Below are 72,089 nucleotides of genomic sequence, written 5' to 3'. Positions count from 1 at the left end.
TGCTCGCTGTAGCTGGCTTGTAACATTTATTTAATTGTCAGCCAGTAAACATACTATTTTTCTATAGGAGTCAGGAGTTGTTGGCTTTTCCCTGGAGAGATTACAGCGGACCGTCGTGATGAGAGGACCGGTTATGTTACGATTCCCATTACGTGTCGGCTCGCCGCTATCTCACCGGGTAAGCGAGCAGCAGTCAGCCACCGTCACAAACAGACTCTCCTCCTGGCAAAGTTAAAGTAGCTCATTTATTATTTATACAGTCTATGGCTAATAACCGCTAGCTACGCTGAGGAGCATATAGCCTAGCTTCATAGCCGTAGCTGGTTGACTTAAGCTCGTTCGCGCTCCCCCTCTTTGCCCGCCTCTGGATTAGCCAGCTCTGGCATTTCAAAACGCTTCCTCAGAAACCAATGGGTGACGTCGCTGAGACTACATCCATTATTTATACAGTCCATGTATGACATATGTCGATGCACGGATTGATGTTAAAACCACTGAAGCAATCCCACTGCCTAGCTGAAACAAAAATGAAGCGAGACGCTGTGTATCTTTGTTTCACATAGAGATAAGTACCCGTATATTCATCAATTTGTTCAGAGAATCCAAAAATGAAACATTTTCTCCCATTTTGTAAAATGTATACGCAATTAGGACTTAAAGTGTCTTAACAGCAAATGATTGCCTGCACAAACAAGATGATTTCACAATAACCACAGTGGTATTTTAGCAGGTGTAGGGAAACAAACAGTCTAATTAGGGGCAGGACACTGGCAGATTTCTGTGGAGACAGTAGAGAGATTCATCCACGACATTTTCCATCTCCAGCCCCTCTCAGCAGCCGCTCTGCAATCACAGGCAAGGTTAAGATATTCAAGTCGAATGAAAATCAGGAGGCTGACATCACGTCAAGCTGTATTTTGTCAGGCGGTGTCGTATTCCATCATATCAGAATCAAAATTATCTGTAGTTTGACCTGCGTGGCATTGCTTCAGCAGGAATTTGGCAGATGAGTTGGAGGAAAAATGAGAACCGGGGAGAGTGAATAATAATTCAGACAAAAAAGAGTGAATGCTAATGCAGGACATGGGTAGTTATCAAAATTACAGGACTAACAGGCTATTAGTTTCCATTTTCTTTTGATGGGAGGATTAAAACTCTCTTTAAAAAGTTAAAAGTTTGAATAATAAAGTTGAGAAAATCAATCTTTAGTAGCCTAACCTGGTGTTCGAAGGGGCTGTTATGAATGAAAATGTCACCATTACCGAAGCCCTCGCAGGTTATGCTACACACTGCAACATTTAATGGGATGGGGGTCCTGTAATGCAGACAGTGAAAATTAAACTGTCACTCACTTACCACCCTATGCTTCACAGTTACACATTTTGTGAATAACAATGACAGATTGCTGCGGGGCCGTTGCTGGAGGAGGACTCGATGGCTCCTGAGTAATGAGAGCGGAGTTTGACTGAGTTGTGTTGATGCACCGTCATAAATTTTAAGCACAGCAAACTCCTCAGCTTGTGGCGTTTGATATTTCAGATCATGCTACGATCATGATGCAATGACCCCCTCACAAGTACAATGATGTAATGGGGTTTAGAGTCCACAGCTCTACAAAACATAAAAGTGAATTGATTCACAGATATTACACTGAGTGCCAGCAATTTCTGAGACATTTTTCTGTTACTTAGACGTAGCCAGATTGAGCTCATGCCTAACTTATGCACAGCCTTGAGGTTTTTGTCCTGCATGTATTAAATTCCCAAAAACTGCACTTGATGGTGGGGACACATTCTGCATGTGTAGGTATGCATGATGATGAGGGAGAGAGGGCAAGCTCAATTATGGTAGCGGTAGCTCGCCATTATTCAGAGAAGTAAAAGTGGAGAAGTATAAGAGTAATGAAGAAGCATGCCAATACAAGTTCTACTATGAGCTTTGGTAGCTAATAGAAATGATAGTTAATATCATTAGTAATAGTTACTATTAACTATATGTTTGCGCTACAGCAGCGTTCAGGGAAGCTCCGGGGGTTGGGTGTTGAGCGTGGGGAGGCCGGAGATATACTTGCTTTTTAACCTAACTGGAGGATACCTCTAAAGGGCTCACCAGAGAGCTCAGGCCGCATGCAACTACTGTATGTGCGGTATGTAATAACAGACATGGTGACACTCGAGGAGGTTACTATTACGTTAATTCTGAGATCACAGCAGGTGTTCGGTGGACACTGTTGGCAGCGTTCCCACTCCGTTTCTCCAACTAATTTTCTCAGTGCATGGACATAACGGTCCCGGACTTGTTTCTATTTAGTTCTGCAGGTTTCCGCATCGACATTTAAAATGGAATATATTTGTCACCAGCTGTTGAGACAAACATGTCCGTCACTGTGTCCTGACGTGGGTATTTGCAGACTTAGTCTATTAGCTTGTCTTCAAACCTGTGTTGACCCCGTCACATCCCCTCTGCCGCTACACCGCCACTACCGTTCATGTGCATACTGCATCTTTGAGGACGTGCACAGCTGGCACTCCAAACAGACGCAGAGAACCCGAGTCAGCCATCATGCGCAAGTGAACACGTAATTAAAAGCAAATATATCTCTGGCTTAAGGCTGGAGGGCTGCACTGATTAAAACAACCTATTCTCACATAAGGACAATTCAAAGGAGTAGTTTGATATTTAATACGCTTAGTACCTCTCAAGCATAAAAAACGAGAAGATTGATACCAATCTACTTACAAATATGTGCTTAAACTACTGCCACTCCCTGGTTAGCATAAATACCGGAAACAGAAGGAAATAGCTAGCTTAGTTCTGTCAACTGGTAACAAAGTCTATCCTGTTTGCTTAATCCATACAAAAACCGAAGTGTAAAATTTGCAGCTTTAAAGGGAGGTTGTGCTGTAGACTCTTAGACACGAATGGCAGCCAGGCAATTGGAAACTACAGGAAGTAGTTGACTGGAGCGAGATGGGAATGTAACAAAACAGGGTAAATTGTGACTTTTATGTTTTTTCTTCAGATTCAACCAAGTATTATTGACACAAGGTGTCAATTAGAAAGTGTCAGAGGTGTTGGTGGGGGGAATATTTACCTTTGGCTAGAGCCATTCCAGCTGTATCCAGTGTTTATGCTAAGCTAATCTAGTAGGATGCTGGTTTTATCCTTTTTCCTTAAGTGTGATGATGTTTCCCAAACTTTTAACCAGATTGAAACCAACAGGTTTGTTCAATGTCGTGTCTGACTACATCTAACATAGAAGGCAAAAATATTATCTGAATTGCCGTCTGAAAAATCAAAAGAAACCTTCATATACCACCTGGTTTTGCCCTCAGTTAAAGCAAATCGCTGGGGACAGTAGTAAAATGCTAATATTGTCATTTTTGAAATTATAAACTTCACCTTACCTCCCTTGTCTTTGGCCTTTGGGAAAGGAAAAACGAAGCATGTGATAGAAACCCACGCACAAACACTTCCACACAGAAAAGCCTCAGCCAGGTGGTGGGTTTTATCACCTGGACTTCTTGCTGTGAATCAACAGTGCCAGCTAAATACTGAGCAACTGTGCCGTCCTGAACCCACACAGCGTTTACATAATGTGGACAGAAGTGCACATTTCAAGAACATAGTTAATAAACACAATGACAGTAAATTAACAGTTTTGCTTATTAATACATTGTCCATGTAATTTATGTTTTACATTCTCAACGTTACAATATAAAGACATTAACAAATTAAACAAACACAAATAACATACATAGATACAAACTATTTGATTTTGAAGATATTCCAAAGTTGATTAATTGGACAAGCCTTTTTAACGTGGAGGTCTGGGTAAAGGTCAAAGTCTAATATCAAAACAAGACTTGTGCTTTAAATTGGGGACCAAAAAGGTCGTTACCAATTTGAGCTCTAACATGTTGCAGGACAGTGAGGACGACCTCAGGTTTGGTGTCAGTTGGCTAGTGAAAATGATCATCCAACTTTTAATGTTGGCTGTTGTATGTTTGTAGGCTGGTTATGTCATTAGGTTTGATAGGCAGGTAGAGCTGAGTGTCGTCTGCATAAAAGTTAATATAAATGTAAAGGTTTAGAAGGAAATGTGAGTACTTTTCTCTTTTTTAACAGTATAAGAAATCAGTACCTTTGGATTTTGCATTGGTTGGACATTGCAAGGATTTTATTGACAGTTAAGGTCACATAAACTAGTCTTTCCAGGATTTTGAGGGCATTTTCTGTGATTCTGTGAAATGCCTGATTTCGCGCACCAGCTTTTTAAAAAAAGTTGCACTGCAAGTTGCAATGTTTCGGGTTTTTATTTCTTTGTAACACATTACACATCCACTTTTAGTGACTGGGACGAACACTCCAAAAAAGCCATTGTTTTGCTGAGCGAATGATTGACTTCTGACATGATTTCCGGTTGATTTTTGTGACAAGACACCAAATAAAATATAAAAAAAGTAGAATAAAACTGAAGTAAATAGCCGTAAAATGCTAATTCTGCACTGCACGTGCACATAAAAAATGCTATCATATATGTAAAGGAGAATCTACACATTATTAATTACATTTACGCTGTTCTACTCTTTATTTAGGCTGCTACATCAGTATGAAATGTTGGATAAGAGACAGGGGGGTTACTATGTCAATGTACAATAACTTTAAAATCGGAAAGTAAGCAACACGACCTCTTATTGGCCAATCGACTCAACACAAGGATGATGGGATGTTGGTCAAATGTTTGTTGAAAGTTGCGGCAATCAGCTAAAATTACAAGGTCGAGAAAAAGTTGCGGCAATTGGTTCAATTTGCGGGAACACAAGAGGGACTGATAAAGGCATGGATTAATGATGAAACAGCATCAACAGATTAATATGTAATAAAAATAAGCATTACTTACACCTCATGATATAGTTACAAAAGGACAGGGGATGCACTGACACATTGAAACAATCAGTATGCACACAGTTCATACACTGACTGCTCTCTCCAGTAAGAAGCACAGCACTGATGGCAAGCAGCAGCCCAGGATGGATGGAGTGAGCAGTGAATGCAGCCCTGATCCCTCGCCAGGCCACTCTGCGTCTCTCTTTTCTGCTCACATTTTTTCTCTCCGTCTTTCTCCTCCTCCCTCTAACATAATTCCCTTGCTACTGTACAGCCACTGCACAGCGCAGTTTAAATCTCTGTCGAATTCTTAAGTGCTTATTACAGAGTTCGAGAGCTTAGCTGGAGATGAAGCCGGATAGGATTGAGTGCGTGCGTGTGTGTGTGTGTGTTTGTTCACAAGAGGTCAAAGAAAGGGAATGTGTGCAGCGCTTATGTGTGCGTGTCCCTGCATGTGCCTGTGTGTGTGTGTGTGTTCGTTCTAAAAAAGCTTCTACAGGCCGAAATAAAAAAGAGCAATGAGATCAAATGCTTGGAGGCACTAAGGTGGGAGGAGACAGTGGAAATTTCTCATTCTCTCCTTATCTTCACTTGAACTCTCCAAACCTTCCTTTCAGATGCAAATGCGGCGCTGTTCAAAGAGAGGTCAATGTGTTCATCCTGTGTTTCATGCTCTGCGCCCCGATGAATAAAGATGCAGTTCACGCGTCCGCTGCTCCAAACATGTAACACAAATGGTGATGGGCATGTGAGAGCACTAAGGAGGGAGAAGGACAGAGATCACATGGTTAAAGGGGCAGGCAGGATAAAAAGAGGTCTCTGGCAAACAGCATCCCCGTAGTAATGTCAGATAACTCAAAGTAACTTGCTCCAAAGTAATTTGGACTTTTCAGATTCAGACAAATTCCTAGCAACAGGTAAAACACACAAACAAGGAAGAATAAATAGGGTGATTTGCTCACCAATTTGTTGTAGAAATTGGCATCTGTTTGTGTACATAAAACAGCAAGATATAGGTGCTATTTTGGACATTTCACTCCCAATTTTGATTGGAAATGCATAGTAAACAGTCAAATACCTGGCCCTCCTGCAGGCAGAATTTGAAGCCGACAATGTAAGCTATCTGACTTTACAAAAACGTAGTCATAATTTACTATTCTCTTTGCTGTGATTGCAACAATGAGTCTGTGTCAACCCTTGCGTAGCAGCTGCTGCAGCGCTACGTTTGAAATATTGGTCGTATATTGGTGTTGGGATCGCTGGGGAAGTAATGGTGGTCAGATATTGTTTCAGTAGTTTAAGTCTTGAGGTTCTACAGTGGAAAAGGTAATACTCACATGGTGAAGCATCCATATAAGTGTATATTCTTGAGTCATTTTGCTGAATGCAGCATCTGGTTTGATAAAATAAGGTTTGTTGGGCCGTCCGGAATCCTGATCAAGTCGGGGTCCCCTGACAGCATTTGCATACGCAGGACTGGTTCTGGAGTTTAATCGATTAATTGTCCTATTTTGCAGCTTGACATCTCTCCAAAACTGTGCATTTGCATTATGTCTGAAGTTGTCAAACTGCTTGTCAGTTCCGCATGAATTATTCTGATAATTGTTGTCGTTTTTTGGTGGCGCAGGAGGTCTCCTGTAGCGCACTGAGATCCAGCCAGTATATATGTAAAAATGGCTATGCAAGGCATGAGAGCAGCAGCAAGACATTCATATGCACCATGGAGAGCAGCCCTGCAAACATGAAAAACACCTCAATTTAGTTTTTAAAGTTGTCAAAGTTAACGCGTCAATAACGTGTTAATAGCGGGTAACGCACATTCCCTTCAACGCCCTTTAACGTTATTTTAACGCGCGATTAACGCATGCGCGTTCTATTATTATGACCCTCCACCCGCCTCGTAGTTTGAGAAATCAGGAAGCGATGCAGCTGCAATGTTGTGGATAGCATGCAGAAACAAACCTCTGTGAGCAGAAATAGATGCTAGATGGTTCTCTGAACAAGACAAAAGTTATTTGTTTTTACTGTCTTTGTGACCGGCAGTGTTTCCGCTACATACGTTTTGTCGGTCGTTCGCCCGCTCTCCTTGTTGAGGAAGAGCACTGAAACAGTGACAGGAGTCACAGGACATCAGGACGCTCTCTGTCCACACACAATCATATGCAGTTCTGTGACGCAATGTAAACACTCCTACTGTGTATCTCCGCATGTCCCTATTGTAAATGCATTGATTGTCGCTGTTTATAAAGCTTCTAAAAGACCAGATGTCATTCGGTAACGATCGATCGTTTTGATCGTTATGTCATTAATAACGTCCCTCGTGCACACGCGGCTCACGTGCTGTGAGAACTGAATTGTGAGAGAAAATATTGAACTTTTGTGACTTAAACAGACTGCTGATGAAGACAGTCAACACAGCAGACAGAGACATTGGCTTCTATAGTCTGTGGATGTTGCCTGTGACTTGCACGACTCTTAACTGTAATTGTGCTGCAAGTGTAGCCACATTAAAGATACAATAACACTTTACATTATGTTCAGAAACATTCTGCTTTAGCCTGCCATGTTAACAAGGCATCTTTCCGCCTGTTTGAACTTTCTCTATGATCACTGACCGTACTTTTTGAATATCTTGTATAAGACTATGTAGATCCAGTCAGATACAGCTGAGTGCAGAGAGCCATTCTGAAGCAGTAACTGTCAGGACTGTTTATTGTAGTGGAAGCAGACCAACTGAATGCTGCAATACATAACTTAATTAACATAACTGAAGTCAAAAAGTTTAGCATCACCGATCATGTTGTTGATTTATGATGAAGGATGCAGCCAACACATTTACAGTACTTGTCAAATTTTTTCAAATCCAATTAATTTGATATAAGATGATCTAAAACACAGTGAAGGCAAGCTGCTGACGTGCCTGCTTTTGTAGAAGTCTGGACGGTATTGAAGTGGAAAGACAAGAGCTGTGTCCCAATTCAGGAGCTACATCCTTCGAAAGCCGTATTTGAAGGCCGATTGCGTCACAGTGGCCCGTCGAAGGCTGTCCCAGTTTGAAGGCTCCGTCATATGCGGCTGACAAATGCGTCCTCCTTTTCCTGGACAGCGAAGTATCCATTGAGTGCATCCTTCGAGGGCCAACGTATCCCGAGATGCATTGTGCGCCATTTAAAACAAGATGGCGGACTCTTACACGGCGGAGGGATACACTTTTAAATGTTAAAGTGTATTACTCAAACGAATAGCTCGAAATACACATGTTTGAATAGACGAAAGTGCGCTTAAAGCAAATTATCTTTAAAATAATAGGTTAACTTCACTCGATGTTAGTTATGCTTGCTAGTTAGCCGGCTAGCTACCTGTTGCTGGTGATGCAAACAGGAAATCCTCCGTAGACCAGAGCGTCTCATTTCAGTTCGGCTTTAACGGTCTATACTGCCTATGAATGACACATCCTCCGTGGACCCCCTACTTCGAAGGCTAACCCCTGGCTTGGGAAACAGTGAATTTTCTTTTTGTGCAGGATGATCTCCAAAGGTTAATACAGTGATATTCTGTATTTCATTATTTATTTTAATTGTAGAGGTAGAATGTACAATAATATACATAAATGTTGCCATTTGATGCATTGTACCAGAGTTAGCTTATAGCTAAATTCTATTCACAGTCCCTTGGCAGGTCACAATTAAAACATCACATGGTTATAATCAGTCTTGGCAATAAAAAGTAATCCTTTAGAACACTCAAATTACTATTTTGTTGTAACGAGTAACGTAACGCATTAGTTCTGCAATTCAAGTAATCAGTTACTTAGCTACGTTTTCATAAAAAGTAATCCATTACTGGAAAAAAAAATGCTGGATTTATGTTTCTGATTCTCTCCTACTTCTTGGCAGGGAGCTGCGTACCAGTGGAAGGTAAACAAAGCTGTGTCAGTGTGCAAGCATAGCTAGCTAATTCAGCTAGCGAGATGGCAGAGAGGACAACATTTACTTCGTGGAAATATTCACATTATTTTGAATGTTTGGGGCGAAAGGGACAAAAACAACGGGACAGAGAAATGCTAGTTGTGCCTGGAGGATAAGTGCTTGTCAGCTGTGAAGAGCTCTACTTCTGAAGTAGCATCTGCAGCTAAACACAGCTCCACAACACTGGTGGGACTAAGAGCCTGTGTTGTATTGTCTTCATTGAAACAGCTGTGCCTAATACTGTATGCCTCTGCCCAGTTCACTCTCAGATTGTTAGCATAATAATGAGCTGTACAGGTTATACTCCGTCGGTCATTCTTGTTATGAGGCTGCAGAGTTACAGATTATGGGCCATAAACGAGGCTATGCAATGACGGGAGAGTGGGTACATTCAAAGGTAGACATACAGTAGGCTACACACCATGCTGACAATATAACAGACATGCGTAAAGTCGCAAAGTGGGTTTAATTTGTTGGAACGTAAAAGTAATCTAACGCGTTACTTTTCTCAGTAGGTAACGCAGAAATATAACAGGTTACTTTTAAAAGTAATGTCACCCAACACTGCTTATAATACAAAACCAAGTAAACCGAGTGACAGAGAGCAATACATAACAAACACGTACATACTCTCTCTCACACACCAAGTGTGTCTGTAAGTCAAAAAGGATTTAACATAACACATCAATCATGAATCAAAAATAACTCAAAATAACAGAAGCTAATTATCTATATAAATAGAAGGTTGGACTTTGACTTGTAAATCTTGCAGGACTTACAAATGTGCTTTTCATGCCACTTAATTGACTAAATGTTTTGCTTTCATCGACTTATTGACATTAGCTTTGCTTGAGATGAGTGATTATGTAATATTTTGAGCTATTTTTAAGATAATTAATTCAATCATTTGTTTGGCATTCGGGAATAACACAATGATTGCTTTCTCTGGAGCGAGATACAGGCGCTGTGTGTTCACTTCCAAATAGCATGTTTACAAAGAGCTGACAGTTTGTCTTTACAATTAGCAAATATAACAGATACACGAGGATCCCGGAGGACCGCTGCGAGTATATTGAAGAAATCTCTTTGATGACTGATCATATTTCATCAGCACGTCTCCAGTTTTCAGCCGTCATCTCCTCAGATGCTGTAATCATGTGCTGTCTTAGGTTGGCTCAGTTTCCACATTATGTAGCAAAGCACCCTTCAACATGCAAAAAACACCCACAATCCCTTTTGATCAGAGCCACTCAAGATTAATTAAGCCATGATTTACTTTAAATAGGCCTGATTAGTAGCTGATTAGCCTTTTTTTTTACCTCAGGAATGCTTTAACAAAACCACACCTGGTTATTATATGTGCAAGACCACACAGACTACTGGAGAAGTGGTTTGCTTATTAGCACACAGTAATTAAGACCTTTGCATCCACGTAATGACTAACTTTATTAGACTGTTACGAAAACACAACATGCGTGTTACGTAACAGTGGACTGTTTGCAACCGTGTGAACAAACCAAACAAAGCATGGCTTATACAATTTTGTCAATGAAAAATGAAATATATTTCCAACACATTAAATTAAAACAATGTCAACCCACACATATATTCCCATTTATTCAAATTTCATGCTGATTTGTCACAGTGTCATCATGTTTTATTCTCTCTGTGACCAGGAGAAACAAACACGTCGCTCCAAAACGTTGGTAGTGGCTGCCCTTGCTCCTCTACCCTCCATACGTATGTCAATATAAACTCCTTATCCATCTCACTTTATAAAGATTCTACTCAATATTGACTTTCTTGTTCCCTTCATCTTATACCGACGGAGCTCATCTTCACACACTTTAGCCTGGCCTCTCTTTTAAATCTGTTTGTTCAGAACCTCAGCCGCTTTTCTGAAGACTCCTCAGGGTGTTTGCTCGTATTTGCTGTCCTAATGCTTTATATCCCTCAGTAATGTAAGAAAAAAGGGAATCCAAAATGGCCAATGGATCCCATAGGTTAAGTCTTTCTGACTTAGAAAATACCGAATCTAGACATAAGCTACAGACATGACACGCTAAATATAGAGCAAGAGCCATGACACTGTTAGCTTGGTTCCTGCACAAAACTCAAAGTGAAAGCACATATTGGTTTGACATTTCATAAAAAGATCAACCACAACAGATATTTAGTGTTAATAGGTAAGATTTAGACGTGTTCACTTATGGTAGATTTGTAACTTCGGTCTTTATGCTAGTTGACGCTAATAGCTAATCATCTGCTAGCTTTAGCACCAACAGTTACACCTTGGAAAGTCTTTTCTGACCTTATGTGATTAAACTTATAACCCTGAAACTTAAATAAACAGCTGTACTTGAGGACCCTGTCACATCACAGCGCAATCAAATTCAAATTTGTATCAAGCTAAGGCTGAAAAATACGTCTTTTTACCTCATTTTAAGTTACTCTTTAAAGGATACCCAGCTGAAAGAAGAACATTCTGGTTTGGTTCCCAGAATGTTCCTTTTATTAGCAGGAGAACGTTCTCTCAAAACATTTTCAGAAAGTTGCAGTGAGAATGTTCAGATCACATTTCAGGAACATTTTATAAATCATGTTCTGATAGTTCAGGCCATATGAACATCCTGAAAAGATCCTCAGAATGTCGCAGTAAGCATGTTCTGCCTTTGTTTTTATATAACATTAAGCAAATGTTTTTTTATAAAAGGTGTTCTGACATCGCAGGCTTCAATAACAAATAATATCTTCAGAATGTTACAGTTAAAACGTTATGTCTTATTTAAAGTTTTAATGTTAATGTAAGAACTTTTTTTCAAAGGACTTTTTTTCAAACATAATTAGAACTTGTAGGTAATGCTAGACAATGTTAAGGGAAGGTTCCCTGCTAGCTGGGTAGTCATGAGAGTGGTATCTATCTGCTCGTCTAAGGCCTTGTCTACACATACACGGGTATTAATGAAAACAGAGTGTTTGCCTCTGTTTCCAAAAAAACACAAGCACGGTTACAAAAAATCCCTGTCCAAGCGAAAACACAAGAAACGCTGTCATGAGAATGCCACACCAACAGGTGGCGATATAACCCGGTCATGCAAAGAAGAAAGAGAATCACGGCCAGTCTGTCTGAAAAAAAGGAACCCTAAGCCTCTGTTCCTAAATATATAGTAGACGAGTAACTGTACATATCTGTGTAAACATGTAAAAAGTCCTGGTACGAATCACTGTTTATGTCACGTCATTTTGCAAGGAATATCGCCTCATTTGTGACGCCTCATAAAGGAGATAACGGCGCACAGCCTGACATCACGAGCCAAAAAGGTGTTTACCCCGTCTACACATCTCCATGGAAACGGAGTTTCTAAAAGTCTTCACATTGGCCTGAGTTTTACAAAAGATATGTTTTCACCTAGTATGACCTAGAATGGCGTATGGTGGACGAAAGACCAAAACACAGAGAAAAAAATACATTTTTAAAAATACCTGTGTATGAGTGGACATGGCCTAACTCTTCACAGAAAAATGTTGAACTGACCTTTAACCTTATAGAATTGCGCCTTAACTTAAGATGACATACCGTAATACAAATGCTATACTTGATTCCTCATCGTGTTGCTATAAACAAACTGCTGACCTCATATTCAAGTCGCATTTGTCTGTGTTGACAAATGTCAAAAAGTGATACAATTAAATAATGATTATTGTGGTTATTAGAAAATCCATTTTTCCAGGCAGAACAAAAAGCTTTACTTGTAATAAATCAAATCTTTATTGCCATTGTTTGAGTCACAAAAGACAGGTCAACGCACTGCTCAAAGCTCTGATTGTCAAACTCTTGAATTAAATCGCTCTCAATGATGCGCGCAACCCTTACGCCGACCCACTCCCTGACCTGCAATTAACAACAACACTGAACTGCAACTGCAAAATTAGGGGTTTTATTGCTTTGAATATAGGTAACCTGCTGTCAGCTTAATTCTATTCTAACAGACTTAATCAGATTGTACAGTTTAAAATAAAATCTGCAGGGTAGTTAAGGTTAAAGACTTTCATACAACAAAGTGATGAAGTTTGCTTGGACTTTATTCAAAAAGCTTAATACTCCTAAAGCTGAGTGTGACTTTACAGGAGGTAAAGCTCCCCTGAACTTTAATAATAGGACTGACAAGTAGAAGAAGAATGGATGACCATTTTTCCTTAAACGCTTTGCCCTCTTGGTGGTGCAGTGACACAACGGGGTGTGTAATGAAGATGGTGTGAGGCTGGACATCCCGTTTCACTCTCTGATATGTGACCCGCTGGTAATGAGATTTTTTGGGGGGCCCGTGTCATTCCCGGTCCCCAGCATGTGTCTGTCAGTGGCTCAGAGGAGCCGGTAATGACATTCAGCAGTCCCGCTAAGGACCGGCGCTTAAGGGATTGAAGAAGCACTGGAGCATGAACGTAAACCTTCAGAGCATAAAGCTGTGTCAAGATTGCACAATGTCCAGGGAGGACATATATTCACTGTCGCTCCGCCTGTATCATAATGTCTTCATATTTACAAGAACGACTCCGGAAATCATCTGACGGGGTGGAAATATGGAAAGAAAATGAAGCAGAGTGGTGAGGAGGAAAGCGTGATGGAATGGTAAGAGCATAAAGGAAGCATAAGGAGAGTACTAGACACCGGATTAAGTATTGTATATGAGTTTATGGTCTTTCGTAGGTGGACGAATGTCTTCTGCACAATGAGATTAAACACAATAAAGTTTATTTTGGGTCAATTGAAATTACAGTCCTGAAAAATACTCAGATAATGTATCTCTTTAAACTCATATCTCACACTGCACTCCTGACTCCATTTCCCAACATCGTCCAGCTGGGCTGCATGTGGGAACACAAACTGACGAATTTCTCACTACAACTTTAAGCAGACTTTTTTTCTGCCAGCCTCTTAGTAAAATGTCCGCAAGAAGTCGGGGCGAGCTGATGTGTGAGCGCAGCCCATAATAGCCAGGAACATTCACTGCCAACGAGTGGGTGTAGTGATGGCGTTTATTTCATGTGCAAAGTGCAAAACCGGAAGAGCGGCACATGACTGGATGAATAAAAACATCCGAGGTTGAAGTAGAAGGATAATTGACAAGACGACAATAGCAAAGATGTCTGGAAAGAGAGAGGCGCTTTTGGCTGTGGAACCCCAGAGTGCTTTTTTACGTGATGCCTCCCTTAAAGAAAATCTCCCGCTCTGAGGGACATGTATGAAAGGGGAACTCTGGAAAATATTAGGGGCACCCTTTTTTTTTTTTTCAGTGAAAAATGCTCTAGTTAACGCTGTCCAAAACCAACACCATTAACACATCTCAAGTTGCTAGTTGGACTGCAAACAACTACCAGTGCATGGAAAACTTTTGGCGCTGATATCCTTTGTTAATTATCAGAACAACAGCTGGCTACACCAGCAGCCCTAAAATATTGGCTGCTGCCCCCTGAGGCGACGTAGTCATCAAATGATCCCTAACAAAATGCACTATTTCCCCCTTAATGAGCAACATTTGCTAAAAACGACTTTTTGTAAATATTTTTGACCCATTTGTTATTACGTACCTCCTCAGTAAAATGAAAAGGTTTGGGACTAAAACTTATTTTAACGATGGATTCATCTGTTTATTTATCTAATACATTAATCATTTGCTGTCCATCCCAGTTTCTCACAGTCCAAAATGATGTCCTTCAGTGTCTTGTGTAGCCACACCAATGGTTCAAAATCCAAATATGTTCAGTTTATTATATTACATCAAATAAAGAAAACCTCTGTATGGAGAGGCATGTTTTACCGTTTTTGCATTAAAAATTACTTTTTCGATTAATGGATAATCAAAACAGTTGGCACTTATTTTTCTGTCAGTTGACTCTTTGGAACTCTTCGAGAAGCTACAGAAAGAAAGCTTGGAAGAATTGAAAGACACACTTTTGGTTTTGGTGTTTTCACAGGGTTTGTCAGACGTATTATAAATAAGGATGCACAATATTATCAGCACGTTATCGGCATAGGCAGACAAAACAACGCTTTAATTATTCCTACAGACACATTTTAAAAAGCACTCTATTGTTCTTTCTGCATCTGCCAGTGGGCCACTACAATAAGAGTAGGCATGATATCAATTCCACTACAGGGAAGACTTCATGTTCTCTGCAATTAGGTGGTAAAAAAACATGTACCTAATATATCAGTATTGAAATCGGCAATCAGGGTTGGAAAATATCTGAATATCGGATATCGGCAAATCTCGTGTGGGGACTCTCATATTTTCAACATTTGTTAAGATTTTAAAAATCTTTTAGTGTGAGCCAGGCCTTACCCTTTTGGTAAGGTCTGGATTTCCTGATATGTTTTCTCTACATACTGCTAATAACCATAGGCTGTAGCACCAAGCATCTTAAAAGCATTATGATTATAAAGCCTATTTAAATAACCATCCATGATTTTTGGTCATTTTAGGGCGAATAGACAACAAAACAATACTTTTTTTTTCACGTGTGACTGCGATCCATGACCTTTAACACATCTTCAAGCTATCCAGTGGAAGCTATTTTAATGATCTTCAATAACAGCAAAGTTGTTGTTTAAAAAGTTAAGTGCAAACTAGTTTAACAGCCATCACAAAAGTGTGTCACTACTGTGCCTGATTGAGCTGTTTTTAGATGCCCGAAAATTCAAATGTGATGTGAAACATGTCACTTCAAGTGTTCTGGCTTTGTTTAAACAGACTTCATTTGAATTGTCAACCCGGACAGCTGTGACCCAAAAAGACAATCACCACTTGGAGAGCGTCTGGAGGATCGTCTCTAACCCCAGTAATGGTTTGTTGGTTTTACTCACTGATATATTTGGCTGAATGGAAAGAGGCCTTTCATCCCAATTTCATCAGTGGGGGAATTTTTCTCATTTTCCACTTTCTTGCAACAGTTTTTGGGCCGATTTCTCTGACACACATAATTTCTGCAGCGATAAGCAGCCATCACATTTTCCTAAATATCCCATAAATCCTGTAGACAAGCAGTAATGGCTCTCTGTGCCCTTGCTGTCAGATCTGCTTTGAGTTGGTGCGATGCCAATGCGTTATTACCCACGATATCCCGTGGCAGGTAGTCTGCCTTGTCTAAACAGCACTGCCCACCAAGGTAGAAAACCAACAGTGTCATCCAGGGAAATTAGGGCCTCTCAGAACATCCTAATTTTGACGTATACACTTTTTTAATCTGCCACATTCAATCTCCGAAGACGTGCCTTTTAACTACTTGTGTCAGGTGTTGGAGGACGAGTGACAGTGCTGGTTGGAGCGAATTTGGAGTGTAAAAAAAAAAAAACTCCTGATGTGATCTGGAAGATTTGAAACATGCTCTTTGATTTGCTCAATTTGCATGGAAGCAATGTTCCAAGCAATGAACTCCTCATGCCGTTCGGGCTAGTGTCAGGGAGTATTAGCAGAATCCATCCTCCCTTTGCTATACGTTGTCTGCATTAGCATAAGTGTCTCCTTTCTTTGGCGCACAGGTGGGTGATTTAATTAACAGCGCACCCTTAGGGCTCCCACCGCTGTGATTTCATGGTGTCAGGGCTGCTTGTTCCTCATTCTCACTGTGACGCACAGCCTTGTTCCCGATTGTCCAAACAGATTTGAATGAATGGAAATATCCCCTTACATTGGTTAAAGTCAAACGGGGTAATGGATTCTCTCTCTGACGCGCTCTCTCTGTTTATGAGCCCAGATTGTGACTCAGGATGAGGCCATTAACGTAAATGAATGACACATCCCTTCAGTGTCAAAGGTCAGCCACCCCATTATAAGTGAATAATTTCAAGAGCAAAAAAAAGATGCCATGTCACACGCCTCCAGCGAGATTTCTGTTCATTTTTGACAGGGCATTTCTACTCGAGGCGAAACTCCAAATGTATTCAGCAGTCAATTTGCCTCCCCAGCTATGATTATGAACAGTGCTGCAGCAGCGCGGTTTGATAGCTGTTATAATACCGCCAGACAGTCCAATTTCTCCACTCGCTTCTTCCCCCTGCCATTCACACCGAGTCCAGCTCTGTATACATAACCCAAACTAACTGCTATGATACACTATTGAGTCAATAACAGAGTGAGAAAAAAAGTAAATCACTTTCCTCACATCTATGTATCGGGTATCACAAGGAATCCAAATGCATTTCGGCTTCTTCTGATGACAAACAATGGGGTTCCAAATGCACTCGGCCATGACAGTTTGAACAAATTAAAAGTTGTCAATGGCGATGGCAGGATTTGTGATAGGCTCTGACAGCAACTCCTTGGGTTTCCTTTCTTTGGTTCTCTCCTTCTCTTTGAGACGCCCTATCAGTAATTTGTCCGCATTGCCAGCCACGGACTGATTGTAATAACGCGGCTATTGAATAGCACAATCAGCCCTCTGGCCTCGTATGATTTTCCTCGGGGATCGCTCGCTCCGTCCTCACCAAATAGAAAAGAAGAGGAGAGAGAGATTTGTATCAAGTGAGCATGCGCAGAGAAGAATTCATTATCTGTCATTGAATTCAAGCTAATATGCTTACTACGTATCTGCTCGCATATAATTGAGGACATGACAAAGAGCACGGTTATTGAAAGGTGAAGGTCAGTTCAGAGTTTATCACTCGGATGTGAATGCACGCCACTGTTTATGGTGTATTTGTTTCATTGCTCTGGTATGAAAGGAGAAACTACTGTCGTTCTGCAGAGCGGTGATGGTTTTATACTCTTTTTATAGTTTTGTTATAAAAATGTCTGCAAGGATCCAGCTCGCGGCCTCCCCTTGTGAATAGTGGCTTTGGACAATGATAAAATCTGCTATTTCCTCTGACGATGACTAACAGGAGCGATTGCTGTTTACATGAGAAATGCCTTCCTCTGGACGCGAGCCGCCAAAACAGCAAGGCTTGAAATTGGAAATTGGAATTCCATCATCTAACGGCAGCCACCGAGTGGGTCTTAAGTGATGATTGAAAGCTTTGGCACGATGCCCGATGGGGTTCTTCCATGAACCCTTTTAGGGTTTTAAGGTCTGCAGCATTTAACACCACGCCCAGGGAGAAACTATTTGTGCAATTTAAAAGCTTTTCTTGTTACCCGTGTTATCTGCACCTGTGGTGTGCTGATTGTAACCGGTGAAGTAGTGAACGAGCAAATTGAAAAATGGTGTTGTTTTTTTTCTCTTGAGGAATTCTGTGTTGCTTTGTTTACTCAATCTTCAAGGCTTGTTCATATTGGTTTGTTTCTATAACAGTGTAGACAGATTTTTCTTTTAAAGGGTAAATCAAAACTGTGTCGGCACAACTCTCCACGGGTTGAAACTTTCAAGCAGGAGTACTTCTAAATAACCCCCCAATCAGAGAAGTCTGGCATTTTTTTTGCCTGTGACACTTGATGGAAACACCTGCTGTGGCATAACTTTTTAGGGCTAAGGCGGAACTGCTTAAAAGTTTAAGCCCTTGGAGAATGCAGCACTGGGTTTCTGCCATATGATTCAGTCCTAAATTCTCTTCGAGGTATTCAAATTGGACTATTTCTTTGATGAATTTCAAGTCTAGAGACTGGGTGTGAAAGCCAAAGCCAGAGAGAGTAGGCGAGGGACTTTACCTTTTAAATCAAGGAGCTACTAAACATCCTGGAGGACTACTTCATTTTTTTCCCAAAGACAAGGTGCCATGGAAGGACAGATTTATGGGAATAGAGCAGGGACGGGCTTTGTGTGTGCCTTGACCAAAGGCCAGGTATGCTGGACAGTTGTGTTAAAGGGATAGTTAGTTTTTTTTGAAGAAGGGTTGCATGAGGTACTTATCAATAGTAAGTATACTATATAAAGTAGATAATGGGGTCAGGAGTACCACATTGCTACTGTAGCCACTTAAAGAGTCGTATATATTAACAAACATTTCAGTTTAAGAGTGCGCTGTATAGTTTTTTGGCACCACTTCACATTGACATCAGACAGCCATTTCCCTCGGCACTATGTCTTACTCAAGCGGCAACCTCCGGTGTTGGAAAAATTAAGCCAATGCGGAAGTGCAAGAAACTGCAGTTCCTCGAGTGGCCACTTGAGGCTCCAGAAAACAAGAAATAACATTACAGCAGGTGGGAAAATTCAAATTTTTACAGCGGAAATAAACATGTTTACAGCCTGGTACAAAAAACAGTTTTGTTATAAATAGCTAATTTTATTGTTCAAGATAACTGTACGGTGGGTGAATTTTTTTATAACACACCCGTTTTAATTATATCAAGCCTTAAATCATAGGGGTCGGATCACTTGATTGACAGGTGGATCCTGCTGGCTGTCTGCTAGACGTCACCACAGACACAGACACTGAGCTTAACTTCACCTGTTTGTGTTGCTAGAGACTTTTGGGGATTTTTTCATTCAAAGTTTAGACAAATAATCTCTCTGTGGGATTTATTGAACTTCATGGCCGTGCAAGAAGTCTGAGCTCCAGCTTTTAGGTGAGTTAAATGTTAGTGTATTTGTATTGAAATATTTTTAGCACTAAGTAGCAGGTATACTGTGCTCTCTTTAGCTGCTTGTTAGCCTGTGCAGTGTTTCTCTGCCTATAGAGCTCAGCCACAGGCCTATAGAGCTCAGCTATAGCCTGTAGCTCTGTCGCGCACCACCTCTTTGCCTGCCTCTGGATTAGCCGGCTCTGGCATTTCCAATATGGCGACCCCCAGCGGCGGCGCAATTCGGGCTTCAAAACGCTTCTTCAGAAACCAATGGGTGACGTCACTGAGACTACGACCATTATTTATACTGTCTATGGTCTTACTCTGCATAACAGCCCTGTATACCTGTGCATGCAGCGCACGGTATCGCATCAGCTGTTTGGATCAGCGGTTTGTAGAAAAGACAACAAATAAAAGATAAGATAAAATAAAAGTTTTCCTGCGCATGCCATGAAGTGTTTTACGACGTATATCAGCTGCTTGGGAAACATCGTCTTCTTGAGAATGGTCAATCTGGCCTCCATTGCAAAATCAAGTTGTTTGCTTGCCGTGATAAAAACAGATCTTACAAAGCATGAAGGATAACTTTTAACAACTCTGCTCAACAAACAAAGATTTTAGAAGAAGTTTTAGTAGTAGTAGTTCTCCTCTTGAGGATGGACCTGACAAAGCTTCATTTTTACTTTTTACTAATCCGGATCATGATGTTGAAATTTTGGCAAAGGTAAGACCCGTTAATTAAAGTAACTCACAAGGAAAACGGGTTCTTTTTCGGTAATCAATGCAGCACGCAGAAAAGTAAGTCTTGAGTGGAAGTCGTTTATTGCACACCGCTGACTGCATGCCCCACATGTTCACCGTTGTCACCCAGAGGCTATATCGTCGTCAGACTATAGCCGATGGCATCCGAGATTACTGTGCTGGTAATGGTGGTGGTGTTCTCTTGCCCCATACCTTACTGACTGATTGTTCAGCTTTGGAGCTTTGCCTCCAGTAATGTAAGACTTGGTAGCAAAGTTACAGACACGTAACAGAAAATTGGCCAAATCAAACGCCAAAAGATTTATTTAGACACCAACGGGTGATCACCAGTCCCACTAATCAATTAATGTACTCAGTGTGCCCTTTTTGGTTCATCTGTGTTTGAATTTTCAGCCTTGAGTTTAAATCCTTAGAAAGCATTTGATGATTTAGCATTTATCTATAAAGATTCATGGGATTTTGCTTTGTCAGTCCGGGGCGGGAAATTGACAGAAACTGGGCAAGAAATTCCGAGTTCCTGGCCCCTGGATTCAATCCCAATCCAATGTACCTCTCCGTCTTTCATACTCTTTCAAAGCACTGAAAGAAACTAAATTAAATGTTTCTAATTTAAAGTCGGACTCGGTGGTGAGAGGATACCCATCACATTTGTTCTCTACTTAGCGGACCTTTGCTCGGCACTGAGACATCTTAAATAATGCAGTCCCTATGAGGTGCCCCTGTGATTCTCTATGAATTTTTAAAGTTCAATAAACGTTTCTTATCCACTGGCCATACTTAATGGCACCCATTACTATTTTATGTTCAACTATTCTGTACAATGTCAAAGTCTATTGGATTGTACAGAATTACTAAAGCAGACTCTTTTGTATAACTTCCTGATGTGTGACCAGAACGTTCAGATCTTTATGAGGACACATCAGAGCAAAACACAGCGCGGTAATCATCATGTAAACACCTCGAACCGAACAACTTTCACTGAACAAACGTGTGTAATTTGCACAAAATGGGCCTGCGACTGTGACAATCAGTCGCACGTTATTTACTTGCAAATGGTTGAATTAGAGAACAAAACAAAAATGTCCAAAGGAAATCAAAGTGAACATAATGAAAATGGATTTGGTTGTTGCCTCAGCGAAAAATGTAACCTTACTCCCGCTGTGTCCCCCAGAGCTGGTTTGTATTTGTTGGTTCAATTCACAGTGAAAACTTTCCTGTTGCATCTCCATTGTGATCATCCATGTGTGCCTATGGGTGCTCAATTTTAGATCATCTTATAGATGTCTACTTTTGTTTGGAGTTTAACCTTAAACCCAAATTTTGTAAAAAAAAAAAAAAAAAAAAAGCAGTTATGGGTCAAATTTAAAAAAATTTTGTTGGAGTTTTTGGGCCTCTTTGACATAGAAATGGTTCAGTGGGGTTTATACGGTGGCTGACAAGGTCAATCACGCTGCAGCAGCCCAATGATTTCCATTAGAAGAAATGGGCTGCAAATTCAGAGACGATGCAAATTGATAAAGTCCAACAACGGAAGCAAAAAGCTGAAACAACAACACAACACAAGTGCTCCAAGCCTGTAGGAGCGCTTGGTGTAGCAGGTTAGAACTAGAGCTAAGTGTCAATGTGTTGAAGTACTACTACCTGCACGGCTAACTTAGATCTGTAGCTAACAAAAAAAAGTTTTTGCACAGCAGTCATTTGCACATGGCTAACAGAGACACTCCGCTCTTGCAGGGTCTAATTTTATGAGGTCTGATCATCAATAAACTCCCTGTCTCTTCCGGCAATGATAAACCTGTTACACCAAGCGCCCCCTACAGGCCTGGAGCACTTCTGTGTGTTTCAGCTTTTTGCAGCAACTTTTGTTTTTCATTTGCATCATGTTTCTGTCGTTGCATTTGTTTTGGACTTTTGCACGTGTTTTAGAATTTGTTACTTTAATGGACATGGACTCTCATCCAGCCCCTCAGTCACTTAACACTTAACAAGTGTTAAGTCTGTAATTCAGACTATGCGTTACATTAATGCACACCGGACTTATATTGTCTATACGCTGCACTATTTTTAAATTAATACTGTAAACTTTGCACTGTTCAATATCCTGCACACCTGTACAGTTTTTAATCACACCTGTTGGAGATATTTTGTACTATTTGTATTATACGTATTGCTTTTATATTTTTATTCTTATTCCTATTTTTTATCTTATTCTATTTAAGTCTTTTACTTAATTTTATTCTAGTTCTGTGTTAATTGTTCTGCACCAAAATCACCAAAACAAATTCCTTGTATGTGTAAACTTACTTGGCAATAAACACCGATTCTGATTCTGATACTGAAATCATTTGGGCTGTTGCAGCACGATTGCCCTTGTCAGCCACTGTAGATTAAGAATACATATAATATCTTGAAAATGTTTTGACCTGAGTAAAACCAGAAGTAGCACCAGAAGTTCTCCTGCCTGTGCTGCAAGTGGTTGTTGATGCCTTGAATGACATCATGTAAGTGCTGCTCACATTTGAATCTATACGTGCAAGAAAGGAGAGAGAGTGATCATAGAGGAGTGAAAGGGGCATTATTTGCACCTGCTACCATATGACGCCATATGCAGGTCGTATACATACAGCACTCTGACAGGATTCATTCTTGTTTGACTGGAGGATTATTTTCAGTTGACTGACATTTTGTTGTTAGAATTTCCTAAAGCTGTCACACTTCTGTACTATAAGTGGAATTATTAGTCGATTTACACTGTAAATGTTGTCGCGAATGTCAGGGATGAATCAACTCTATGGAAGCCGAGAATGTGTGCTTGTCATTATTCTTTCTAATACCATTATCTCAAGATCACCAGTTCATTATTTTTGCTATCCAGAGAAAAGCTTTGTTGTTGCAGCTTTGTTATCTCAATATTACATGGATCAAGCCACTATGATGGGATTCGAGGGATGCACGATATTATCGGCACGTTATCGGTATCTGCAGATTATTGCTAAATGATATCGGCATCGGCAGTTTCTGGTTATATTTTCTGCTGATAAAACAACGCTTTAATTATGCCTAAATGCTCGATGATTCCCTAAGAAAGCTTGACATAATGCTATGACATTAACTTAGTGGGAGTGTGCACACGCACTGCTTGCGCAAAGGTATAAACAATTTACAAATAAAGACTAAAAAGTCACAGTTAGCTCACATTGTCGTCATTTTACCGGACTTAATAACATCAAACACGCCAAAAATACACGCATGGCCAACAGAGTGCAACATCAGTAACATCAGTGCAAAACTACCTTACATATTCATGGCCGCACACACGATAAAAAGAGTCCGTCAGCGATCACTGATGTCTCCGTAGTAGGTGCAGTAAACAAGTCCGGGCATGTCTCCCTCACCGCCGTGTTTCGGGGGGATGCTGCATTCAGGTGCGCTCAGAAACGTGAGTGATCAGACAGGTGACCTTTTGTACAACACCTCATCTGTCAAGCGTGAAAAAGGTTGCAAGGTGTCTGCGGTATGGCAGTTTTTGCCCACGACAGTAAGAGTAGGCATGATATCAATTCCACTACAGGGGAGACTTGATGTTCTCTGCAATTAGGTGGGAAAAAAATGTGCCTAATATATCGGTATTTTGATTTTAACATTTTGTCTTGTGATAAATTCTTATCTTGAGAAGCTGGCTGTTAATTTATCTTGAGATAACCAGATAAAGAAACATGATGGAGTTAAACAAGCTTTTTATCTCAACATAATGAAATGAAACAGTTGTTTTTTGTAACAAGAGTAAAATACTCAGCCATGCTGTGTAGAGAAAGTTTGTGAGAGGCTGTGCTGCACATTTAGAATGACAATGATTTGTACTTTATGTTAGTGTCTTTCTCTTTTTTTTTTTCCATTAAGTGGTTTAGTGCCAAATGTCAGGTTTTGCAGTTGACCTGACATTTTCAATTTCTCATATATGGATGACAAAATACCAAAAACCATGAAAGTAATTCCAAACAGGACAAAACAATTATAGTCAAGAACCCCTCTGACATTATTTTTTATCACAATATTTTAACTGCCTTGTCAGGTTTCAAGCAGAGGCATGTGTGTAACAAACAACACAAACGCACACATTGACTCTTACTGCTAGTATATTTTCCCTGTGGTCATTGGCTGACTGGTAGCAAGTGTAGCCCACGGCAGCTCTGCCTGGTGACTAATGATGCCTGCACAGCCAAACAGAATTGAAAAACAACAACTTTCACAATTAATAATACACACAAGGGCAAGTCTCAATGCTAGGAGCCACACTTACCCTAGAACATGACAACAAGGCGTACATAATTTGTTCAATTATCTAAAATATCTGAGGAGTGTGGCGGCCATATCCTTGGGCAGCACGTAGGACCGTGATTAGACCTGGCAGGATGAGGAGTGTGTCTGTGTGGCTGTGTGTGACACAGTGTGTGTCTCAGAGGGAGAGAGAGAGAGGAGAGGGGAAGCTGTGCACATGTGGGTGAATGTGCCTTGTGCATTAATGACAGGATACAGGACTTGAATCCCACTTGACACCAATGTTTTGGAAACAGGAACTGAGTTAAAGAGCTAATCTGGTGGATGCCACAGATTGAGTCAATTAAATATGCATTGAAATACACTGTGCCTGGTTTGAAAATAGTCAGGGTCCAAACATTAAAGAAGAATAATGTATTTTAGCTAGAAATGTTCTCCCTTATTTCTATCCAGAGCCAGAGGAGACAAGTAATATTCCAAGGAAAAACTCTGAGATCATGTTAAGTCAAGTCGAGTCCAGCCTTTAGTTAAGGCAAGTCAAGTCAGGAGTCAAGTCACTTTTTTTCCACCCAAGATACAGCACTCCTGTACTACCTGTAGTATCCGCTCTTTATAAGGAGAAAAGTCAAGGTATTAGTAGTAATAATGATAATAATGATATTATTGGCCAATTTATATAACCTGTTCAAAAAGTATGACAATGAATTGTAGCTGTATTATCTAGGCACAGACGCAGCCATGATGATGAGACAGTATTGAGTAGTAATGAGTACGCGTGGAGTCTTTGATGTTACGTGTTGCCATAGCGAGGAGTTTGACTGACAGCCAGTCATCCAATCATGACAATCACATACCCGGGAGCTTTTTGAGTCGTCCAATCATGACTCCCAGTTTGGACTGCATATATGGGCTACTTAATAGTTTGACAGAAACTTGTCAACATTGAATCATATAATTTTATATTTAACAGCTAACTTTCAAACTTATGAACATTGTTACGACCCAAAATATGTTTAAGAGGATGACGGCAGTAACAATAAATTGAAAAACCCAGGTAAAAAAACGGATGAAGCGGATTAAGCAAAGTAGGCCAAAGGTTTATTCAGAATTGTAACAAAACCACTTAAAGCAAGTGAGAAACTGAAAAACCACTAGTTTAAACACAAAGAGTAGGCTAACTAACAATAAAGAATAACTAAATCACTGCAGGCTTCACTGCCACTGGAGGCCTGCTAGGTTCACACGCTGAACTTTACCCCAGCCACACACTGGTCCACACAGGCTTGGTGAGAAGGGAGGAATGAGAGAGAGACCACAGCTCTCTTCTCCTTCTTATAGCCTCCTACTCATCAGCAGATTAGCCACACCTGCCTCACCTCTACTGCAGAGCAGGAACCTGCAGAGAGAGGGAGAAAACACACACACGGCACGTAACAAACATACTCAAGTCATCGGCGTCATCATGCCTCAAGTCAGGTCAAGTCTCAAGTCATCAAAACAGTGACTCGACTCGACTTGAGTTCAAGTCAGCAAGTCTCAAGTCAACATCTCTGCCATGAACCCAAACCTACTTTTTGGGGGGAGATGTGAGTCAAAAAGCTTCCTATAAATACTTACTTTTCCTAGTTTTTGTTTCATGTAAGTTTATGACTTTCTAATCTCATAAATTCGCTAGTTATTTTCTCACAAATGTACGAGAGTTCTTCTTATATATATTACACTTCTCCGGCTCCGCTTTTTCTTTTAAACAATGGCCTTAATACGCCGTTGTACTTTTTTTTGCCATCATACCTATTCATAATTTCTCAATAAGTATATTGCGGTGAAAATCCACAGACTGTATAAGTGGACCTAGCATCTTGGTTTCCAAAGTGAAGCCAGTGTGTAAGCACCTTTAATCTGCATCAGGGTTGCCAGATCAGACTGACAGCTTCCAGCCCAATCACAACTCAAAACCAGCACAATTCAATATAAACCAGCCCAAATCATAACGTTGCCAGAAACCAGTGTAAAACAGTAAAACAATTACATACACAATAGAAAGCAGATCATAAGCATGCAAAGCTTCATATCTGCATCAAATAACCAAAGATAAAATGTGAGGTTAATATCACAACCCAAAAAGAGTGCAGTTAGAACATCAGTAGCCTAAAGCACACGATCCACCAAGTAAAGAAAAGTGGATAGACTCAGAAACAGACCACATGGACAAGAAGTAGATCCATTTGAGGATTTTCAAGTGATTGACAAATCTCTACCGTGGCATCCTGTCAACCAGGATAGAGGGGATAGAGGTAGCAATGCATATCTAACATATCGTCCAACTATGATCCTTTCCAAAGACCATGATGGTGACTGCCAAAATACAGAGCTGGAGGCTTAGAAGAGGAGTTCACATAACAATGGGTGACGTCACAGTGGCTATGTCCATATTGGATGCAGTCCTGTTTGGTTTCAGCTGCAGCTAAACTGGTTTATACTCTGGATTAGCTGTTGGCTTGTTGACAACCTGCCTGACCTTGCATTCTACTTTGTTATAGTTCAGGCTGCACAGCTTCAGTCCGACATCTTTTCGCAGGATGCATTCAGGCCCACCTGCTTTGTAGGTAACCTTCATTTCAATAAATCTAAGAGCCCATATAACAATGTCTATATTTACTTGTAAGAAACAGAATGTACTGAAAGTAAATCTCAGATCTTAAAAAAGGCACTTAAGGCCACAGTTATTGAGTGCATTAAGTGAAAGCTCTTACGTGGACTATGTTCCTGTCTATGTTTCTTCAGACACAAATGAGATGGACAAATGTGGCTGAAATGCATCATGGGTAAGCAGAAGGCAAGAACAAATGCATAAATCTGTGCGTATTTTCCGTCTGTACACTTCATTTGACAAGAATATAGGCTACTAAAAGTGTAGCACAGCCTTTGACAAACTTTATGTTCACTCTGCATAAGTTGTGGCTTTGGAGAAATGATAGCCAACAATAATGTTTAATTCCTGCTGCTCTGTCGGGGCACCAAGAGCCTTTGTGCCCTTTTTTTTATTAGCATCTAAAAGTTGTAAAAATATCCTCATTCATTTAATTAAAATTCATCCCATTACTGCTCGACATATTACTATTCAATACCCTATCTTTATAATGAATTGCAAAACCCAAGAGACAAGGGCAAAGAATAATGTTATTAAATTATAAAGAAAATTATTTGCCATATTTTTTGAGGCGTTATCAACTGTTCAGGTGACCTAATCCCTCTCTTTCTCTCCTCCTCCTGTAACCACCTCCATCTCCTCCCGTAAAGAAATCCGTAGTGATACCTTTCGCCGTCCGCCCAAGGCCAGGTTCATATGCAGAGAGGTATTTGTCGGAGATAAGGTCTGTGCATTACTCTGACTGTGAGCAGAAGTGCAGAGATGCTACAAGTAAAAATAATCAGGACACAACTCCATTCTGCAGGGCTGCGGGGCTACACAGGCCAGGGCGAGAGAGAGATAGAGAGCGACCTGAAGGGAACCTCAAACTTTGCCACGCACACACACACCAACACACAAAAATGTAAGGGGAAAAAAAGAAAAGTACAGAGGAAAGTTCTCCTTTCTTTTCCTTTCGTATTTGCCGAGGATCAGCTCCTAAATGTTTTATTCAGCAAAACTTGGCTCAACCTCGGAGACCCTTTGATAACAGAGCTGCACAGGCCTAAAGAGCAGAGCAGCCAAATAAAAAAAAACACCAAGGCACACTATGAGGGCAAAGAAGCCCAATAGGCAGCCTTACTATCTTGAAAGCACACTATGATTTCTAAAACTATGTATTCTACATGTTAAAGCAAGAAACTCAAAAGCAACTCATAATGCTTTTCAAAAGTGGTCGGGTTTTGAAGCCAGTAAACTCATACTCTACATCTCTTAGCCGCTTGCCAGCAGCGAGTTTCTTGGAAAACATTGCATTCAATTCTCGTGAAAAACGTACAGATGTAAATACGCTGGATTTCCATGAGCATAGAGATAGAAATACCATTATGTTCACATTTTATATAAGAAAAACTAAAACATATTAATCTAGTGGAATGATACAGCTTCATATCATCTGCAGCTAGCTAGCTAAACGATAGCTTGATAATAGGTCAACATTGCTGTCTTTGGCTGACATTTAAATGTATCCAGCAGACAGTTTTTAAAACAAGACTATTCCGTATTCGCTAATAATTAATGTAGTGTAAAAGCTGTTTACTAATCTGCTCCTTGGTTATGGAAGTAGTGCTCAGTTAGTGCTGTGGGTAAGAAGCTAGTTAGCTGGCTATGCTAATGATTGCAGTTTGCACACTGTTTAATCCATTCCTCTCTCTTTTGTTCGGTGGTTCTATTTCTGGAAAGGAAAGACAGATTTTATGTTTTCAAATGTAGATATTGCTCTTACCACACCCTCATGTACATTGTGTTAGCAATGCAGAAAATTCCAAAGCTCGTCAGGCCTGCTATGCCCAGTTAGCATTACTCAGCTATGGTTGGAAAATGACTGGTGGCAGGGGATAAGAAAATTGCCAGTTTTTTGTTTTAACACATAGCCTACATACTTTTTAAATTTTCATTTGTTTCATTCTCTTTGATGGCACCTGTGGCGATAAACGGTAATTGAGGGAGCACGCATGCCAGATATTCAGACAGTGTTGCATGTGTGATGTCCACGGTTGGCTCCCTTTATTATGGTTGTAATTCTTGATCTTCCTCGCTGACGGTCGCTTTCCTTTTTAGACTGTTTGCCTTCATCTGAGTGTCGAATTTGTTTCTTTTTCTTTGGATTTTCACTTATTTTTGAAGTTGTATCTGTAGTCATCGATCTTTTCTTTGTTTCTTCAGCCATTGTAGATTACTGTTTACTCGCAACACTTGCAGAGACCGGAAAAGCAGCCGCTTAGCTCCGCTTACCCTCTCTGGCAGACCAACCACTGCTGGGTGATTGAAAAAGTGTCACTAACTGGGCGCCGCTTGTGATTTTTTCCGCAAAAGTCTCCACAGACACTCTGTGGTCTGTAATACTGCAAATGCAAACTCTTTCATCAGTGGGCCATAGGCTCAATTACCATTGTGTTACCTCATTCAGCGATAGATAGTGACTTAACAGACATTTATTTGTTGTGATTAGTGCCGAGAGAAGCCAAAGTACTGTTCACTTAATAAATAAACCCGAACCTTATCTTCCGCAAAGTTGGCAGAAGCAAATTTGAAGTAAAGTTTTTGTCAAACTTGGACTAACATTTTTATTGTTGTTCTCTGCTCACATCCTCTGACCTTACTGATTTGTGATGCAAAGTGAATGATGGGATAAGAGCAGGGCATGAACACACACTTTGAATTAGAACTGTACTGGGTATGACTGATGGCATTTTAATGCAATAATCCCGCCTCCATTAACACATTAACAGTTCAATTTATGGCAAACAGTATAGTAATACTAAAACAGATACATTTATTTTTTCTTTTTATCTACTAAAAGTAGTCTTAAAAATTAATTTGCTTAAGTTTAATGCCTCGTAGATAGCAGAGCACTAACACCTCAAGGATATACTGTGAAATTTAGGGCTAAAGTTCAGCTCTGTTTTATTTGTTTCTTTTTCTTACACATTTGTAGTCATTATATAAAAGCTTTATTTTTTTTAATTTTTATTCCGGGCTGTTTGTGTTTTTCTCTCACCCACACATCCACCATCCATTGTGATTGTCAGTTCAAAGTGATCGGTATGTGTTGTAGCGTTTTCAGAAACCACCTCTGCCACCTGTAGAACGCCATTGTGTTAAAATAACTGTTAGACAACAGGTGCAGTTTCAGCAAAGCAGTCTGAATATTCAAGTGCTAATTCCTCTTGTTCTAAACATTGGTGACACATAAGCAGTGGTGCACGAAATGAAGTGGGAAATGGGGCCTTCCTGACAACCTTTGTCCTTTATTCCAACAGACAATATGCATTTTAGTATGAATTAAACTTTTCAGACGTTGCGAATAATTTGGTGACAGTTGTAAAAAGGCAAAAATAGCCATAAGGATGGTGACTCAGTGAGGCCTCATGCATAACCATCTCACTGTTGTGTGTACCTATGCACACTCCCTCTTCTGTGTTATGTGTGTGTTTGAGAGTGGGGCAGTGTTTCACAGCCAAAGGCATCACCATTATCCAAGCTGACTTATTGAGGGGCATGGTGAGGTGTGTGTGTGTGATTGTGTGCGCGTGTGCACGAGAAAGGCTGACATGGTGAGCGTGTCATTCTGCAGCAGGGCGACCTCATTCTGTCATAGTGCCAGAGCGCCTGCCTCACGAGCAACCCCGTCACCATGACTCACTCATGCATAAGCAAACACACAAACAAACACACACTGTACACATCTCATACACCATTGTTGTTAAGGGGGGGGAAACTATACTTCCGGAGACAACAGGAGCATAAATGCACAATTTGTACACCTCCACAGTGCACTCGTGTGAACTTTTGTACTCCGAGTGACATGCGATCTGTGAAGTTCACAGAGAGTAACCGCATTACAAAAGAATAACATTAATTCAGTCATTTAAATATGAAATGCACAACTCTGAAAAGAGAGCTTTGAGTACTTTTTTGTTCCAGAACGGCTTTGAACAGCATTTAGAGGCAAGGTTCAAAGCCTGCACTTATGCAATACTTACATGGCCATGGGTACATTGAAATGGTTATTGGTAACCATTTTCTCTTCTCCTTACTGGCCATTAAGTGGTCCCTACTTTTGTGGCTCTGATGTAAGGGATGAAATCTAACACACCCTCCAATGTATCCCAGCCATTCTGGCAAAACACACTTCTGGCACTGAGGAAATTACAGTAATTTTTGAAAACATCCCCAACACAGTCTGCTGCATTCTCATAAAAGTCTCGGCTCAACTAAAATGCCTACTTAAACAGAACCAAGACTGTGCATTTAGCCTTCCATTTTTACAGTGCAGTTGTGTAAGGAAGGGATCACTTCACGGAGAGGAGGAATGATATCCATGACCAATTACTCTATGACCAATAATTAGACACATCTTTGAAAAATATAAAGCAAAAACCACTCCTTCTACCAGTTTCAGGCAGTTTCACAGTAAGCTCCTTAAAATGGATGTAAACAATAGATTATTTTAAATCTTTAAAAAGGGTTTTGAATTGTTGTATGGGGAGGTGTTCACCATATTTTTAAGACCTAAGGATACATTGCTCCTTAACCATTAAATTCAATTACTTTCAATGCCACACCATTGATACAATTTGTTTTAAGCTTATTTGGAAAGACAATAAAGATTAACTGTAAAATTATTACCTAAACTATCTACGTAAACATTCATAACAATCCACAAATCATCCTCAGGGTTCAACTTTGAGCCACCAGCTGTGCACCAGTGATGGAATGAAACAGCTTTTAGAGGGGAGCTGGCTCTTATGGCTCGGATCCCTAGAGGTACAAAAAGCTATTTTTATAACACGTCTACTTCTCGTGACAAGTTGGTTCTGTCTCATTGTCAACTAAAGGGAAGCTGTTGGCCCAATCCGCACTCGTGGACTCAGCAGACTTTGAGGTGCATTCTTGCTCGTAAGTGTGAGGACTTCGGCTTTCCTACTTTCAAATTGTCAAGTGCATAAGGGCTCTGATGTACACTTTTCAACACCAATACATGAACAGCTGAGTGACGTGCTGTTTTGGGTTGGTTGAAATCCAGTCACGCTACTGCTTCCTGGATTATCTGCAGAGGTTTGAATGTGCATGAAGGGAGGCCTGCCAGTAGGGAGCTGCAGTAGTCAGTGCGTGATATTACGAGAGCCTGTACCGGCAGTGTTGTTGCATGGTCTGACAGGTAGTGTTGAAATCGTCATGACCGAGTAATCAAGGCCACCCATCCATCCATTATCTTCCGCTTATCCAGGGCCGGGTCGTGGTGGCAGCCTACTCAGTAAGGTGACCCAGGCGTCCCTCTCCCCAGCAACATTTTCCAGTTCCTCCTGGGGGATTCCGAGGCGTTCCTAGGCCAGACGGGATATATAATCCCTCCAGCAAGCTCTGGGTCTGCCCCGGGGTCTCCTCCCAGTTAGACGTGCCCGGGAAAACCTCCAAAGGGAGGCACCCAGGAGGCATCCTAACCAGATGCCCGAACCACCTCAACTGGCTCCTTTCGACGCAAAGGAGAATCAGCTCTCCTCCGAGCTCCCCCCGGATCTCCGAGCTCCTTACCCTATCTCTAAGGCTGAGCCTAGACGCCATCCGAAGGAAACTCATTTTGGCTGCTTGTATCCGCGATCTCATTCTTTCGGTCACTACCCAAAACTCGTGACCATAGGTGAGGGTTGGAACGAAGATCGACTGGTAAATCGAAAGCTTTGCCTTTAGGCTCAGCTCCCTCTTCACCACTACGGTCCGGCACAACGCCTTCATTACTGCTGATGCTGCACCAATCCGCCTGTCAATCTCACGATCCATTTTACCCTCACTCGTGAACAAGACCCCGAGATACTTGAACTCCTTTGCTTGAGGCAAAGACTCACTCCCCACCCGGAGGGGGCAATCCACCGGTTTCCGGCAGAGAACCATGGACTCAGACTTGGAGGTGCTGACTCTCATCCCAACCGTGTCTCACTCAGCTGCAAACTGCCCCAATGCCTGCTGGAGGTCCCAAGGCCACGTGAACTTTAAAGGTTAGCTAGTCATTGATTATGGTTCCAGGCAGACTGTGTGGGCATGAGCGCAGTTGTTCCAAGCTGGATATTCATCTGTAGTTGCATATAGGGACTGGCTGGGATGACAGGAGCTCACTCTTGGATTGGTTGAGGTGAAGGTGGTGTTCTTTTATCCATTTAGAGATATCGGCAAGGCATGAGAGATCTGAGATCTGTGCCGAGACTGTAGTGTCATCCATGGTATGAGAAACCAAGGGAGCGTAGCGAGGCGCTATATATTGAGAGGAGAAGGGGACCGAGCACTGACCCTTGAGGCACTCCTGTGGATAAGCTGTGCGGTTTGGACACTTCTCCCTTCCAAGATAATCTTAGAGATTTCCCATAGAGGAGTTTTAGGGTAAGATCTTGAGATACCAAGCTCAGAGAGTGGAGAGGAGGATTTGGTGGTTCACTGTGACAAAGGCAGCTGACAGATCTTGCAGCAATAGAGCTGAGGACTGTCCAGCAGCTTTAGCCAGATGCAGTGATTATGTTACTGACAGCACAGTTTCGGTTGAGTGGCCCCTCTTAAAGCCAGACTGATTTGGGTTGGACAGATCTTGCTTTTGTTCCTCATCTTGACCAACTTTATTGTGCAACCTATTTCAATATATTTGCTGTTCTTAAGAAAACCAGTGCTCCTGTAACCATAGTGATGATGGCCATAGCTTTAAAAACAAAAAGTAAGACATCCATTAATGTTCAACATGTTTCCTCTATTAAAACTATCTAATCTATTCAACAGTGTGCTGGTGAATACTGTAACCCCTGGTTGACATTGGAACATTTAAATCCACTTGAGACGGAACCTTTTTTTTTATATAAATTCGAAAACTTCCCACTTGAGCCTTTGAAAATGATACAACTCTGTTCAAGCACTTACGTTGCATTTACCATGACTCCTGCATTGACACCGACCTACTTAATACACCAGTAGGAGAAAGAAGTGGAGATTTGCATTAAATAAATGATTAAACCTTGTGGTATGTATGACTTTTTAAAGTTTAACTGAGTCAATGTAACCCTTACTGTAATTAAAATATTATGTTAAGTATATAAATGCAGCATCTCCTTAATTAAAGCTATTAGCGAATGTTCAAGTAGGATAACCCATACAGGTCCTCTTATATGTGGTATCCTATGAACACACTTGCTGTCAACCAAAGCTGAATAGTATTTGAAGTAGCTCATCTCATTTGCTGTCACTGCAGTGTTTAACATTCTGCCAACACCACACTTTAACCCGAGGAAAATGAAAATCTGGGAGTTTGGGGAGGTTAATATTTGACCTGTGAATATATATATAAAAAAAAGGGAGTATTCCAAACCAAGGCTGATTGGGGTAATATTCCGAAAAATGTTGAATCTTTTTGGAATTGTTACCATGGTTCACAATAGAGTGAGGCTACACAATGCATCTCTGCAAAGTAATGAAATACAACCATTAGTGGTATTTTAACTACTGTGACTTAGTTCTCATTTTAATTCTGTGATACACTGTAAACAAAAAAGAAAAACATGTTGGTAAATCCACTGTGATTACCATATTGGAAAATACCATTTAAAACTTGTTTTTTTTTAAAGAATTCAAGAAAATATTGGAAACGTCTTGAAAATCTCAGAGGTTTACACTGATATAACGTAGAGTACAATGGAAAACCAATGGGCACCATTTGTCTCGCTCCCAGGCAGCCATGTACCTCATAGAATCCACTTGTCAAACAGAATGAACATCACGGTCACTTCTACATGTTGTAACATTACCATTCATGTGCTTCCCAGGGTGGGAGAAAACAAACATGGGCAAACATGTACCTTCTTTGAATTTACAAGGTTGTAATTTATGACACTAAATGACCAAATACACCCGCAACGGAATAACGGCTAAAAAGAGTTGAAGTATATTTGGTGAAATTTTCCTTTCAATTTGATAATTATGCCAGCAAGCAACCCAAGGCCCATCAATGGAAATGCATTTAATGAAGCCGAACGACTTTCTTTTGAACCGCAGAAGCAGAAAAACACTTGATTCTAAGCTTTTTAGACCATACGGAAACATTTAAAATCACTACATCATGAAATTTTAACTAACTGCCCTAAGCGCCGCTGAGTATCTTGGATTCATCTCACTGCTTGTTCACATCAGATGCAAAACAAACAGTCACAACACGCAAATCAGAGTTTTTCTCAGTGTGCGTCACCTTTGGGATCTCGCAAGGCATTGTTTTAGGTCCCCACAACATCTGCAGGCACAGTGCTGTCTCTCAGATAAGAATAAGATGAATGCATGCACTGGGGAAAATAACAAATATACATAAACTCTACAGAATGTATTATGATGCTCATGCACACAATATATTCAATTAATAACAGAAGCAGTAAAGCAGCATCAGCCCAGAATTTTCCTATTAATAGCCTGGAGCTGTTTAATATTAAAAAGCAAAGAAATAAAGTGACACCTGGCTTGCATGCAGACAAAATGTATCGATTTGCGGAAGCTTTGATAGACATGAGGAATATAACAGCACTTTTAGTGCAATTCAGTGTTCCAGTCAGTCCCCTCCCAGTAGGCTCAAACTGGGGCCAGTTGAACATGAAGCATTGAGCAGCGTAATGGCTGTGACACAAAGAAGAGCCTAAAGCACTCAATGAAACACCTCGGGGGTGTCTTCAGCTTCCCGGCTCCTCGCAGCGCAGACGGTTGGGAGGTGTTGTCCAATGATGGAGTTCACTTTATTCCTGATCCTTCCCGTCTGCTGCTGCCTCCGGGCCTCCGTCCAGCCTCGACAAGACAGCCGACCAGGATTATTAATCTATCCTGCAGACCTGCCTTGATGTTTCCTCCCTGGCTACTGGCTGCAGAGCGGTAGAACACGGTGAGCAGACAATTACAAAAAGATTTGACACTCCTCTGGAGGTAACGTTGGTCTTTTTTTGTCAAGTGCCTGCTGTGTTTTTAGATTCGTTTTACATTGAAATTCTGTGATATTTTTACACAGAAACAAGAGATACTGATAAAATGAGAATATCAAGTAGGACTGCTGCTGTTCCTCTGTTTGGTTGAGTAATATTCTACTCAGACAGTACAATGACACCTGTGTCTGTGCATATTAGGAGTCAAAGTAAGGGAGTGTTTCAATACAGAGGCTGATACCAGCTCTTTCACTGACTTGATAGGTAAGCAATAGCTTAATGTGACACTGAATAAAAGAGTGCATAATGGTTGTCACCCACTGTCAAAGGCTGCATTGGTTCCTTGACTGAAAGACCTTCATACTGACGATCTCGTGTTACTGTTGATTTTATTGAGTGTGCCAGTTACGTGCATGAATACACACAGCCACTGCTTTCTCACACACAGTGTGATGCACATCTTGTTACCAGGAAACGACACCATCATATTTTCAAGCACTGACGCATGTCAACTTTCCAGGAATGGCAGCAACTGTCATGTCTTTGCACCCTTAACAGGCAGACACGGCCGACTATACCATGACTTCTCCTGTCTGTGTGACACATCCATTGTGTGCTATATGTGTCAGCAGCCGGGCGCTCTCTGTCTCTGCGAAACTGCATAATAATTAAGGAAGAGATTTGTGTGTGGAACAAAGGAAAAAGCTTTTTATAACCTTAGAAATATATGTCACTGATCACACAAGCCCATAAATTGTAAATAAATTATGTATAAGGATATTTTTTCCACAAATTTAATTTGCAAAAATGTTACTCAGGAGTAAAATGACAATTTCAAAATGCTGAGCATCAAGTTCCAAGCACTGTGCTGTGATACGAATGAAGGGGGACAGTTTAACCTTGCTAAAGCAAAGGGGTGACTTACAGTTGAGACGGTCAAGAGGACATCATAGTAATAGATGGATTAGATACCATTATAAGGCAGTTGATATTATATGACAGTGACCGAAGACGTTAAGGCAGCAAGAAAAACTATTAAACTATCAAGTTCTCGTGACAAAAAATTTGGGGCTTTTCCGTGTAGAGTTTTCATGTTCTCCCCGGGCATGCGTGGGTTCCCTCCGGATACCTCCCACAGTACAAAGACATGCTCGTTAGGTTCATTGGTGACTCCGAATTGCTCGTAGGTGTGATTGTGAGCTTGAAAGGTTGTGTGTCTCTATGTGTCAGCTCTGAGATTGACTGGCGACCTATCCAAGGTGTATCTCACCTAATGACAGCTAGGATTGGCTCCAGTCCTCCACAACCATGAACAGGATAAGTGGTATGGATGTTTATATTGTTGTTTCTATATTTTAATACCAAAATAATCCAGATGAAGGTCAAACCAGTGTTTTCTCTCTGTGTGGATAAAAACTGACAACAGTTGGAACATATCACGAAGACACATCTGTTGGTTAACACAGAATAGCTTGGGAAAGCCCCAGCTCAGTGACAGGTAATCTCTTTTCTTAATTGGTGTAGAATGACGTCATAGGCAACCATAGCTAGCTAGCTAGCTGACGAACCTATAGCTGTGTCTCAATTTGGGGGCTGCGTCCTTCAAAGGATGCGGTCTACGAAAGACGAGTCATTCGTAGCCTGTCTAGATGGGGGATTTCCTGTTCGTGTCAATAGCTGTTTCCACCCTTAATCTTGCTTCACCAAATGCCTAGCAACAGCTAGCTAGCAGGCTAACTAGCTATCATAACTAATGCCACATAACTCAACCTATTATTTTAAAGATTTCTTCTTTTGTTATTTTAACATTTGTATCGCAAGCTATTTAATTGAGTTGAAACCAAAAACTTTAACATTTAAAGTGTATTCTTTGGCCGTTTAAGAGTCCACCATCTTGTTTGAATTGGCGGGCAGTGAATCTCAGGATACGTTAGGCGGCTAAGGATGCACCCGATGGATCCTTTGTGGCTAGGGAAAAGGCGGACGCCTTTGTTGGCCGCATCTGAAGGGGCCTTCAAAATGGGACGGCCTTCGACGCGTAGCTGTGACGCAATTGGCCTTCAAATATGACCTTTAAAGAATTCAGCCCCTGAATTGGGACACTTCAGCTTCTATCACATATAAGGTAAAACCCTCAACTTCTCAGATTGCCAAATACTGGAGAAGATATTTGTGAGAAAATGTCTGCTTACGGCGGATCGTAGCCGACAAGCCTCTTGTGCTACATAGTGCTGCTTAGATCAAGAACATCCAAGAATCAAACGCGTAAAAAGTAAGGGCTCCATTATATCCTCTACTTCATGAAAACTCAATGTAGCCAATCAACATTTGAACAAAAGTGTAGAGTAAAAGTAAAAAGTATTCAAAGGCTGTAAGAATGAATGTTGGTGTTGAACATACAACCTGTCTCAAGCCAGCTTTTTAACACTAATTTAATGTTCCTTTAGACATACTAGCCATCAGGCGTACAACTTATCTTGGGGAAACCCTGTTCAGTAATGACATTTCATGACTCAGAACTTACATGATTAGCTGCATCAACGAACCCCTGCCACCTCTTTTTTCCCCCCTTTCTTTTAACATCACATCACAAACCCTCACTCCACATCTTTTCACTCCTCTACTCCCCTCCAGTTTCTTCTTCTGCAGTTTTAATTTCACAGTCAGTGAGACTGTACTTCCTTAGGCGCTTTTCTTCCACCAGCCGTCGTCTGTGACATTTTGTTTAAATGATAATGGCAGGAAAATTACACTGCTATTAATGGGTTAATTATTGGCATTTTGCTCAGCGATTGTGGGTAAACATGGGGAGGGGATGCTTGAGTGCTTGTATGCACACACTTCCACAATGATTTCATGACCATACTGTGAGGGAAAAGCATTGTAGTAGCTGTATGTGGAGTCTGAGGGAAATAGTCAATTTGGGAAAACACTAAAAGGCAGGATTTTTGTGCTACATTTTTACAAATGAACCCACATAATGGTTGATATTTGATGCATTACTTGTTGGTTTCCAAACACAGATAAGTAAGAGATATCATTAGTCCATTAAAGTCATTTTCCCAGAGGTCATGTGATGCTTCATATCCATCTCTAAGAGAAATATGATGCAGTTTCATGAGTTTTGCAGTAATGAAAAACAGGTGTCAAGTCTGATGCTTAAAATCTTCCATCTGCACTCAGCCAAGAAAGAACATCAAATTTAGAGCGTCCAATGATATGCATCAATTACTGCATCCTGTGCCTTCAGGGCTTTTCATTCTCTGAATGTGGAATGAGGATTCACAGCAGTCCGCCGAGTGTGATGCTTTGTTCACTGAGCTTAAAATGATATTTTACGACACTCACAGCAGGGGAAAGCTTGCCCATGTGCCCCTTAACATATGGATATTATGTGTGTTATAGTCCTGACCTGGCACAAATTTTAGGATCAAAGTGAACTTGAGGACTTGATAAAGAGAGAGAGAGGGAGTCCTGTTTCTGCAGCCCCTCTGTGGATCATATCCAGGTACATTTGCCACGACTCTCCTGCACTCGGCGGCATTAATGGTGCCCCCTGGCCAGGACTGTGCGCTCTGCTCAGCGCGCTGTGGAAATCACCCGAGGACGGCAGGCAGAAACACATTTTAACCCACGCTGCTGACATCCATCTAGCCCTCGACACCGGAGGCTCAGACCTGTCTCCTCTGCTCAACAACAACATGGTGGATTGCACTTACAGCGGACAAGTTAACTCTTCAACCACACACACGAGGACAGACGTGTGCCAAAGCCCCCTCATATGACAAGATTACATAATAACATGTATATTTAATTAGGTAAAATGTAGAACTTTTAAATGTAGTAGTGTCAAGTTGTCCGTACGGAATCAAGATGCATTGGGGCTGCTATTGCGATGTGAGCATGTGCAATAATCACATCTCAGGACGTGCGATAGTGAAGGACATGAAGTGACACACGTCAAGCTGCTACTTTATTCTTGCTAGGCGCAAAACGAAAAAACTTGCCAGTTCTTTTTTTTCATTACTTACCTACAGGAAAAGTCCGCCTGTTATGTCTGTTCTGTCTGTGTGTCACCTGCCTGTAACGTGTAAACAAGCACGAGACGCTGCTGCCGTCACAGATCACGTCGGCTGGATGATCGAGGCAGACGCTCCGTAACGCGACGTGGCCTATAAGCGCGTGTATTCCTGTTATCAGCAGCACCTCGTCCCGGTGCCAGTCAACGCTGTGGCTACGTAAACAAGCCATTCACGGAGCGGATGTGCCGTGGAGTGTTTGCTTTGGGCGGCTACACCTGCAGCGCACACACGGCGTGAGGTTGTGTGTGCCGACAGAAGGTAGCAGATGGTAAGCTTTTGTTTAAAAAAAGTTACTGTCACCGAGCAGGTCATGCTGATTAAACACACATTTGAACACATTAGAAATGGTAGATGACATACCATAAAGTCCAAAAAAATAAAAAGGATGATTGTTAATTGTTTATGTACATGAAACCAACTGTTTATCTGGCATAATTTCCTGAATTGTTTAAATATATACCACAGAACCAAAATGTATCAGTCAGTTTTCCAATATCGTGCAGCCCTATCTTGCATAGCATACATGCAAACACAGTGCGACTGTGGTGCACCTGTATAAATATTCCAAAGGCATGCATGTGGTGAAAGTTATAAAAAATTTAAGTTGCACAATTTCCCTGCCACATGTCTTTATTTCCATGCAGCTGCTGTCGAACCAGCAATTATATCTGAGTGGCAAGAAAAAGCCAAACAAGGTGTGAAGCATCCTCCACATATTCCTGTCTGTAAAATTGAACAAACACTTGACACACTTGAGAAAGCTTTCATTTGATGTGTAAAGGCTGAGGTAGATTGTCGCGACTTTATGGTGGTTTTAAGGTAAAGGCATGTGGGATTAGATAACATGTAAATCAAAGTCGACTTTACCTTAAGCCACCCTGACAGACCGGGTAGACGTCTGTCGAGGTAAGGACACAGTAATCCCCACTCAGACGCTCCACGACTAACCCCAATCTCAATTGTCTTTCTCTTTTTTTCGGCTGTTTAAAAATATCAGTTCGGAGACTTTAGTGTTTGCACAGGCGATTAACTCCAGCTAATGATAATGAATTAGAGGTGTGTTTGCACTACATGCACTGCAAACACACGTGTCCCTGTGTGACCCCTCGGCATGTGTTTCCCTCTGTCTTCCTCACTTTTTAAGAATAAGGTGAAAACATACATTTTCCCCCTTTTTATTATTCTTTTTGAGTGTCTTGTTTTGGTCAGTCATGTGTATGATTGGCACAAAGAGTAGCTTTTCTTAAAACACGCTGGGTATTTCATCATGGTGTTTTCCACCATCAATAAGGCCTCTAGTTGAAGCTTTTATGTGTTTCATCTATGAAAAATGGAATATTGGAAAGAGTAAGAAAAACCTTGTCTATAACGTGCTGCAACATCTGAAGACGCGATGGAAATAATGCATGAAGACTTGACCGGGTTGAATCCTGAAAGTAAACAAGTAGCCATAACTGAGGTGGCATGGACTCCATGCAATAATACTGCAATGTATGTAAAGGGTTTTATTTGAAGGCCTAAAATCATGTAGTGCAAGTTTGCTGATTTAAGGTGATTTCCTGTCCTTATTCAAGCTACTGTTTTTGGACCCAGTAACTGCCACATTTAAACAATGGATTTAAGTTTTATTCATTTATTTATTTCACACTCACACTGAATTCTGCAACTCCCATATCTGTGAAGATGCTATGGAGACCTATGAGTCAGCAGCCCTGTTAGTCTAGAGAAAACAAAGGAGTGACTATAACATGAGGGCTTCGTGCTCACAATTGGTGATTGGAATCTTAAATCAACATGCATTTTATTATCCTGAACTTTAGCTTCTTATATATGATATAATCTCCAAGTTCTCAGTTTCATTCTATTTAGCAGCACCTGGTGGCGATAAAAGGCAACTGCTGGCGCACACTTCCCAGATAACCAGGCGTCTACGCTTGGCTCTCTTTGTTACAGTTGTAACTCGCTGACGGACCTCTCTGGCAGACCAACCACTGCTGGTTGATGGAAAACGCGTCACTAACTGGGCGCCGCTTGTGATTTTTTCCGTGAATGTCACCACGGATACCCAGTCCATAATAATACTACATACTGCAAATGCAAAGGCTTTCATCAGTGGGCCAAAGGCTCAGTCACTAATGTGTTACCTCATTTGCGATAGACAGTGACTTAACAGACATTTGTTTACATGAAACTCTAAGAAAAATATCTTTAAGCTACATCCAAGAAAGAGCAGTGCAGGAGCAACAGCACGGCAGGTTGTCAGCTTTAAAACCCTATCTAAAAAAATGTTTTACCGGGAGACGAATTGTGCACAGAGGTCTCCTCGTTAAAAAGACAGGATCTTTGATTAAAACTGGTAAAACACTAAACAAAGCAGCTTCAGTGACCACAGGACATCAGGAGGAGCTGCAAGCTGAGCTACTGCTAGCTTGTTAGCTTGTTCTACGGATATCATTGTCATTATTTATCATTCGTTTTTTAGAGGGAGGGACGTCTCCAAAATCAATATACCTGTAATAAAAACCATTAAAAACAGTGAATAAATCATTTTTATGCTAAACATTTTCATTTGTCCTCTTTGGCGGGGTTTAGGGAGCTGCAATTTAGCTAATATTACTTTAGCTCATTTGCTGGCTAAAATCCTTTATTCGGTTACAGTATACTTAAAAATCACAGTAACATGACTTAACACTCAGAAAGCAGTCTGCTGAACATTTTGTAATAAGAGTCAATTTTACAGGTTAAACAGCAGACTTCTGTAGGCCGATATGGGAGCTCAGTGTTGCTCTCAACAAACTAATTTCAACCAAGAGCTTTTAATTCGATTAACAAAATTATGAGTCAGTTACAGGGCTAACAAATTTTGATTTAGAGCTAAAGGTAAGCATTAAATTAGAGCGTGTAGGCAGTTCCTTTAGCAGTAAACACACAAACACACCAAGCATTGATCAGTCATCAGAGCTGCTTTGTGTTTTAAATCACTGACCATCGTTTGCTCATACGTAGCGCCCATCGATCTCCCGTTGATTAAGCTAACGTAACGAGGGGATAAAAGCTCGGAGTCTCTCCTGGGATTCTGCCCTGCATTGACCACCTCAGTCAAGTAAGTGTGTGTGAGAGTAGGAGGGAGATGACCTGGCCCGACCTCCCGCTTGCCTTATAATGAAAAGCTGTCTCATCTTAGGCAGAAACTGTGCGACCCCAATATCCTTCAAACTTATAATGCTGGAAACATCTGGCTCCAATGTCTCCTCTATGTTTTTCACGCACACAATCACGGAGGATATTACACTTTCCGCTTGATCAATCAACTTCCCACGGGCGCGTTTACCTTTCCCATCTCAATCATGCAGCTAATATACTCCCTTTCTTCTTGCTCAATTTAACCGGCGTGATAATGCAACAGGAACGCAGCGCCGCACGTGCGCCACATGTCACGTTTTGTGACTAATTACCGCCAAAGAGGGGGCTTGACTGTTATTTCCGCTGCGACTTTTTGAAAATTGTTTATGTGGAGAGGAAAAAAGGCGGGAGATCGGAAGGTTAATGGTTTTCTGTCAGTCAGCGATGATGATGAGGCTTCACCTGGGATTTCCCGAACGAACTAATCACCAATGACTGATAAGCAACAATCGCACGTTTTCTGAGTGCAAAAACCTTCAGTTGAAAACCCTGCTGACTGATCCCACTCATTACTCATATATAGAGAAACTAGACTGAAATGGAAATAGAAAGGGCAGAAGAGAGTATAACACATGGCATGGAGGATGTCAGGTCAGGCAGCCAAGGACGTCAGGATGAAACAGAGAGCACTTGGCCCGAGCTTTTCTTCCCCCCGCCGGGTGCCTGTTTGGCGGTCTCCTCCCCTCGTCTTCCTCCCGGGAGATGAGAGACGGGGGGGGGGTAAAAAAAGGCAGAAAAACACTTGTGAGTGAAATGGTGTCAGATAGAAAGGCTTAGAGCAGTGGCAACATTTACGGAGGAAATGGCATTTCTCTGGAGGAGGCGGTCTCTCTCCTTTTATTTGATGAGACAGCGGAGAGAGAGAGAGAGAAGCAGGTGGAAGAAAGTGTGAAATAGGCGACGAAACGGAGGAGGGAAAAGGTCAAAGGGAAGGCGGCGAGGGCAGAGATTGAGGGCCTCGTTTCACACGCTAAACCTCTCCACTTTCAGCCTCCCTCTACAATTTAACTCAGTTCTGGAGGCGTCCTGTAAAACAAGCCTGGTAACATTCCTCCCAGGGTAAAGATACAGTGTTTGAAGCACCTGATGGGAATAATGAGGTACCAGAGAATAATGAGGAAAGTGTATCATATTACTTGTAACGGTGCCTCGAGCTTGAGCCTTGTCAACACTGTTAATTATCGACAGTGAGAAACACGACACTGTTGTTAGTCAGTTGTTTAAGAGGCCTGAAGCAAACTCAGATAAAGCTTCTTTAAATATGTGGCAGAAAAACAGCAGAATAATAACAGAATGACTTTGAATCCGTCCGTCCCATCGAGTTGACTGCAGAGCAAAGTTAAGAGTAGATAACTATCATCTGACGACTCCCAGCCAAGACTTCTTTTTCCGTGCACAGCACTTACAGTCCGACTTGTAACTTTAGAAGCGAGGATCGACTGAGTTGAGATTATATGTCTACTGAGACTGCACGCCTGAGCAGTGTGTTGGTAGCGTAGTGATTTTCAATTCGCCGCACATGTTAAGAGGTTTTAGCCTCCGTACTGCCCGCTGCTCACACGCTGATAAGCACAGTATTTTGGGACCGGTGGCGCAGGCATGGAAAGCCCAATCTGTCATTTTTATTGTTTGAAAGATCACTTATAAGGCTCGCTATTGGAGTTCCTGCTTATTTGCCTTTGTGCTTATTTCTTTTGGTACGATCTCACTCTCTCTCTTGAGATGGTATGACGGTGGATTGCGTTCCCCCCTTTGCTCTCCACAAGTTTTTTCCTGCATGCAAGCAAAGCCTTCTGATACGTGATTGGTCAATAGTACTCATCCTACAAACACACACTTAACACTTTCCATACTAAAATCCAATCCGGCGCCTACAGAGATTCTACATTTCTATGCAGAATTGGTAAATAGAGATTAAGAGGTGACTAAAGTCAGTGGAAAGATGTGATGGGGTTGGGACACCGAGTTGAAGACACATTCATGCAGGTCAAAAAGGTTGTAGAGGACAAAATACAAAAGAGCCAGAGTTTGTAAATGCACGGGCACACTTCTTGCACGTAAGTTTGTTCGTTAAGATGAAAAACAAGACGGCGCAAAAATTAATGCATTTGAACATCCATTTAGTCTGAACATATCTATTTTTGCGAACATAATCAAATAAAATGAGCAGTAATTCCTTCACTTAAAATGTGTTCATTTCCTGCTTTAAAAGGAGCAATTCGCCCCTGGAAAAAGCCACTGTCAGGGCCTACAACCCCCAGCGTGCATTGCGCCCCTCCATCTGGAAGGACATTGATCGCTGCAGGCAATGGCTCATAGCGGTACAGAATCCGTAATACAACGAGAATATACCGGTGGATCGTCTAAAAAAGCTTCAGGTCTGCAGTCCACATTTCAAACCTGACAATTTTGAACGAGACATGACATCGGAGGAGGACCTAGATTGAGGAAGTGTAGTTCAGCGATCCCCGGCCTCCGCCTGATGGCGTGTTTTACGTAGTCTGGCAGAGGTTTTCCAGGGCCTATTGGAGAAGTGGATAACGTCCTCCAAAGGCACAGAGCGAAATTTAACTTTTCTTTCTACCATAATGGCATTAGCTCCCTGTAGGGCGAACTGGCCCTTTAATGATTTTGATAAATATCTTGGGGAAAACCATGGCATTAGCATTCTTAAGGATCAAGCTCTGACATCCCGTGAAGTACTCTGCCGCAAAAACATGATTTAGAATTGGACATTTTACATCGTTATTATCTTCTTTACATGACATGAATTACAATAACTGTCAAAGCATCCAACTTCTTTGGCGAGTTCATTCTTTCTCTCCGCAAACACTGAAATAATACTGTCCTCGGCAGGTACTGACATGAATTATTTCACTGCTGTGCAGCATTAAACTTCTAAAAAGGTATGTGTAACCCATTTCAGCAGGCCAGTGGCTTTGATGTAGTTACTGAAAATCAAACAGTGGTGTGATCGGGGGTTAAGTACACACCTGGGAACCAATGATCACACTCTGAAAGGATTTTTTTTTGTCTCAAAGGGGAATGAATAACAGTTTGGGGACACACATACATTCATAGCCCCAAATATGCAGGTGGTACCTCTTCTGCAAACCGTTTAACACCGCCCTCCTCAAATAGATGTTCTCTCCGTGTTTCTGCGTGCTAGCTTCACAGCAATGTACAGCGGAAATCCATCTGCAAGTGATCTTAAATACTACAAAAAGTCCAACAAGAATTAGCTCTCGAGTCCCACAGAAGACGGATCGAGCCCAGACAGGGACAGGAGACGTTGATGCCATCCCCGTCGCCTGTGTTTTCTTCCCTCTTCTGTCTGTCAGTTTACGCAGCAGCGAGCCTGTGTGAGCTACCTCCATCAAAGTGCACTTCTTGCCTTGGGCTACTGGTGTGAACCCCTCTGTGATTTGGTCTTTATACCCCCCCCCACACACACACGCATACTACCCTGACACACACACCCCCATCACTGATGTTGCGATCCATCTGAGTCCCCTGATCAAAGGCGGGTGAAGCAGGGGGCTTGGAGGACATGTCTGATTACTACAGCCTGAGGCAAGCCACTTCATCCCCATCAGCCTTATCCCACCATCATCATCATCAACCACTGCAATCAATATGCCGCCACGAGGGCCTATAGGGGCCAGCGTCATCCTCAGAGGCTCACGTGCCATGCTATTACTTAATACACAGGAAGGAAGGAATAAGAATGGCAGTCAGATTGGTGCAGTACAAGTCAAGTATTGTTTCCTTTGCTTTTGTTCTTTCCTGCTGTTAGGTAGTAGAATGATATTCTGCTGATTATCCAAGTCACTACACTTCATGGACGACCATTAGAGAATATTTATGTACAGTTTTACTTCCATCAAGAAAAAATGGAGATTCATAGAGATCTATTTCCCTCCTGACATAATAATCAAAAAGATAAGAAGACTGATCCCCCAGAGGGAAAATGAACTTGTTACCACTGCTAACAAGAAAAGAGACAAATAAATAGGTAATAAAGTGATAAAAAAAAATACAGGGGGCAATAACAGGATAAAAAGAGATAGTGTTATTACTCACATTAAAGTGTAACTGCACCCACGTGTCTGACCATAACTCCACCCACTGCACAATTTTGAAACATGCTCCAAGTGGGCACAAGGCGGAGAGGTGGGTGGGTGTTTCCGTCAGCTTAGTGACGTCCCCTCCCCTGGCCAGAGAAAAATGGAGAGCGACACTGAATCACAAGGCGCATATGCAACAGAGGGCTCTCTGAGGTGGAGGACTTCTCCCCTCCAGAGTCCTCCTTTAGTGTGGTGGAGGACCGCGGTGGTGACGAGCCCTATCAGTTCAAGCCGTTGGCTCCGATAATGCCTGAAGCCGGAGCTTTCAGAGCCGAGGCAATGCAAGTGCGCATGTGCCGACCGTACTGTGTTCTTTGAATGTTTATTCATGTGCCATCTTTAGTTTTGTAGATCTCTCTCTCGTTGCCCACAGCTTTTGCATCGTTTGACCTTTATTGCTTTCTCACCGCTGTTTTCTTTTTTTTCCCTCTGTAAACAAACCGACGCCAAATTAACCGGACTTCTTTCGGCGGATTGATATGATTACAGTTAGTCCTCTGGATTGTGTGATTAGAGCCACATCCCAAGCAATGGTCTGTTCTGGTGAAATAACAGACCGCGGAATGCCGTCATTAGCCAATCAGAATCAAGTATTTAACACAGCCATGTAATAATGCAGTAATATTGCACAGTGTCGGGCAAATAAGCTGCACAGTATTATTGCAATATGAATACACATAGGAATATAACTATAAATGTAATAAAGCCATATAAAAAGAACAATATAATTAAAGTAACAAGTATATTACTGATATGTGAGCTAATAAATTAATATTAAGATAGTTTCAGAAGTACTGTAATTATAAAACCTGATGTCTCCTTTGTCGGTTTGCAGTTTGCAGCAGAGTAATCCATTACAGCCACCATCTGAACAGGAGGGGGACTGACACAACTAAAGTACTGTACTGTGGTTCTATATAGTCACACTCATAATTGTGATTATATAGTGAATGTTCACTTTCCGACAAACAGTCAAAAAATTCTAAATGAATGTGAGTAAATACAAGAAGCAACAAATCGGATGTGTTGAGCGTGAAACTGCCTTTTGGGCTTTGGAAAGCAACATTTATCCTTATATTGTGCAAAATTCTCCTTTTATTCTGCAGTTTCCACAGAAGAAAAGCTAAATGTATTTCTTTATTGGAATTATAGGAACATTTAAATATACTTATGTGTGCAATCTCCTCTTGTACTTCCTCGATTTTGACTGTAATTTCCAACATATTTCACAACAACGTGTAGAAGACTGTTCATCAACGCTCACACCACTTACATTTTCATTACAGAGAAAATATTGCTACATCTGTTCTTTCAGTGGAAATGCCATCTCCTCCCGCACGTCTTCCTCCCACTCGGCCTTCCCGGTACTCAATCTAATGCCAGCGCGTCGGACTTAATGGAATAATCCAATGCTACCAAATGCATGCGCACACACTCACAGGAGCATTTATAAACAGATGCAGATGTTCAGATGTGCCATGGCTGCGTAGAATTAATCAGGAGGCATGTTTCTTTTAACGAGACATGAAGTCTATGGCCCTGTTAAGGACCCCGCCCGGGTGGAAAACACAAAGAATTCACAAAGACTGGGTTGTGGTCGCCAGTCGTGTAATGTAACAAAGTTATAGTACAGTATACTTACAGTACTTAAGTATTTTCTGGGTGTATCTGTGCTTTACTTCAGTATTTATATTTCTGTCAACTTCCACTTTTACTCCGATACATTTCCCCTAAGAATCTTCATTACTCAATATCAATGACTGTATATATAGATGGACAAAGCGTCTCCATCTGCTCCCATTGTACGAAAGTGATGCCAAAATAGCCTGTATGATAGGTGCTGCCATCTTGTGATGGTGACGTCATATGGAAACTTCAATGACTGCAGTGATTGTTTTAGTTACGATTCCAGATCGTCCTCTACTCTGCTAATCCGGAACTGATCGGCTGCAGGAGCCGTATTTGTCAACAGAGCTGTCAATCATCCTTTTTACAGCATCAAATAACTAATTAAAAATAAACTTGTCAGAAAAATGAACACTTGGACGTAAAGCATGATAAGAGCTAACTATAATGACAGAAACCATGTTTGAGAAACATGTATTTGGTGTGTATTTTGATTTTATAGTTTGTCTCATGTCCCATCTGTTTACATGGAGGAGGTGGGCTTTATGAGCTATACTGCAGCCAGTCAGCAGGGGGCGCTCAAAATGTTTTGGATTCACTTTTAGAGAGCTGTCGTGTTGTCCTTTTTATACAGTCTATGGTCAATATTAAATAGGGAGAAATATGATGGTCGAATGGCTTTAAATGAATGGAACCTTAGAGGTTAAAAACTGAGGGTGCCGGTAATGCAACATCATGGATACCAACCGGTGTAAAATCCTCAAAGAAGAAGTGTAAATCAAGTGCAAAAGTGCAACAAGGGATTTCAAAGCCACGGTTTCGCTTTTAAGGCCAGTCCAGGCATTTCAGATGCAAGCCACATGTCTGGACTTGAATACGGCTTGACGGCGATACTGGATGCATAAAGGAGGCATTGCAAAGACTTGTCTCCATTTTTTAAGGTGTTTACAGTGAAAAATAAAGTTCTTAATTCCGGAAATTCAGAAAAATACTTTTGATACTTACAGTAAATATCAGATACTTTTAGACTTTTACTCGAGTAATATCAGAATAGCTGACTTTCACTTACCAAAGTCATTCTCTGTTAGGATATCTGTACTTTTACTCAAGTATGGCTTTCAGGTACTCCACTGGTGGTCGCTGATATCACCATGAACTGAGTAATATTTGCGCTGTCGGCCCTGTCTCAAGGTCCAATTCACTAAGCATACTGCACTAATGATATTCACGCACACATAACATTTTTCACATCTGTGAACTTTGCTCATGTTTTTCGTCTGATAGTGCGGAGAGGTTGCCTGCGCCTCCACTCTCTGCTGAGCAGAACTGTGCTCTCATTGTGATGGAACTCAATTCTGTCCACACATAGATGATGAGCTGGAAGGGGAGGGGAAACTGTTTTCCAGTTTATTTTAAAATAAAGTTTCACCGTTTATAAAAAAGCTTTCTCCCTGGAGCGAGTCAGCAAGAGCAGCCGGTCAGAGTGTGCCCGTATGTGCCGGTGTTCGGCCTCAGACATTTTTAACCCCTCATTATAATAATAACAGTAAGTCTAAGTAATACTTACAGGCTGTTCTCATCATCAGTTTAAAGTCTGAGCATGACAGTCCTTAGAATATATTGCAACGCAGTTAGCACCAGCTCTCTGCAGACGGTGATAATTTCACTCTGACTGTGTGGTGCTGTTAGCGCTGGTGTTTGTGAATTAGACTTTTTTTTGCATAGAAAGGGGCTAAATTTGCCATGAATGTGTGCATAATGACTGTTCTTCGGTGCTGTTTATATTTAAATCAGAGATGCTGTTTGCTCTGCAGCGCAATTGCGAGTGCATTTAAGCCGTTTTTTTTAGTCTCGTTTGCAGTCGTCCTTTTATGAATTTGGCCCTTAGTTTTTAAGCCCTTATTTAAGGAAACTTAGAGGTTTTTATACTCCTAACTTTCTGTCTCAGCTGTCCCTGATTGCAGGAACTCCTACACAGAAATATAAAGATGAATAAATGTCTCCTTGCAGCAGCGTATAGGACACGTTTATCATGTTTTGACGTCCAATTTCAGTTAAAAGCAGATCTGTTGACATAACTGTTGGCTTGTCTATCAGTCTCCGTGTGTGTCCATGATGCAGTGGTTTTTATGGTCTTGGGATTGTAAAATGTAAATGTCAGTTTGTCAGATTTACTTTCGTAGATATTTTGGCTTTGCGGTTTGTAAGCTCGACCAAAAAGCACAGATTAATAAATGAAAGGTCACACAGGTCGCAATGAATATCCAAATCCATATTTAATGAACTGTCCAGGCATTTGTTTTTTAGAATCACTTGTCAAAGGCCATACTGTAGTTTTAAGGAGAAACTTGACCTCACAGTGGTGCGAAATGAGAAGTCAAGAGGTTAATACATTCATACTGTAGAGGACGGACTCTGGAGATCATGAATATTCATCTTCAGTGGACCAGTGCTGGACAGACGGATGACCCTGATTAAAATCATAAATTTTAGGTGCACACTGCAAAAGAATTGAATCCTAAAGTTAAGTCTTATTTTTAGGCTTCGGAACTATTTAATTACATGTTTTGATAGTGAAATGAGCACAAGCCCAGAAAACACAAAGGCAATTTCTGTCACTGGCAAATATCTGTCACTGCTAGAGTGGCAAAACATCCCCTTTAAGATGATCCCCTTTCAAAATAAATTACAGAGCTGAACGCTGAGTGACAGCAACCGAGGTACTTGAACATGAATCAAATTCACTCAAAACAAATCTGTGACCTCGCGCGTGTGTGCGCTTCTCAGTTCCTCTGCTCGTCTGTTGCTTTAAGGTTCAACAAACAAGCAGAGCTGTTCATCTGTGGTCATGCAACACAGTTATTTATTTATTTAGGTCATATTTTTACGTATCCTTGAAAATGTTTTTACATGTATGAATCACTCTGTATTGATTGTATTACCGGTGAGGCCTATGGTACACATATTTCATCCTGTATAATAGGGTCTGTTGGTCTTCTCTCAAGGATGGACGTGATATTCACCGGCATCTTTTTAATAATAAAGCTCTTATTTACCATCTTATCTCACAGAGCTCATTTATTTTTCAAATGGGCCTTTTCCAACCAGCCCCAGCTACTGTTACATGTTCCTCATGTTGGGTCAGAATCATAGACTGCATATAAAGATGAACAACGTGGTCACTGGTTTAGCTCAGCGGTTAATTTGGCGACCATATACAGACGCTGCAGTCCTCAATGCAGCGACCCCAGTTCAACTACCGTCCTTGGCCCTTTGCTGCATGTCATACCCCACTCTCTCTTCCCCTGTTCCCGACATTATCCACTGTCAATAAAGGCATAATAGGCCAAAAAAAATCTTTAAAAAATAAAATAAAAAGATTAACAAAGTGCCAAAACACCCCCGAGGCGGGCTCTGCCATATTGCACTGGTGACATGATTTGGAGCCAGGTTCTGCACAGTATAGATCGGCAGGTGTAGTTGCTGTAATGATGCCCCGCCCTTTCAGCTGACCAAAACACTCATTTAACTTAGCTAAAAAAACAGCAACGATCCTGCATGTCGGCTGGATGCTTTGGCGATATAGTAACTATAATTGTAATTCATGCCAACAAAGCTTATTGAATTGAATTGACTTGAATTGAACAGCAGGACATCTTCTTGTGTTGGTCTGAAGCAGATTTTCACAGATGTGGAAACTTCAATGGTGTTAGTTATGTTTCCTCTCATCATTCCTCCTCTACTCCATATTTGTCAACAGAGCTGTCAATCATTACATAAAAATGAAAAAAAAAAGAACACTAATGAAGATGAAAAACGTTTTTTTGACGTGTATTTTGATTTAATAGTTTGACTCATGTCCCATCTGTTAACATGGAGGAGGCGGGCTTTATGACCTATACTGCAGCCAGTCAGCAGGGGGCTGTCATGTTCGTCCAAAGACCAAATTGTTATGTTGCATTTTGCCTAAAGTTTGTCTTGTGTTCACACAGCAGCTTTTACCAGCGGACCAAAAGTTTTGATGTGCAAGGAAACTGCTCTCTGATTGGTCAGAATTTCCAGTGGGAAAACTGCCTGAAGTTTTTTGCTTTGCTTCCTGTATTAGGTCCTACTTTAAGTCTGTTTATGTTCTCACCTAAATCGAAGCGGACCATGGTTCATTTGGAAACGGACCGAGGCCCTTCTTTTCTGGCGGACCGTAATCCGGTTGTTTGGTCCGCACCAGAGTTGGAATGTGTGTTCCAACTTTACTCAGAAAGTCCAGACCAAAGCTGTCAACTTGGAAAGAGTGCTTTTTAATGTAGTGCGCCTGACCCCTGGAACAGGATACAGCATCTCCTTGGAGTCAATACACTTTGTACATTTTACAAATTTGACTTGAAAACACCCTAACCTCCATTTGTAGTTGTTTTAAATGTTTAAATTTTACTCTATTTCAGTACATTTTAACGGCTTTTTCTTTGACACCGGTATTTCATTTTATTCTAACTTTTAGTTGTCTTAACTTGGGACAAAACATCTCTCGTCTGATACAATTGATGACCTTTTCTTCACCTGCCCTCTGGTTCTGATATTGCTTTGTTGTCTGTTTTGAAACTGTTTTTATAATTGACCGATCAATGTAAAAGTGGGTTGTCCCTTAGTGAGTAGAAATAAAAGTTGATTGAAGAAGAAAAACCTTTGTTCGTGCGCATTATCTTGGTTGGTATACATTTTTTTTTTTTTTAGATTATTTTTTTGGCCTTTCATGCAAAGGGCAGGAGTTGAAGCCAGGACCAGCACATCAAGGACTGTAGCCTCTGTATATGACCGCCAATTTAACCGCTGAGCTAAACCGGCGCCCATAAATTCTATTGGTGAATTTAATTGTGTGTTTGCGTGCGTCCGTCTCAGAAGGCCCATCAGGACTGTCTCTGTCAACTTGTCCTTTACTTCCAGATCCATTAAGTATATATTTGTTTTAATATTTTTTGTTGTTTACTTAACACTTAGTTTTTTATTGTAATTCTATGTCCATTGCTTTGCACCAAAACACCAAGACAAAGTCCCTGTATTGGGAAACCTACTTGACAATAAACCTGATCCTTCTTCTTCAAGCGGCGTCGATTTATCGCTCACTCCCTCACGTCTCCATTAAAAGCAGAGGCCAAATAATGACTGAAGGTTAAACGGGCGCTTGAGCATCACATAAAGCTCCAGTTTGTCTCCTGCATCAATCCTGAATTCATCCGCATACATTGTTTTTGTTAAGTCTGCTCCTCTGTGGGGGACTTGCCGGGCATGCAGAGCAGATCGGAGAGCGTCAACATTTCCAGCTTTGAAGATGAAAGTCAATGATTGATGATATATTGACTGCAAATCCAATGCGTCCTGCAGGGAGGACATGCCGAGGCGTGACATGGAACACAGGTTGTTAGATTCAGTGCCTGCTGGTAAACAGGCAGAAATGCATTTTCTACAGAGAATTCGGTTGTTTTTTTATGGTTAGAAAAACGACCGAACTGCATAATTCTCCACGAGCATGCAGAACAAACATCCACGCACATAAAAGCACTTGTACGCCTACGCTCGTGCGCCTACTTGACCCGTTTGTTCACACCTGAGAGGAGCCCGTGCCCTGAGATTATTTTCCTTTAAGCTTCGCAGGAGATTGCACACTCAATTAAGCTCCATAACCAGTTAGCCTGTTTATCCTCACCTCTCCCAGGGGTGCAGATTAAAATAAGAACCCGTCCACATGAGCCTGCCGTTCTATAGAATACCATCTAATTGTTATGAGGAGGTATGAGCTGTAATTTATTATGATAAACAGAGCGTTAATTTGATGTTTTAATGAGTGTTGGAATGTGAGAGTATGGAGGTCACTGTGGACGACACACACACACCTTTGCTGCCTTGGTAACGAACCAGCACAACAATTATTTTCTTCTCACCCCTCCTTTTGAGCTACACGAGAAAGGACAGAGGTCTTGTGTTGCTCTGTGAGGACGCAGCCACCCGCCACCAGGGTCATTCACAAGAAGTAATTACATTAGATCCAAGCCCGACACTCAGGAGGCTAAAATCCGCGCCCTCCATCTCCCTCTCAGACCCTGGAGGGGATTAGGGTCCGGGGTCCGGCCTCGCCGCAGAGCAGGACAAAAGGCTGAGAGCTCCTCTACAGGGAGGAGAATTAGTTTGGGATAGATGGAAGGAGGAGAAGTAAAGAAAAGAAGTGGACATGGAGGATAGAGAGACTAAACGCACAATGAGAAGAGAGGAGAGCTTTAATGAACGTTGCACAGAGCGCTGGAGGTCGTTGAGAAGTGACGCCAGGGAGAAAACATGGAGCACAAATAAAAGTGCTGCAATTAAACGATCATGTTTTTTTAATTTTTAGCGCTCCTCACTGGATGCTACGGAGACACTTGCACCAATATATACAAATCCCTTCTTCTTAAACATTTTTCTTTGAGTTTTATGCTTGCAAAAAAATACAACTAAAGGTCCATATTACTTGTTTTTTTCTCCCCAAAAGGTAAGCTTTCAGAAAAACTGTTTCCAAAAACAGAGAGCAAAACGTTCTGCTTAGGCCATGTGGTAAGAACTTAACCATCTCCATCTGCTGAAGAAGACCATCAGACATAGTTGACAGCTGTAACAAAAACAACTAAGCTAGACCTTTATGGGGTATTTTTTGGTCGAGCAGTTTTGTATTTGTCTTTTTTAAGTATGTAATCTCTACATCCAGGGACGTGGATTTTAGAGATGGCAAGTGTTCTGGTTTCTGTTTGTACTACACTTGTAGTCTGACTAATATTGCTTGCTCAGCAGGCTGCAGGAGTATGCTGGAAAAGCAGTCCGTGAGGAGAGCAAAAGCAGGCGGAACGTAATGCGTAAGAACATTGACCTAGCGTCACAAAAGCCGTTTAGAGTTCAGATTTCCCGACTTCCTCGAATGCATCAGAAATGATCTATCCGACCTCCGTTCAAGAAACGAGCATTTTAAAAGTAGTTTTCTCCTCTTGAGGACAGACCAATCACAAGAGAAACGGTTTCTTTTTCTGTAAACAATGAGGCACGCGGAAAAAGAAGTCTTGATTTGAAGAAGTCATTTATCGCTAACAGCTGGCTACACGACCAGCATGTTTACCTATTTAAATACATTACAGGGTGGGCTGCAAGGTGCTGCAGTGTTAAGCGGCGTCGCCTCAAAGCTAAAAGGTTCTTAGTTGAAATCCCGGTGCATATTCTGCCCGTGCATACATAGGTTCCCTCCGGGTTCTCTGGCTTTCTCCCACAGTCCAAAGACAAGCTTGTTAGTACGGTGGACGACAAGGACAGGCCGATACTGGACAGAGTAATCAAAACGTACCGTTAGCTGCACGGCTAACAGAAGCTACAATTAGTAGCGGTTACTTTAGCAAAGTGATCAGGTGATTCTGTTTCTCAAAAAAAGTTTTGTTATTTCTTTGCTCATGTTAAAAGTTGTGTTTTTGCACAGCAGTCAGTATTACATGAACATATTGCAACATTACAAAGTGCTTGCTTTCTCTCCCGTCAATGATAAACCCGTCACAATGAGCGCCCCCTACAGGCCTGGAGCACTTCAGTTGTGATGTCTTTTGCATGTGTTGTCTGGGCTTGTGTGTTCTTGACTTTGCATCGTTTCTGTATGTGCAGCATGTTTTATGTTAATGCATTTGTTTTGGCTTTTTGAAGCATGTTTTTTTCATTTGCAACACGTTTCCGTTGTTGAATTTGTTTTGGATTTTGCATGTGTTTTTGAATTTATTTACATTACATACGTTTCTGATTTGCAGCCCGTTTCTTCTAATGGAAATTGTTTGGGCTGTTGCAGCGCATTTGGAATCTACATACTGAAGTGTCCTTGGGCAAGACACTGAACCTCAAATCGCTCCCAAAGGCAAAGCCACTGGTGTGTGGCTGCGTGATGTAGTTTGTTATATCCTATTGGGTGGATTGACGCTTCAGCAGCCTCTGCAATCAGTTAATAAATGTGTGTGACACTGTCCCAAAATACTACCGCGGACGTAGCTCATGTTTTTATTGAGACTTTACTGGAACACTTCTAACTTCTTCCACCATACTTCTGATTCCTCTGACCTTCAATAGTAATGAAGACAGGCGGCTGACAAGCACAACTAACCTCTCATCCAGCAGGTGTCTATCCTGCTGACTGACAGCTCGACTGCACAGCCAGAGAAATATAAAGATGTTCAGAGAACTCATCTCTCTTACTACCCGGTCACCTGTGTTGCTTCTAATCTGAAGAGGGATTTTTTATTAGATGCATGCAGGTGGGTTCAGGCTAATATTGGTGAGACAGCCAGCTGCTCCCCCGCCTGCCCCACTCAGTTTCCTCTGCAACTGTTCGTTCTGTAATGAGGGAGACTCTCAAAGGGACGCTACAACCCGCAGCTACAGGAGCTGAGCTTTAGTCTGAGCTGTTTTGAAACTACAATTAAGGTTCCCTTCAATAGCTGACGTAAGTTATTAATTTTTCTTTTTTCTTTTTGCTGTTGGAATTTTGCCTGAAATCACATAATGTGCCAATTTTTAAACTTACTTCTGATCTCTGTGCTTTGATTTCAGAAGTTTTTCATTTCTTGCTGCCTAATGTAACAGTTTCAATTATTAGCCGGTTAGCTTAAATATCTGGCTGGATTACTGAAAAAAGAGTAGCTCCAACATTCAGCAGAAGAGTGTAACCACTTTTAATCAAACACCATTTTCAAGTGCGAGGAAAACAGTGACCTAGGACAGACAAAGACGAGTGATGATAAATCTCCCCCTGCAGCTATTAGCTGTGGTGCTAACTGCCAACTCTAAGTATTAGCATAGTGGCTGTGTTAGCTAGGGTGGCTACAATCTATCAAGCACTCACCTTGTATACAATGAGCAGAGGTCTGTTTACTGGCAGGTTGTTCTAATCCTAGAGAATATCTTTGAAACTACTTTTTTGTCCCAGTTTCCCATCTTGGGTGCCACTCAGTATACTAAGTAAGTAAGTTACTCAATATTAGGGGTGGGAATCGCAGGGTAACTCACAATATGATTTGCGATACTTGGCCCACAAACCCGATAATATCGCGATACAGCGATAATTGATATATTGTAAGACAATCACATAATGATACATCGCAATATTAGCTTCGTCTGCAGCTGATTAATATCCATTCACTTAACCCTTAATGACATCATAAGCGCCACTGCGAGGAGTTACGAAGTAGTGTTTAAAGCACCATATATTTGTTAATTGAAATTGAAATAGCCTGTCGATAATTGTACAGCACGAGTCAGGACAACGATACATTGTCCCACTCCTACTCAATATAAAAATGAAAACAGTACATTAAATGTCCAAATTCAACACTAATTTGTCTATGTAGTTTTGCCTTCATTCTCAGTTTGTTTTATTAAGCCACCCTAAAAGCCCAACTTAAACTGGAATTCAGTGGGTGAGTAGCTTGGGGAGGACCCTTCTTGCCAATAATGTAACGTATTGTTTCCACTATCTTTCCGCCTGCTGGGGACCATCATCAGCCAGGACCTCAAGTGGGAGCTGAACATCGGCTCCCTCATCCAAACGGGACAGCAGAGGATGTACTTCCTGCGGCAGCTTAAGAAGTTCAACTTGCCAAAGACAATGATGGTGCACTTCTCCCCCGCCATCATTGAGTCCATCCTCACCTGCTCCATCACCGTCTGGTACACTGCTGCCACTGCCAAGGACAAGGGCAGGCTGCAGTGTATCATCCGATCTGCAGAGAGGGTGATTCAATCTGCCATCTCTCAAGGACCTGTACACCTCCAGGGTCCTGAGGCGTGCAGGTAAGATTTTGGCCGACCCCTCCCACCCCGGTCACAGTCTCTTTGAGACCCTCGCCTCTGGCAAGAGGCTGCGCTCCATCAGGACCAAAACCTCTCGACACAGGAGCAGTTTCTCCCCCTCTGCTGCCAGCCTCGTCAACAAGGCCCCGACCCCCCAAGTTCACTGACAGTAGGAGTACTGTTAAACTGATTTTTACTTACGTTTATTCCACTTCTGTGTTTATTGTTCTGCACCTAAACACCAAGTCAAAGTCCTTTTATGTGTAAACCTACTTTTGATTCGCATCAACGATCAATACCAACCAGGTTTCCTTACAAGCTGATACAAAAAGAAAGTATTTACCTACTTTAAACAGGAGAGGTCAAATCATTATCAATGCATTTACATGAGCTGAGAGTCAATTGACCCCTCTCACAACAGCAGAGTAAAAAGAAAGGACCTCCTTTGTGCATTTGTGTGGGAAACACTTTCATCAAAGGGATTATCTACAGAATTAAAATGATTAATACCAGACTTCCAAGAACTATACAACTTAACACAAACAATTAAAGGTTTATTGCACACCAGTATCCACATAAAAGAGAGTCAAACAAAAACAAAAGGTAGATATAAGTACATGTAATGTTAAGAGAGAATAAGTGTCTATGTACCAGGATTAGCCATTAGCTTTCAAGAACAAAGAAAAGTAACCAAACTGGTTAACTTGTAGTCTAAGTTCTATGATCGAGTTTAAAGCAATATTTAAGGAATAATGATTCCTGGGTTTCGGCCTAGCAGTTTGATTCAGGCGCCAATTAAGCTATTGCAATCACAAACACCAACATCATCATTATCATGATGATCACAGCATCACAGACTCTTCATTTCCATCCCTATCCATAAGACACACACGGAAACACACACGCACACACACGGCTTATCTGCAGGTCTGAACACCCTCTTAAAGTGTTGGAGCTGGGAAGCCCGTAAGCCTCTATTTGTTTAGTAATTTCATGACTGGCTAACCTTCCTTCTCTGGGGCATCTCTCTGACTCAGTTAGATCCTTGGTGTGTGCATCTGTGTGCATTTGTGCAAATAATATAACACATCATCTCAATGTATTTTTTTTTCATACACTACAAAATGTTTCCCGCCCGTTGCCCACGTGTTTGCAGACTTTCATGCACCCAGAATCCAAAAAAAGAAACTTTCTCTCTATAAAGTCGTCCAGTCTGTAAAAGCAGTCTTTCTGTAAAACTAAAACCTATTTAAAGGAAGCTATTTTCCTCCTGCTGAAACACAGACAGACCATGTCAGCTTAGCTGCCTCGCCCGTGTGAAAACACCAAACACTGTAAAGCACAGACAGCATTTTCTCATTTGTCACAGCAGACTAAGCAGTAGTGAAGCCTCCAGGCACAGTGAAGAAAGTCCCCTCTCCAATTGGCATGTTATTGCGCTCTTAAACTGTGTCATGAAGCACAATATCTCGCTCGTTTGCATTTCTATTGCACACTCACAGGGGGAGGTTTTCCCAGGTTAACATGGCTGAAGCCGGAGGGGTCCCAAACTCAGCTGATCGTGAAGGTATAAACTCAACAAGTGGTCTTTAAAGAAAAGCTGTCAATGCCATGTTTGGCTTTAGGGTGTTTTGTAGCTTCACAAATTGCTTCACAGGTCTAATGGCTTACTAACCGATGATGGACTCAATAACGCATGACTCACACAAGGCAGGCAAATGGCAGAGTTTAATGTCCAGTCCAGGTTCGGTACAGAGGTCATCACAAGCAATAATCCAAAAGGGGCAGGCAAAGGTCAAACAAAGAAAAATCACTCACCAGGAAAATGCTGGAACGAGGCGACAGAAGAAACACACAATGATCTGGCAACAAGAGGGAAGACACACAGGGTATATATGTTGAGGTAATCAAGGGGATACAAGACACAGGTGAGTCTAATTAGGGCGGGGTTGACACATGAGACACAGGGAGAAGGGATCTGAAAGACAGAAGCTGTGTCCCAATTCGGGGGCTACATCCTTCGGAGGACGTATTTGAAGGCCAATTGAGTCGAAGGCTCCTTTAGATGCGGCCAACAAATGCGTCCTCCTTTTCCTGGACCACGACATGACATCGGAGGCGGGCGTCCTAGATTGAGGAAGTGTAGATTAGCAAGCTCCCTGGCCTCCGCTAGATGAGGCGTTTTACATAGTCTGGCGGAGGTTTTCCAGGGCCCATTGGGGAAGCGGATAGCGTCCTCAAAAGGCACAGAGCGAAATTCCATTTTTTCTCTAACATAATGGCGTTAGCTCCACATAATAGCGTGATATGACTGAGGTTGAAACTCGGCAAACTGGCCCTTCAAGGATCAAACTGCAAGACACTGGCTCTTCGTGCAGACCTTTCAGGCCATGCTAGCCTCAAACACATGATCAAATCAAACTTCCCAGAAGTCTTGGCTTTGCTTCTGCCCTGTGCATCTGAGTATACAAGTGGAGAATGATCTAGAAAGATGGCTGCAGTGATACAGTTATGGAGTATTGTGCTTGTTGACATGCCATCACTTTGACTACTAAATCTCTTCCGTCATTTCTCTCCCCTCATTTTTCTCCAAACCAGTGGGAATCCCATTGGTTGAGATATATCAAACTGCTTTAAATGTTTTCTCAACACCTTATCTGAACTTTACTCTTCAAATCTTTTTCTCGTTGACAGTAATACACTCCTGCTCGGATGGCTGGTGCCTTTGGGAGGCATGTACTCGGGGTGTTTAAGGTAGTCAAGCTGAAGTCTGTGGAAGCAGGGGGTCCTTCCTCTCTTAGATCTTGTTAATCCACAGTTCACTGACAGGTGTTAGCCACAGTGTCTCAGTTTGACGCTACAGAATTCTACAAATTTACCAAATGACTTCACACCATCCTTCACTCTCTCTCTTACACACACACACACACTCTGGTGCACCTGCCTCCCTCTCATCGCCATCAAACCTTGGCTCACTTTCAGCCTCTGTTTATTTGAGTGGCAGATACTTTTTCTCGATTTTGCCGGCTGAAACACTGACATATGAGTCACTCAGCTCCCCCCGAAGACAAACACGAGCCTTTTGTCTCTCTCTTCACATAAATCGAAGGCCTCCAGTCCTCACCAAATGTCTTTTTAATGAAAACTGCTTCGTCTCATCACTCAGTGAGTGTCTAATGGCTCCTGTATCGCTGCAGGTACCAGAGAGAGGTGGGGGATACCTGGCACAGGAAAGCGCAACCTAAGACCAAGACACACACGCACCTGCACACACTTGCAAACACCTTACATGTCAGCCTCACTGAGTATGCAGCAAATCCAAAAGTGCAGGCAATTAGTTTGGCTTCTCGTGCTCCCATGACGAGCGGGAACAGCGCGGGTTGTTAGAGCAAGATATTTCTGAGTTCATTTAATCATCAGAGACTGTGAGTGTTAAAAAAAACAGGGGAACAGGAACAAAGCAGATTTCAGGAAAGTGAAGTGCCTAATGAGGACTAAGGCTTAAAAATCAGACTCCATAAATGAGAGTATAATCATATATATGCACATAATCATGCATGGCAGGTGAATACGGCTTCAGCGATGACTTGATTGCATTGTACTTGCCAAATCAAGGCACAAAGGGTGAAATCGCACTCCTTCTCTCCCTACAACCTTCCCTTCTGCATTTTTTTCCCCTTGCCCTGTCATATCCTTTCCACCCATCTTGGCTCTGTGCATTGTCTTTCCCCGCCTCGCCTCACCTGCCCCTCCTTTCTCCTGTTACTAAACTCTCCTCTCCGAGTGGAGGATTTGCTTGCTGATCCTGATCCCACACACAAAAGGAGGGTGGATAATCAGCTTCCCTTCTCATCCGGCCTGAATCGGTCCTCTTCAGAATTCCCACGCGATGCCATGCCTCCTGAAATTATCCCTCATCTACTCAGCCACTCATCCCTAATCTTTGGCTCTCTTATCCCCAACCCCTTTTGGGTTTCTGCGCTTCCATATCCCTAACCAGCAGTCTCAGGATGGACACTGTCGAGTGTGAGGTGAGGTAACGGTTTTGGATGTGCATTGATGGCCAACAAATCTACTCAAAAGCACTATTTTCAATCAAATCTGAATAGTCATTAGTAGCTTTGCTTTTAATCTGGCATATCAAACGTTAAACTGCATAATGATGGGATTGGGTGCTTCTAAATCTTAAGAATGTTTACATTTCAATATTACACAGTAATTCAAAGCAGGTCTTTAGAGTTAAGTATATTTAAACTTGTCAAGTCCTCCTCTTGTTCAACTTCCAAAGGACACAAGGACAACTCAAATTTCCAACTCAATCACTTTTCTTTTTCATTTGGCTTTGTCAGTTGATTTGTCTGTTCAGTAAATTATGTTGTACACCTTTAAAGACAGAGAAACAAAATTTAACATTTTAATTAAACATTTTAAATTAATTTTTAATTAATTTAAACATTTAATTAAACATAAATGAATTTACCACTTCAGCCTTTTAAATGGAATAAAAAGGTTCTAGTTTCATGAATTTTCCACATTTTTAGTAAAGTTTTAACATTTAACAGAATTTAAACATTTTTGACTTTGTATTATCCTTTTGTATCTTATACTTTTAATTTTTCAAACTCAAAATGAAATATTATCTTAGCGCAAACTCATTCAACAAAATGTCAATGAAGTCAATGCTGCGATGTGTTCCTTAACAGATCTACCTTCACCAGTCTACACAGCAGTTAAACATAAACTTGAACATATTAAGCAGCATTGCAAACACCATGAAAGTAAATAAATCATTTCACCGACCATTGGCGTCTTTGGACTGAACCTATGAGTGAACTTGGAGCTTCTTCTCTCTGAGTGTTTGTTTGTCTGAATGACTGAGAACCTCCATTTCTTCTCAGGTGCTCCAAATCAGTGACAATGACTGATCAGGTGACAAGCAGCCGGTTTGCTGCTGCTGGTGCACTGTGGGAAGTGTAGTTCTTTGAGACCCATTCCTGAGATTCAGCTCAACAACACTTGAAAAGAAACAAAGTGAGATACTTAATAACTTAAACTTTTTTGAATTTTGAGTGTGTCCTTGTTGTCCCACAAGGCAATACTCAGAAAACAAGTTACATCTGTGAAAAATTCAAACTAATTGTGGATGGAAATGAAACAGCTCCAGGAACAATCCAGAACACATTAAAACCTCTGAAAAAAATGTTGTTATCCTTGTCAAATGTATACATTATGACCACTTGCTTAGTATTGTGTAGGTCCCCCTTCGGCCAACAGCCCTGACCCGTCGAGGCATGGACTCCACTAGACCTCTGAAGGTGCTGAGGTATCTGGCACCAAGACATCAGATCCTTTAAGTCATGTAAATTGCGAGGTGGGGCCTCCAGGGATCGGACTTGTTTGTCCAGCACATCCCATTGATGCTCCATTGGATTGAGATCCAGAGAATTTGGAGGCCAAGTCAACACCTTGAACTCGTTGTTGTGTTCCTCAAACCATTCCCGAACCATGTTTGCAGTGTGGCAAGGTGCATCATCCTGCTGAAAGAGGCCACTGCCATTCGGGAATACTGTTTCCATGAACATGTAGTTGGTCTGCAACAATGTTTAGGTAGGTAGTACGTGTCAAAGTAACATCCACATGAATGGCAGGACCCAAGGTTTCCCAGCAGAGCATGGCCCAAAGCATCACACTGCCTCCGCCGGCTGGCTTTCTTCCCATAGTGCATCCTGGTGCTATGTCTTTCCCAGGTAAGTGATGCACAGGCACCTGTACCCGCACCCACACCTAGCAATCCACATGATGTTAAAGAAACCGTGATTCATCAGACCAGGCCACCTTCTTCCATCGCTCCGTTGTTCAGTTTTCATGCTCCAGGCCCATTGTAGGCGCTTTCGTCTGGTGGACAGGAGTCAGCATAGGTACCTTGAGCAGTCCATGGCTTAGCAGCCCCATATGCAACAAATCGAGATGCACTGTGTTCTGACACCTTTCTATCAGAACCAGCGTTAACTTTTTCAGCAATATGAGCTACAGTAGCTCTTCTGTTGGATCGGACCACATGGACCGGCCTTCGTTCACCACGTTCATCAGTGAGCCTTGGCCGCCCATGACCCTGTTGCCGGTTCACTTGTTTTCCTTCCTTGAACCACTTTTGGTAGGTACTGACCACTGCAGACCGGGAACACCCCACAGGAGCTGTAGGTTTGGAGATGCTCTGACCCATTCGTCTAGGCCCTCTGTGAATGTCGCTCACATCTATAAGCTTGCCCGTTTTTCCTGCTTCCACCACATCAACTTCGAGGACAAATGTTCACTTGTTCACTCTTCGTTACTATGGTGCTTCAAGCTAATTGCTAACTTCAGAATGCTAACAAGCTCACAAATGAAAGTGCTTGCATGTAGATATTTAACACTTCTTGTATTTACCATGGGTCGCATGGTGGTGCAGTGGTTCGCATCGTCACCCCAAAGCTGGAGTTATCCTATCCCAGGATGGACGTAGGGGGTCATTCTGTGTTTTCTCCCTGTGCATACGTGGGTTCTCTCCAGGTTCTCCAGCTTCCTCCCACAGTCCAAAGACATGCTCGTTAGGTTAATTGGTGACTCTAAAGTGTAGGTGTAAATGTGAGCATGAATGGTTGGCTGTCTCTGTGTATCAGCCCTGTGATTGACTGGCAATCTCTACAAGGTGTATCGGTGGATCGTCAATGTTGATGGGCCTCATCTTGTTGGGCCTGTGACTATCTGAACAACACAGCAGTTATTTAGATATTTCAATCTAAAGCAGTGGACTGACAGACACTACCGTCCTACCATAAGCATTAGCATGGCCGAAAATACATTTCCATACTCATCTGCATATCTCCCACTCGCAGTCACTTCAACTGTAAAGAAGTCTGCTTAGTTCATTATAAAGACATTTGTAGAACTTGAACTTCTTTGTACTTTGAACTTTGTATCGGCTGAGGCACAAATGGATTCCTCTGTTTCTTCCATTGCTGAATGCGTTATGTTTTGGAGCTTTGTTGACTGCATAAATCTCCTTCAAGTTATGCTTCAATGATGACAAATGATGCATTGTTACAGGAAACAAAATGATGATGGAAGATGAAAGTTGGGGCTCAGGCAGGAAACAACAAATCCTTCTGCCATTTAGCTCCACAACAAAACATGAACTATGGCCATTAAATTAAAACAAATGCTCTGTTCCTGAGTTTTGAAAGAAAGAATGTGCATATTGAAAAAGGTTGTAATTGATTTATTCCCGAGAGTCTGGGAACTTTTGTGCAAGGGGCTTTTGATGCACAGAATCCCTGTGTATACTTCCTGCGTAGGCAACTAGCTCCCAGGAGCACTGCCTCGTGTTCTTACTTTAAATGAGCTGTCTCGTCTACTTTTAAGTGAAAGCTCCGACCTCCTACTATTTTCCCACTAAAGTTCCTCCTATTGTCTGTTTTCCTGTCTTCATTTCACTCCCCTTTCCGCATCCAAAAAGGGAATCTGTTATCGATTACACCTCTGCTCACATCCCCTTGTCTGATTTTGTGTTCTGCCTTTGTTCTCCTTTCTCTTCTATCTTACACATTTAACAAAGAAAAATGAAAGTACACATAATTTCACACGTTTCAGGGTAAACAGAGGATGCAAACTCTTCAGTCGCATATTAAAAGACCCTAAGCTGTTAAGACAAATCAAGCACAGCCAGATCTTTGCGTGTTGGATCGCTGATAGGAAGGATGTTTCTTCTCAAAAACACTGCATTACGACACGGCTCCACGCTGGATTTGAAAGTGACAAAATGAAGCATAAAAGGCAGAATAAGAGAGAATGACGAAGTAGCAAGAGGAGTTTATGGTGTGTTTGTGTGTGTGTGGATCATTACTGATTCATATAGGCCTCTGATCCAGGGCTGTATGAGAGTAAAGCCCCCTTCTCGCTCTTCTCCGACTTTCAAAATTCATTGCTCGTCTCTTGGTATTCCTCAGACCAAGCTCCAACTATCCCATTCACCCATCAATGATTCACTGTCATACCCACGGCTGGGATTTAACAACACGTCGCCAAAGAAAGCTCGGATGTTGATGCGCGAGATAGAGAGTGATTGATCGGGCATTTCGTTCAAGGGATGGTCACAGTAAAAAAAAAAAAGCCTACAAAGGATCATTTTGAGCACTTTTTGGGGGGTATTACCTCAGAAAAGAAGGAATTATTTCGATTGCATCTAAGTTGCAGCTGAAGAATAAAGGCCTCTGGTCTGAAAGTGGAATAGTTTGATTTCACAGCCAGACTGCAGGTAGATCTGATGTAGGTCCAGCTTTTAAATCAAAGCACTCTTTGACGTGCTGGAGTATGACAGAAGTCCTTGATGGTTTATAAGAGCAGGCTTGGATCAATACACCCCAACAGGTTTGCAGTACACTCACGTGGGACGCCATTGGTCAACTGGGGAGAATAAAAACGGGACGTTTGATTGCATCATCACTTCTGGTGTCTGTTGTCTGTATCCCACATGTAGTAATTAATGGGAAAAGGTGGTACAGACAGGCGGGTGAATGTAGCTTCGGTTCAGAATGCCCTCAAGCTTTTTGTTCCAAGTCAGCTTTGATGGCTCACTCTGATGAAACAGTCTGGCTTCATGAAAGCGAGGACAAATTTAGGGATGACTTCTGACTGGAATTCTGCACCAGGAGCGTCATAAATAAGTCATTTTAAGGGCACCTGAGTGTAGAGCATTGGTTAGCATGATTTAAAACCTGCCGCTCCACTGCTTTACCTGTCTGGCTTGATCGCTAAGACAGGTCAATATTTCCCCTGTTGATGTTTCACACTAAATAACTTGTTTCCAATCAGTGTTCTTCTCCCCCCATTATCTTCTTTTAAAACATTTGTCTCTTAATTAGGACAGTTGAAAGCAAGAAGACTCACCTATTACCCTTTTTTTAAGCTACCACTTTCAAATATCTTTCTCCACTCAGTTCAAAATCACCTTCACTTTGGGAAGGCGTCAATAAAATCTGTCATATCCCAATTTTAAGCATAGATGTTGGTTTCCTTACGTTATCTGCCAGAGGAATATGCACAGATTTTTTACATTTTGTATTATAGCTCAAACTATTTCATTAAAGGAGCAATTTACCCCTGGAAAAAGCCGCTGTCAGTCAAAGCTGGTGTTCTCTGTAATAGATAGAAGCAATTATATTTGAAATTGGCGCCATAGCTGTGGAGAAAGTTGTACAAACAGCTCGTGGTTTAGCCCATTCTACATTCACCCAGCATGCATTGCGCCCCTCCCTCTGAAAGGAGCAGCCCAGCAAGAGACGCTGGAGTGGAATACTACCGTTGCAGGCAATTGCTCAGAGCGGTACAGAATCTGAAACAAGACTAGAATATACCGGTGGATCTTCAAAAAAATCTTCAGGTCTGCAGTCTTCATTTCAAACCTGATGATTTTGAATGACACATGACATCGGAGGCGGGCGTCCTAGACTGAGGAAGTGTAGTTTAGCGAGCTCTCTTGCGTCCGCCAGATGACGTGTTTTACTTAGTCTGGCAGAGGTTTTCCAGGGCCCATTGGAGAAGCGGATAGCATCCTCCAAAGGCACAGAGCCAAATTGGATTTTTTTTCCTACCATAATGGCATTAGCTCCCCATAATAGCGTCATAGGACTGAGGTTGAAACTCTGCAAACCGGCCCTTTAAATCGGTAGTATTGCAGGAATGAATAATCAGTCATGCTAAATGACAAAGGAAGATAGAAGCAGGAAAAAGAGAAGAAGTAATAAGGAGAATGTGCAGCATAGTTATCCTAGAGTTTAATTTCCTGAAAGGGGATTTTGAGACAAATTTTTGGCAAAAATGTGCAGCTTTTATGTCTTTTTTCCTCTCATCTATAAACAAAACTTGGAGGAAATAGGGTCCAACACAAGGTAAAGCTGTAATAAGGTGATTTACAAGAAAATAGTCCAGGTCCCAGCTCTCCAACAAAATATGATTCAAAGGTAAACATACATGCTAGATACCAGGACGTGGGGGTTTTATTGGAGGCATATTTCTAGAACATAGCATCCCCAAAGGCGGCCTGTTCAACCTCTGTATTATTTTTAGCTTGTGCACTGAACGTATTCTTTGTGTGAACGCCTTTCTCAAACCTGTCCCAGCTGTGCCGTACGTTAGCCGCAGCATCATGTCTGCATCATCTCATGGGATTTCTATCACACAGGTGCTGCTGTTTATTTATCTTTCCCTCGACACATTTGAAGCCCCCGGCGAGTGTCGCTAACACCCGCTAACTGTCTGTCGCTACAAGCTAACAGAGCTCTGCGCCTATTGTCCCCAACCTACCCCCCCTTCCTCTGAAGGCCCTCCAGTCCTGTTTAAGGGCTCCGATAGCTGTCCCGCTAGTTTGTGTGATCTCCACTGGAGGCCTTCCTCACTCCACAGTCCTCCAGAGCTGACAGGTGTGTGATAAAAAAGTCCCGTTAGCTAGTTCTGCCCTCAACACTGACTCGGTTATTTCTGAGAGAGAACGGGACTTCTGCTCATTTCCCGTCTCTTTCTGATGCGTGTTTAACAAGAACAGACAGAGGGAAAGAGACGACTCTAGAGCTGGAAAAATCTGTGAAACTCCTAAAGAGTGAGTGGGTCTAAAGCCCTGGGGCAGAGACAAATCACCTGAGGCAGAGTACAATTCCACTTTGTACTTCGAGACTTTTTCCCCCTTTCAATGTCTATTTTAGTCATGAATAGGTATGAGAGGAAAATGAGGTATTTCCGTTAATTAGAAACCCTAGGTACACGAGAATGTGATCTTTTTGTTCTTTGCCTAATTAGGCTGCATGTATCTAGAAATATGCATTGTATTCTTACCTGAGTGTAAGTTTGGGCCACCCTTAAGGGGTTGCCCTACTAAAAGTTACAGGGATAGCGTGTGCACGTGTCTGTGTGTGTGTGTGTGCGTGTCCGTGAGTGTGTGCAAACTTTTACGCAGCCATTCAAAGTAAGAAGTACGTGTGTGTTGGGACAAGAAAGTCACGGCTCTGTCTGAGAAAATGGCAAGGAAAGGAAGAAAATGTCAATTCCCAAAGTGGAGAAATGCGTAATGACTCTCTCGGAGGAAAGCTGTAACACACACGCACGCACGCACACACACACAGACACACATCAACGTGCATGGACACACTTTGTCTTTACTCTCCATACCGTCTTCTGCCCCTGTACAGGCAGCAGGCCTTGGGGGATTCCTGACAGTGTGTGTATGTGTGTGTGTGAGCCAGTGTGTATGCATTTTATCCTCGACTCACCTGTCAAACCAAAGCAGGTAGTTGTGTGAAGGTTACAACAAGGAGATCTGGTGTCAGAAGAAACAGAGAGGCAGAGAGTTTTGTCAGGCTTTTTCTCATGTTTTGTTAGCATTTTGACAAATGATGTAGCTGACTTGAGCTTCTCTTGCTTTTGAAACAACCCTGCTCTGCCCTAAAACTAGTGGCATGTCCATCCATCAGCATGGAAGACATCCTCTACTATACGAGTAGTGGAAGCATGCCTGAGTTGGCTGGTTCTTCCCTGCTCCTTTTCCGTTTAACAGAAAGAGAAGCTGTCAGGACGGCGAGTGTGAGGGCCTAATGGCCTTGAGAAACAATCAGGGTGTTCATATGCACTTAGGTAATCTGGTTACTGTCAGCTTTCTAAAGTAACATGATTTATTAGCATTATATAAAGTACATAACCAGGTTTCCTTAATGGTTGTGAAAGGTTAAGAGGATTCTGGTTCACACAGGAGAAGGCCAATTTCCTAAAACTGTGAGCGCATACAGTTTATAACCAGAAGACTAGAATCTATGGTGGCCCTGAGAGATCAACACGCTGATGTAATAAAAGAATAAATACATGCAAAAAGACAAAATACAATACATTTTTGAAGTTGTATCTGTAGTCATTGATCTTTTCTTTGTTTGTTCAGCCTCTGTTTACTCGCAACATTTGCAGAAACCGGAAAAGCTCCGCCTACCTTCTCTGACAGACCAACCACTGCCAGTGATGGAAAACACGTCGCTAACTGGGCGCCGCTTGTGAATTTTTCCGCGAAAGTCGCCACAGACACCCAGTCCATATTAATACTATATACTGCAAAGGCTTTCATCAGTGGGCTCATCACCATTGTGTTACCTCATTGACGATTGATAGTGACTTCATGGAGATTCGAGATTATATCTTTAAGAAAATGTGCTGCAAATACAGACACAAGCAAATAATACACCCAAACACACAAACAAGTGAAGCACACAACGAAAAAAAGGACACAAAACAATATTGTCATGGCTACCACACGTTACACCCATGCATGCACGCGTTACACTTTCATTTTCCATAGTTAGTGTATTTCTAATGTGACAACTACACAAAGTACAACTCTTACACTTTAACAATGATACACATGATTTCTGTTGTAAAGAAACTGCAGGTAGGTCGGATACTTTCACTTCATGAAAAAAAGCAAGGAAATACAATTAAAATTAGTTAATTGATTTAATTTAATCTGTGATAAATAGCTACAGACTCATCAATTTTATCAACTGCGTTTTAGCTGCAAAACTAGCCGTGTAAAACTGACTTGGCAGGAAATTAGGGCCAATCATAAAAACGATCCAGTGTCGTTAGCTGCTGTTTCCTCGTCCTTCTTTTACTGTTTGGACAATCTGCTGAAATTTAAAGTGTTACATTTACCTGAAGCAAACAGGTAAAAACATGGGAGACTGGAGAGGGTCATAATATATTCATCACTAACTGAATGCACAGGCTCCGTGATGCGATGCATACAGTACGTGCTACTGTACCTGCACCACTTCGTTCTGTGTCTTTACATGTGTAACGTTACGTTCCAGAAGTTTCCGTATACACATGACCTCAGCTGAGGATCTTTACCCACGTAGAACATCGTCAGGACATTATTAATGAAAGGGTGGCGCTTTACAGTCAACTTTCTCTCGACCAGGTTAGCTTTGCAGAGTAAGTTACCTGAAAGTTAGGCTCAACAGACCTCTAATCTCGCTTCGTAGTACACCCCTCTGCTTCGTAGTATACCCCCCAGGAGTAAAGCTCCAGTAAATAACATAACAATGATGCTACTGACACCTACTGGCAAAAATGAACGGTGCCCTGCTGCTACTTAAAATGAGGCAGATGAGATTCTCCTGCAAAAAGTGACACAAAGCATAA

Source organism: Semicossyphus pulcher, unplaced genomic scaffold, assembly GCF_022749685.1.
Source record: "Semicossyphus pulcher isolate SPU_LCO1_2020_fin unplaced genomic scaffold, fSemPul1.0.p SCAF_5, whole genome shotgun sequence".
NCBI classification, from domain to species: Eukaryota; Metazoa; Chordata; class Actinopteri; order Labriformes; family Labridae; genus Semicossyphus; species Semicossyphus pulcher.
This window is presented reverse-complemented; position numbering follows the sequence as displayed.